The following is a 72,089-nucleotide window of genomic DNA, read 5'->3' as shown; positions in this document are numbered from 1 at the left end:
CTCTGTTATATTGGGGAAATAGATTATCATATATTCCAAGATAAGGCCCATTACTGGGGTGCTGATATTATGGGGTTGTGTGCATTGTACTTAGTGACTGGATGTCTCTAGAGCCCTCAGGAGCACCCCTATTTGAGGGTGTATTTACTGTGGCAGTTAGTGAGGTCTGCCTGAAAAATGCATAATTGTAACCTCTGGGATTAGGCCCCATCTCACATTGAAATCACAGTAAAATCTCTTGTATTTAATGTTTCCCCATTTTGGTCAAGGTGTTTTTCCAAGTTCATTGCTGGTTGGTACTTGCTATTAATGCCAGTGCCAGGGAGGCTTATTGATGTGAGTTGTGTCCCATATGAAGGAGAAGGTAGTGAATTTATTGATTGAGTTTGGCTTAGAGAGAGGCTATATTTGAGTGAAAAAGAGGTTTTTAGGAGGTAACTCTTAGACATTAGTTATTATTAGGCTAAGTTTCAACTTTTCAAGAATAGGGTTCATAGGTACGAGCATTAATGTTGAAAGCTTGGCATATTGGCCTGTTTTTAATATTTATTTATTTATTTATTAGGTATTGCCTATATACTCCAGAGATTTTTCCACTTTAGTTGAGAAAGTAGCAGGACTCCTCAGGATGAGAGTTTTAATATTTTGTTGTTTATCGTGTGGGGCTCCACCCGCTTAGAAAACACTCTATCATAATAAGAACATGTCCATATCCCATAGAGGCATGCCCCAGGTGTTCTCTTCCCCACAAATCTCCCCACCAGTGATGATCCTTTATCATAGATCACAAAAGAACACTCCCACAATTGTATTGTCTACCACAATCCTCAGCCTTCCCAGAATTCACCAAGCCATATATTCACCTATTCCTCCAAACCTTCCCACAACCATATGGGTGGCCAATCCCAAACCCCCAACGCCATCCACACTCACACTCCAGCATCATCAAACACACTCACAGTCCTGTACCACCATTACCTCCATCCACTTCCAAACCACCCCCTTCCACCTTATCATAGATTCTGCCCAGATTGAGCATTGACTTACCACTCTCTACTCCTTTTCTATCTCCTGGTAACCTGTCTTTCAGGAGATCTCCATGAATCTGCTCAATATGCTAAGTTTGTATCAGTGAGTTTGTGCAATATTTCTCCTTTAGTGATCGGCTCACTTTACTCAAGGTCTTCAAGGTACATCTATGTTGTCACATGTGTCAATACTGAATAATCCATCTTATATAAATATGACACATTTTGTTTATACATTCATCCACTGATGGACAGTTGGATTGCTTCCAGCTTTTGGCAAACACCTGTTAACACTGGTGTGCATATATATGTTCATGTCCATGCTTTCAATTCTGGGTATGTTTCTAGTGGTGGGATTGCCAGATCATATGGCAATTGTATAGTTAGCTTACTGAAGAATTGCCAAACCACCTTCCACAGTGGCTGCACCATTCTATATTCCCACCAGCAGTGTATGAGGGTTCCCTTTCTTCTACAACCTTTGCAATACTTGTAGTTCTCTGTTTTTTTTAAAAATTGCATCCAGTCTAGTAGGTTTAAAATCATATCTCATTGTAGTTTTGATTTGCATTTCCCTAATAGCTAGTGATATTGATCATCTCTTAATATGCTTTTTAGACTTCTGTATTTCCTCTTTGGAAAAGTGTCTGTTTATAATACATCTCTTGCCCATTTTTTAATTGGGTTGTTTGTCTTTTTGTTATTGAGATGAAAGATTTTTTTTATATATGCTGTATATTCATCCCTTATTGGATAACTGGTTCTCAAATATTTTTTCCCATGGAGTAGGCTGCCTTTTCACATTCTTGACAAATTCCTTTAAATGCAAAAGTTTCTAATATTGAAGAGGTCCCATTTATCTATTTTTTCTTTCATTGCTCATGGTTTAGGGATAAAGTTTATGAAACCATTTCCTATTACAAGTTCTCATATTTGCTTTCCTACATAAGATAATGTAGAAGATCTCAGAGCTTTATGGTCTTGCCTCTTATATTTAGGTCTTTTGTCCATATTCAGTTGATTTTTGTATAGGATGTGAGATAGTGACCCTTTTCATTCTTTTGGATATGAATATCCAGTTTTCCCACCACTGCTTGTGACAAGATGATTCTGTCCCAGTTGATATGGGCTTGGTAGACATGTCAAATATTATTTGGCCATATATGCATAGGTCTATATCTGAACTCTGTTTGGTTCCATTGGTTGGTATGCCCATCCTTAAGCAAATGCCATGCAGTTTTGACCACTGTAGCTTTGCAGTATGCCTTAAAGTCAGGTGCAATGATAACTCCAATTTCATTTTTCTTTCTCAAGCTTTTTTTTTGCTACTTGGGGCCCCTTACCCTTCCAAATAAATTTTATAATTGGATTTTCCATTTCTGTAAAAAATACTGTTGGAGTTCTTATTGGGATTGCATTGAATCTGTAAATAAGTTTGGGTAGGATAGACATCTTAATGCTATTTAGTCTTCTAATCCATTAACATGGAACATTCCATTTATTTATGTCTTCTTTGTTTTCTTTTAGCAGCATCATGTCGTTTTCTTTGTACAAGTCCTATACATCTGTAATTAGGTTTATTCTTTAATATTTTATTCTTTTAGTTGCTATTGTAAATGGAATTTTTTCTTGATTTCCTCTTCAGATTGGTCATTTTTAGTGAACAGAAATGCTACTGATTTTTGTGTGTTGATCTTATGTCCTACCATTCTTACTGAACTCATTTATCAACTCTAGAAGCTTTGTTGTAGATTTCTCAGGACTTCCTACATATAGGATTTTATCAACTGCAGATAGTGAAAGTTTTATTTTTTCCCAATTTATATGCCTTTCATTTCTTTTTCTTGCTATGTGCCCAAGGAAGAACTTATAAAACAATACTGAATAAGAGTGGCAACAGTGGGCATCCTTGTCTTGTTCCATATCTTAGAGGGAAAGCTGTTAGTCTTTCACCACTGGGTATGATGTTAGCTGTAGAAGTTTCATACATGCCCTTTATCATGTTGAGGAAACTTCTTTCTATTTCTATCTTTTGAAGTGTTATTATGAAGAAAGGATGCTGCATTTTGTCTAATGACTTCTCTGCATCAATCGAGATAATTATATGAATTTTTCCTTTGCTTTGTTAATGTATATATTACATTGATTAATTTTTTTTATGTCATAACATCCTTGCATACCTGGGATAAAAATCCTCTTGATTATGGTGTATAATTTGTTTGCTGTGTTATTGAAATTGATTAGCAAGTATTTTGTTGAGGATTTTTGCATAAAAGATTTTAGAGATTGGTCTGTAATTTTCTATTCTTTGAGCTTGTTTATATGGCTTTTATATTGTGTTGGCCTCATGGAATTAATTAGGTAATGTTCCCTTCACTTAAATTTTTTGGAATAGTTTGAGGGGATATGCATTAATTCTTTCTAGAATGATTGGTATGATTCACCTGTGAAAAGACTTTTGTTCCTGCACTTTGTGGTGAAGTTTTGATGACTAATACAATCTCATTACTTGTTACTGGTTATTGAGTTCTATTTTTTCTGTCTTCAATATAGGTTGCTCAGGTGTTTGTAGAAATTTATCCATTTCATCTAAATTGTCCATCTTATTGGAATAAAATTTTTCAAGTCTGCTCCTATGGTTCTCTTTATTTCTGCATAGTCAGTGGTGAGATCTCCACTTTCATTTTGGGTTTTATTTATTTGCAGCTTCTCTCTTTTATTTCTTTTTTTGGTCTAGTTAAGGATTTGTAAATTTTATTAATCTTCTCAAAGAACCAACTTTTGGTTTTGTTACTTCTTTCTAATGTTTTTGATTTTTAATTCTCAGTTTCGTTTAATTTTGCTCTATTCTTTGTTATTCATTTCTTCTGCTTGCTTTGGGATAAGTTTTGCTGTTCTTTTACTACTTCCTCCAGGTTTCAGCTAGATCTTTGATTTTAACTCTTTCTTTTTTTTTTTTTAAATGTAGGCATTTAGGACTGCAAATTTCCCTCTTAATACTGCATTAGCTTATCCATAACTTTTGATATGTTGTGTTCTCATTTTTATTTGTTGAGATAGTTACTGATTTCTCTTGCAGTTTCCTCCTTGACCCACTGATTGTTTGAGTGTGTTGTTTAACTCCCATATATTTTTTGCCTATTCCATTTCTCTGCCCCTAATTAATTTCCAGCTTTATTCCATTGTTGTCAGAGAAATTGCTTTGTGTAATTCCAATCTTTCTAAATTCATTCATACTTTCTATGACATAGCAAGTAGTGTAGCCTGGAGAATGATCCATGAGCACTTGAGAAGAAATGCATATAGTGATAATTTAGGGTGAATTGTTCTGTATATATCCATTAGGTCTAGTTCCTCTATCATGTTATTCAAGATCTCTGTTTCTTTATTGACCCTCTGTTGAGATAATCTGTCTTATGTTGATAATGGTGTATTGAAGACCCTCACTATGACTGTAGAGGTATGTATTGCTTCCCTTAGTTTTCCCAGTATTTGCATCATGTATTTTGGGATACCCTTGTTAGGTGAATAAATATTCATGGTGGTTCTTTCTTCTTGGTAGAGTATCCATTTTATTAATATAAAGTATCCATCTTTGTCTCTTACAACAGTTTTTCATTTAAAGTCTATTTTTTTTTTCTTATATTCATATAGCTACTTCTGCCCTTTTTGGTTATTGTTTCCATGTAAAATTGTTTTCCAGCTTTTCACCTACAACCTATTTGCATCTCTTGTGCCGAAGATGCATTTCTTTAGACAGCATATAATTGGGTCATATTTCCCAATCCATGCTACCAATCTGCATCTTTTGATTGGAGATTTTAATCCATTAACATTCAGTATTATTACTGCAAAGGCAATACTTACTTTAGCCATATTTTCTTTAGGTTTGTATGTGTCATATTTTATTTTTATTTCTCTTTTTATCCTTTTAGTTATACTTACTAATAATATTCTTTTCTACACTCTCTACCAACCATCTCTATGTTTTTCCTTTCAACCTGCAGAACTCCCTCTAGTATTTCTTTAAGGGCAGGGCTCTTGTTGACAAATTCACTCAGTTTCTGTTTATCTGTAAATATTTTGAACTTTCCCTCATTTTTGAATGACAATTTTGTTGGATGCATAATTCTTAGCTGGCAGGGTTTTGGTTTTTTGTTTTTTGTTGTTCCCCTTCTTCAGCCCCTTAAATATGTCCTAACACTATCCTCTCACCTCCATGGTTTCAGATAAGAATTCAGCACTTAACTTTATCAAGCTTACCTTATATGTGATATGATATCTTTTCTCTTGCTGCTTTGGGATTCTCTCTTTGTCTTGAACCTTTGACATTCTCGTAAGTGTGTATCTCAGGGTAGATCTGCTAGGATTTATTCTGTTTGAAGTATGTTGTGCTTTTTGGACAGGTATATCCATGACCCTCAAAATAGTTGGGAATTTTTCAGCCATTATTTCTTCAAACACTCCTTCTGCCCCCTTTCCCTTCTCTTCTCTCTCTGCCATACCTATAATGCATATGTGTATGTGTTTTGAATTGTTATTCAATTCCATGATTTCCTCTGAACCTTTTTCCATTTTTTGTCTATTTTTTCTACTATCTGTGCAATTTCATGTCCTATCTTTAAAATCACTAATTCTTTCCTCTCCCTGTTCAAGTCTGCTGTTATGTGCTTCCAGGGTATTTTTAATTTCTTTCATTATGACTTTCATTGCCATAGTATCTGTTTTCTTTTTAAGTATGTTTACAATTTCTTCTGTAGGTTCCCCCAATTTCTTCTTAATATTATTTATCTCTTTCCTAATTTCATTAAATTGATTAAGGATATTTGTTGGGACACCCTTGATTAGTTTTTCCACATTCTGTGTCTCCTGCTTTTTAGTTTGTTCATTAGACTGAGCCATGACTTCCTGTTTCTCAGTACGGCTTGTGATTTTTGCTGATGTCTAGGCATCTGTTTTTCTAGAAGGACTAGGCTTTTATTTATTTTTTAGCTTTGTGTTAGGGGTCCTCTTTGATACTTGGTTTCACTTGTTCTATATCTTTGTAGTTGCCTGTGTTCAACTGAATAAAATATCAGATCTACAAAAGCAAAAAAAAAGAAGAAAAAAAGGAAGGAAAAAGTATAAAAAGAGAATGAAAAATAAATAATAAAAGGGAGAAATAATAAAAAATAAAAAGGAATAAAAATTTAAAATGTGGGGGGGGGGAGGACGTAGGAAAAATAAAATAAAATAAAATACCAGAAAAATGAGAAGACAAGAAAGAAATGAAGACAAAACTGGAGAGGGTAGAAAGAAAGAAATAAAAAGGAAGAGGGAATAAATGAAAGAAAAGGAGAGGAGGAAGGAAAGAATAAGAGTGAAAGAAAACGCAAGACTTCTGCTCAGGTTACTAGCCACTATTTCAGGTTGCCTGCACCTGCCAATCAATCACCCCTGCAGCCAGCCTCTTCACAGATACCTGTGGGGGGCAGGGAGAGAGAGAGAGAGAGAACACCTCTGTCTAGGATCCCCCTCATGAACCTGCTTGCCCACACTTCCCCTCCAACTGGGAGCTGATTGTTCACCTGTCACCCTGACCAATCACCCCACCCTTTCATTCCTTCTTCCTTAGAGCCAGCTATATGCTGGCTTGCACACCTGATTGCCCTGCAACCTCCTCCCCTTGAAAGCTGACTGAACACCACCATGCACACCCAATCATCTTCCCAGCTTTCCTCCCCCTTGGAGGTGACTTGGCACTAACCTGCTTGCCCCATTGTCCATGGCTTCCCTTTCCCCCAGAGCCAACTGGGCCCCCCACCCTCCAGCTACTCTCTCCAATTGCCCCCATGGTCCTGTGGCTTCCCTTATGCCAAGCAAGCCTGCCTACCTTCCCACAGTTTCTAGAGGAGGACGGAGGACTGCAGTCTGCCAGTCTTTATTCCACCATTTTGGATTTCTGTCTGTCCTTTTTGGTGAAGTGCCTGTTCTTTCATCCATTTTTGAAATCAAGTTATTTGTTTTCTTACAGTGAAGATTTGAAAATTCACAAAATCTGAAAAAAAAGTTCTCTGCCATGTTTATGTGACTTGCAAATATTTTCTTCCAATTTTTGGATTGCTTTCTCATTCTCTTAATAGTGTCTCTCACAGACTATGCGTTTTTAGTTTTGATGATGTACAATTCAGAATTTTTTTCTCTCATTGTTCACACTTAGCTGTCATGTTTATGTACTCTTTGCCAACCCCAGATCATGAAGATTTTTCTCTACATTTTCTTCTAAAATTTTTATAGGTTTACATTTAGATCCATGTTACATTTTGCATTATTTTGTGTTTAAGATGTGGTGCTTAGCTTTAAAGTGTGTTTTTATTTTCATTCTTTTGCATGAGAATATCAACTTGTTGTAAACCATTTATTGAAAAAACTCTTCTTTCTCCTTTTGATTCTTGTTGTACTCTAAAAAAGTCAAATGGCCTTATTTGTATGGGTCTATTTCTCAATTGTCAAATCTAATCCATTGATCGATGGATCTATCCCTTTGCCAGTATCATAATTTTCTTAATTATTCTAGTGTCCTATGTCATTGTTGAGCTCATTTATTAACTCTGAGTCATTTTGTTCATTCTTGTCTAGGTACTTTAGGTGGAAACTAACATTATTGACATTATTAACTTAAGAGTTTTCCCTCTTCCTAATATAAGATTTAGTGATAAAATTTTTCTTCTCAGTACTGCATTAACTGTCACAAGTTTGATATGTTTCCATTTTCATTTGATTAAAAAATTCTCTAGTATTTTTTTGAGATTTTATTTGATGCAAGCATTAATTCTAAGAATGTTGCTTAATTTTTAAGTGTTTGGGAATTTTCTTTTTATCTTTCTATTACTGGTTTCTAGTTTAATTACATCATGGTCAGAGAATATACTTTGTATGATTTCAATTTCTTTTCAATTTGCTAAATTTTATTATCCAGGATTTAGTCTATCTTGGTTAATGTACTTGGAAAAAATGCATATTCTGATATTATTGAAGGTAGTGTTTTAAAATGTCAGTAATTAATGTTTGTATGATATGTCTTTTCTTGTCCTTTAATTGTATCCTGTCTCAATTATTATATCTAAAATTAGTCTCTTATAAAGGATATATCTGGGCTATTTTTTATTTTAATCATTTTGGAAATATCCATCTTTTAATCAATTTGTTTAGACTATTTACCCGTAGTATAATTGTTGATATGATTAGATTTAGATCTACAATTTTATTATTTGTTTCTCTTTGTTCTCTATTTTTGTTTACCTCATTCTTCTTTCATGCTTTCCTGTGGGTTATGTGAATAGTTTTCAGCATTCCATTTAATTTTATCTATTATGTTATTTCTACAATATCATTTGAATTTTTGTTTGTGGTTGCTCTAGGGATTTCAATGTAGATTTAAGAATTATCACATCTACTTAAATAAATATTTTAACACTTCTGTTGCACGAAGAAACTTTACCATCATATAGATTCCTTTACTCTGACACTATTATAATTGTCTTATATAGTACCTCTGCATACATTGAAAATCCTGTCAGAATATGGTATAATTTTATACTTTAATTATCAACTGTATTTAAAAAATCAAATGGACAAGAATAGTCTATTTTATTTATCCACATATTTATCATTCCTTTACTCTTTCTTCATTCCTGATATTCTAAGTTTCTCCTGGTTGCATTTCCCATCTGTCTGAAGACCTTCCTCTCACAATTCATTTTGAGCAGGTCTGCTGACAGCAAATTCTTTCATTTTTCCTTTATTTTAGCATATCTTTATTTCACTTGATGGATATTTTTACTGGTTATAGAATGGGATGGGAGTATTTTTCTTTCAGTGTGATTCACTTTCTTTTGGACTTCTTTAGATTTTCTTGATTGTTCATATGCTGAGTAATTGTGGATTGTATCCTGGACATATTGCATATTATCATGTGAGAAACAGATCTTGTTTAAATCCTATAGGGAATGTTGATATTTTTGTTTTAGTCAGTTAACCTGGTTTTGTCTGTCCACCAATTCTGATCCACTTTCTGGACTGTGTCTCCCATGTCAATTCAGTTTTCAAAGTCTTTTGAATGCCATTCATACCTGTCTGGAATCTGGACAGTGGTTTAAAAGTTATGTCAATTCACAAGAACTTTGGTATATGGTTTTATCAAATCCATGTATGCAGAGCTCAAGAGAGTTCAGGGGTTCATAAACAACTTTATGGGTTGATTTCCCAAGATTTTCCATCTGTGCAATCTCCCTAGTACTCTCCAGTTTTCTGGAACATCCCCTGCCCAGAAATCTGTGGCTTTAGCTACCCTGCTTTGCTCCACCCTTCCCACAGTTTTACCCATGTGTTGAGTCAAGAAGCTAGTTGACTGTAGGAAAAAAAAAAAGGTAATCTCCCTGCCTGTTTGGTGGTTATTTTGAATTCTGGTCACTTTTCCAATCTGCTGTCTTCTATCAATTTTAACATTTCTTACTTCCATGCATTCTGTCAAGTTATAGCTGCATTCTGTAGGAGATATAGAGAAGAGCATGCTTACTCTACCTACCCAGAACTGAATATTTATTGTTTTATTTGCTACATTTAGATCTACAAACTGACATTAACAGGTTTATGTAAAATAAATTGTATTTCTGTAAAGTAACAATAAATAAGAAAATGAAATAAAAATATATGATATGTAATAACACACTTGCTCTTATAATATTTGGTAATTATTTATTTGTTTGTGTAGCCACTTATTGTCCTCTCTCCCATTAGTTGTAAGCACTATAAAGGTTAGGCCTATGTCTGTTGCTCTCACTCAGCATCGTAGATCCAGTGCCTAGCACAGAGCTTGGTCTATAGAAATAGCTCAGTAAAAGTTAGTTGAACTTTTGAATTATTGTGAATTGAAATGTGTTTTATCATGAGAAAATGTATAAAGTATGTTAATATAAAATAATATAACCAAGTATTACCATTTGATTAAAATAAAAAATATATATGAATGAAAAATTACTGAGAAGACCTATACAAAGACGTCAAGAGTGATTACATAAGGTGAAGGTGTTGATTATGTTATTTTTATTCTTATTTACTTCTGCTTTTTTGTTTTCCAGTTTATCTGCATGCATATTATTCTTTATATTTAAAAATTATATTAAAGACATTGGCAACAACCAATGATTAACACACAAAGAACAGACCTTCTCTTAAGTTCAATATGTGAGTCTACCTAATAGAATTTTTGAAATTTTAAAAAGTGAATTTATAATGCTAAGCATTCAAACAGTACTAACCATTTGAAATATCAAAGGAATAAGTTAAAAACCTACCCAAAGAATTAAATATCAAAATTAGGAAAATTATTTTAATTTTAATAATTAAATGGTTTTGAAGTTACACGTGGGGCAGGGAAAGTTGGTTGCATGAGTTTAAGTTGCAACCATGTGAGAGAAGCTACCTGCAAATATAGGGGCATCTCAGTTACAGTTCTAGTTTCCTGCTGTTACTTTGTCAGTGATTCCCTTGATCCTCATTCTTTGGCATATTTTGGTTTCTCCTTTTGCTTAATGATTCTTACAATTACCTCTTGGTGATCTGCCTTGGTTACAAGGCACACTCCACCTCTCGATCAAAGACTATGAATGTTGACTATGAATGATCAAAGACTATGAATGATCAAAGACAATGAATATTGGACATTGTCTTGTGGGAACACTAATGTCAATTTTTGATGTTTCCTTTTTTGACTGCATTAATATAAAGTTCAGATCTCTCTCCTGTACTTCACTCCTTCAAGAAACTGGGGCTGCTTTTTTTCCTTATGCAGACCCCATTGGCTGGTGGAAACATACATTTTTCTCAGTTCCTCCATATGATAAGTTTATCATGTCTGGTTCCTACAAGCAGTGTTAAGCACAGAGTTAATCACTAGGGGCTTTCTGTATAACTTTGGTCTCCAGCATTAAGAAGCCCCTTCTTGTTTTAAACTGAAGCTATTTGCTCCAATCCAACTTTTATAATGACTAAAGGTAAATTTGCTTACTCTTTTATTCTTTCCCTCTTTTGGTTCAGAATTAAGATGGAGGGAATCAGGACTCTTTAATCTTCAACACTATTATGCCCTTTCAATGTTTTCGCTAGTGATCATTTATATAATATCCTTACTTCTTCCTTCATAAACAGTGTTTGGCATTGCCCAGCCCCACACTCTCCTAGAAGACCCTGTAACTGCCATTTTGGTGAAATATTTCACAATTAAAAGCTGTTTCAAGTTGCTATCACAGAATGTTATAAAGAATGTACTTTGACAAAATAAAAGTATCTGCAGATTGTATCACTCATGTGGAACCAGAGAAACTGCTTTCCTAACTGAATGTAGTCTTTTACATCAATGAGTTCAAATACTAAGTCACTTGGCATAATCACGTAGTCATTCTTGGGATACATAATTGAACAATCTCATATTTGAGTGTGTTTATATTAAAACATATTCATCTGTATGAATGTGTGTTGATGTTTATGCTTTCTTACATCCATTTTTGATTCATTAGTAATTGAGGCATTGTGTAATATAATAGATATCATTATCCTTAATTGTAGTTCTTTGTTGATGATATAGATACACAATAAGAATCTGACATGCAGTATGCTTTTTAAAAAGAGGAAAATAGAAATTTGCTTTTTTGGCATTACATCAAGTAATTAGAATATTAAAATTTTTTCCTGAAGGAGATAGTTAGGATATCTGGTGAAACCATCACTTTTATGGACAAGTTAACAGGATTTGAGAGTGACAGTTAAATGCATTTTCTCCAGTTTGCAATCTGGAATATTTTGTACTAGAAATAACTTATGCATAAATTAGTAATCCAGTGTGATTGACACAATTATGGTACTCATGTTTAGAAATTGACAAATATACTCTTGTGCAGAGAGATTTCCCTGGTGTCTATGAGATTCTATGGAGTTCATGGAAGAATTTTAAGAAATCCATGAAATTCCCTGAAATTATAAGCAAAAATCAAGTGAGCATATCATCATGTGTGTTTTTCTGGAGAAAGAAGCTACAGTTTTCACCAGATTCTCAAAGGTATCTATAATGTAAAGAGTTAAGAAACTTGGCACAATGAACTCTAAGAAATTATACTTAATTTCTGGAAGGAGTCTGGTGTTTCACTGATTTATTCATTCAAAAAAGAATTATTGAGTGGCTACTGTGCCTCAAACACTCTTCTAGGTGCTGGGGAATCGGTGGACAAAATAGTACTTGTCTTTCTAAAGATTACAAGCATGTTAGGGGAGAAAAATAAGAAACAAATGAGGAAATTCATTACATAAGTGAATATGCCAGATATTTTTAAGTGCCATGATGGGAAGAATGTTAAGAGGAGCCATCTATGTGTAGAAATACAGTTTATGGGTTATATAGGAAATATGTTTATCAGCTGAGATTGTGTAAGTCAGAGGAACTATTGGAGGTTTGAGCAGGTAGAAAGGTATGAAATATTTGTGACATTTAGCTGTTAATAGTGAGTGTAAACTACAATGTAAACTATAATCCATGCACTGTAGCAGTGCTCCAAAACATTTTCACCAAATGCAATGAATGTGCCACAATTATGAAAGAGAGTTGTTGATGTGGGAGGAGTCGGGGGGGATGGGATATGGGGTGTATGGGAACCTCTTACATTTTTTAATGTGACGATTTTTGTGATCTATTTATCTTTAAGAAAAAGACAATTAAAAAACATTTTAAAAAGTGAGTAGATTTAATCAAGATCAGAGTTCTCCCAATTGGGTACAATGAAGGGATAATTAGCAAAGTAGTTGAGGGTATATACAAGACAGCGATATTGGTGATGGACTGTGAATATCATCTAGTTAAGAAGGGAAGTGAATACATGGGGGAGGCGAGAAATAAAAATGTGGTAAAACAATAAGCTGTGGATCTCAGTGGGAATGAAAGACTAGGAGTTGGCATACTTGAAGGTGGGGCTGGAAATATGGGAGTGGTGATCAGAGATTGGCATGCTTAAAACAGGTCACAGAGACATATATAGGATATGATAATGTGAGTATATGACTGAGGTAGTATAGAGGACAAGTCTATTGGAGTAGAGAAGGTGAAGGAACTGTATGGATTTTTTAAATTAATTTTTTTAATCGTTAACGAAGGTTTAGATCACATAAATCATACATAAAAAATACAAGAGATTCTCATATGCCCTACTCCCTCCCCCACCCACACTGTCCATCAACAACATCCCTCATTAGTGTGGTACATTAGTTAAAATTGAGAAACACATATTGAAACATTGCTACTAACTATGGATTATACTTTACATTATAGTTTACACTCTGTCCTGCACAATTTTGTAGGTTATGACAAAATATGTAATGGCCTGTATCCATCACTGCAATGTCATGCAGGATAACTCTAATGTACCGAAAAATCCCCCATTTTACACCTATTCTTCCCTCTCCCAATCCTCAGAACCTCTGGTGGTCACTGCCTTTATATCAATGGTAAGAGTTCTTCCACTGCCAGAATAATAATAAGTCTATAGTAGAATAATAATAAGTCTACATTAATCCATTGTTCATTCCCCAATCTTGAGGATTTGGGGATGGTGATGGCTGCTCTGTTTCTAATTGAGAGTGAGCTTAGATCTCATGGGGCAGATGGATAAAACTATCTTGCCTGCAGTTGCAGACACTCTCTGTTTCTTGGGATGGCAGTTGTCCATCATCAGCTGCATGTTAGTGTTAGTTGTCCTAGGTGAATCCAGTGAACTGGAGCATAGGTTTTGCAACTCTGCTGAATTTCAGGGCTCAACTGGCACCTGGACAGAGCAAAGGTTTAAGTCTCTGGGACATACATTTATCAAGTATAGTACCAATTATAGGTTCAAGAAAAAGGGGCAGAAGAGCCATGTGTAGAGAACCTATAAATGAGTTTAACTCTTTTCTACTGGGGAACATAAATTCTAAAGTAAGGCTCATTGACAGGGTGCCAAATTCCTAAGCTGTCTGCCCTGCTCATAGTTTCTGGATGTCTCTAGGGCCCTCAGGAGCCCCGCTATTTGAGGCTCTGTTTGCTGTGCCAGTCAATGAGATCCTGCTGAGATGTGCATAAATGTAACCTCTGGAAAAACTTCCCAATTCACTTTGAAGTCTCTTAGCCATGAAAACTCATTTTTTGTACTTGCTCTTCTTTCTTGTTTTTATCCAGAAGTCACTTTCTTAGCAAGACTTTCCTGGCCGCGCTATTTTAAAATTTGTGCCTGTCCCCCAACACTGAATATCTCTATTCTTTGGTTTATTCTGTTCTTCTTAAGACTAATCATTCTCTAACATACTTTATATTTTACTTTATGATTTTGTTTATTATCTTTCTCTTCCACTTGAATGTCATCTCCCTAAAAATAATGATTTTGTCTTTTTGCTTTCTGCTCTATCTCTTGCCTTTAGAGCAGTGCCTGGAAAACTTCAAATGAGTGACCAGGTTAGAGGGAATATTCTAACATAAAAGTTAAAAATATGCAAAATTATGCAGTGGCAGTGTAGGAGAGAAACATGAGCCAGGGACTAATATCTTTAAAGTATGAGGGCAAGTGACCCGGCATTCTATAAATGCATCAGAAGGGCAAAGGACCAGAGTATTCTGATAGCATAAGCTTCAAAGTTGGGGGATTTCAGGGAGTAGGGATGACAATGACCAGAGAAGCATGGAGGACACCAAGTACATCTCCACAATTATGGTATGACATTGAGGGAGTGAATGATCTGATGAAAGGAGTATCTTCTGGAAAGAAGTTTCAGTTAGAGTTAGAAGGGGAAAGAACATTCAGATCAAAAGGATGTAGGCAAATACCCCAATGTAGAGGAGAAAGTATTTGAGAAGTCAGGGCCCGTCTTATCTGTTCCTTACTCTGACCAAAGATAAGCCATAATCTCCAAATTATGATATCTAAATCTAGAGAGTCACCATGCTTTGTTCCTATAATATTTCATCTCCTTTCTTGAGTCCCTTTTTCTTGAAAATGCCTGGCATGCCCTAGATCTTGTCAATATCAAGAAATGCATCCTGCTGCTAACCAAGTTTTAAGCATGATCATTGCTCTTACATTTCCAGGCCCCAGCTTCAGGAATCCCAACCTCTACAATCTTTTATTTCCATTGGAATCTATAATTTTTGTCTTACCAACTTTTTATTATTTCTTATCCTCCTTATGTACTGATTTCCCTTCTTACCTAGCTAGAATTTTTTTTTTTTATGAATCAGTAAAATTACTCTCTTGTGTGTATTCCCAACTACTTGCCCTCTCCCCTTCATTGCACTTACTGTTTTAGCTACCAGGAGGAATACTCTTATCCAAGATATCCAAGATACCCACTACTTGAAAGCTTTGCAAAGATTTCACCTATCCAAAAAACCCTAACCTGGTCACCTGATTTAAGACTCTGCTTCCTCTTATCCTTCTCCAACTTACCACTTTTAAATCCCTTATCCTACTATAGTTTTTTCCATAGCATTTACCACCACCTAACATATTAAATAATTTATTTAATGATTGTTTTTAGTCTGTCTCCTGACTTCCTTCACAGAATAGAAGCTCTACAAGGGCATGACTCTTTGTTATTTTGTTCACTCTTGGATCCCTAGCTATTAAAGCAGTACCTGTTATATAGTAGGTGCTCAATAAATACTTGTTGAATGAATGAAGTCTGGTCCTGCCTGCATATGGGAGTGGAAGTCTTGAGGGTATGATTAAATCAGGTGTGGTGTTGTTAAGGTTTCTTTGACCATATGCAAGACACGAAAACAAGGCAAAGGGGTATTTAAGAAAAAAGTGGATTGATGCAAAAAAGTAATGGGCTATTGAACTAAATAGATGAGATGAGAACACAAATGAAAGATAAGCTGTGAGTGTTTAGAATAAGTAAACCTGAGCTATTTAGGAACTGTGACTGCCAAATGTGGGCATGTGGATGGATGTTCTTTTTTGCCAAATGTGGCAAACAGTGAGGATACTGCATCTTTCAGACTTAGTTATGTATTTTAGAAAGGTAGCAACATACTTTACTACATGTTTTGACTACTTTGAATACTGCAAAACCCTTATGAATATTTTAGTTTCAGAAATGGGATCACTTAGGTGAATTTTTAACCCCTATTGAATTTGTGAATAACATAATGTGAATCATTTAGATTATTGACATACTTATCAAATAATAATAATAGCAATCACTAATATGCTGGAATGGATACAGTTTGAGAGGAGTAACATTTAATGAATTTTTAAAATTAAAAAAATCTAATGTTGTCATCAACTTTCATTAATAAATGAGATGTGTTTCCATTGGGAGAAAACAACAATAATAGCCTAACGTAGGGAAGAAATAGTGGGAAATGCATTTCCAGGAATGAGTGCTGACAAAATTTTTAGATCTTTCTTTCGCTTTGTAAGAACATCAGTATCTTTCATGTGTTGAGCAATTTGAAAAGCATGCAACAATTTTACCTTTGCAGAAAAGCTAGGGGAGAAAAACAGGCCTTTGTGATGTTTATCAATTGCCCAAAGTTTCCTTACTAGTAAATGAGATAATTGAGATTAGAATCCACGTCATCTGAATTAAATCCAGTGCTCTTTCTATTACAGGTAGACCAGAAAGCAGATATAGTAGGTGTGGTATTAAATTTAGTTCTATATGCAATTTCTAGAAAGGGTTCAGATTAGGAGGTAGTAGAATTAAATAAAGCATGAGATAGTAGAGAATTGGTTAATATCAAGATGAATTAAAGATTGAAAGTTAATATTCCCAAATCTAGACTTTTTTGAGTGGAATTGGTATTTCTCTGGAATCTTTTTCTTTTTATGCCAGTTTTGGTATCTCTACAAGTACAGAGACTTGTCTTTTTCCATTTTTTTCTCATTAGTGTGAGTTCTACATTTTCTGGGTTTGGTTGGGTACCCAAAGACATGCCTATGTCTCCAGGATATTTTTCCGGGGACACAGGAGAAATAAGGGATGTTTGTCTCTCTCCTCAAATGATTCTCATCTCCCCATTTCCAGGTCAATGAGGCGAACTTGGCATAGCCTTTGAAACCTAATGCCTTCTGTTCTTCTCCTGCTTACCTTTTCCTCAGAATGTTGACATTTTCCCCATTCCTAGAAATGATAAGGATTCAATGACAAGGTCCTGGATGTTTTGTTTTCATTTTTTTCTGTTTATTTGCAACATGTATCAACATTTACTAAGGAATCTCATTGAATAGTATATGAGTGGGATATATGTAGAATAGTCTAAAAATTATTTTATTTTGGAACTTCCAACATTTTCGAGGAAAAAGCTGTTGTAATTATTCTGTTACATGTATATATGTTGCATATAATTTTATAGACAATAAGTCAGATTGAGAGACTTTTAAAGCTTTAATGATATGATTTTCTCTTTTCTTTCCTTGTGTTGGCTTGCAAAGCTATGCAGTATTGCCTCCCTTGCTTTAAATTTTGCCAACAACACTCTTCATCTCACAGAATTAGTTAAAGTCTTTCCAGATGTGGATTTGATTAATAGAAGCTTACTAACTGTGGCTAATTACTGATAATGATAGCATCACAAGGCAACTTCCTCAACAAAGTCACCTTGGTCTTTCTTAGTTGCTAAATGGAAAGAACCTGGTACCCCTGCATCCAAACAAAATGAAAACAATATCTAAACTTTGCTTTGAGGGATAATTACTACAGTTGCTGTAATACTAGCTTTTTAGTGCAAGGCAAATTGTCTTTTAGAGATGGCTTTTAGACCCTGATTTCCCAGCATAGATAGATGAGTCCTGCATACCTCATGTTTGAATATTCAGTTTGGTGGGCAGTGACCTACCTTTTGTCACCATAAACAATGGATCAGAGCCAGTGTGACATGAATCAAAATCTAAATATGTCTTTCTGTTTTCTCTCTTGCCTAGCATTATTGACTTTTCTTGATGGCTTCCCTCTTCCAAAGCTGATGTAGTAGACCATTTATTGCCCTTCAATAAAGTGACATAAAAGGTGAAATTCCTTAAAGATGTGAACATATACAATAAGTAATCTATTGACTAACAACTTGGAGTCATTCTCATTAATCTAGTAGAACAGACAACGAAGCAATGTTGACTGGGAAGATTTAAAATGAAGTGAATTAATATCTCATGTTATCTCCTGTACTCACAAAAGACTGCCTCTCTGGTACAGCAGAAATTTGTGTGTATAGGTAAGGGCCCATTGGTCAAATGGATATTTGATCAAATGGATAAATGAGAAAACATTAAAAATTATGTTTGGCCTTTTTTTTTTTTATCAGTTTGGGCCATTGTAACTACTCTGAGAAACTGACTATATTATAAGACTGTGAGAACTAGGGTTTTTCATACTGCTGTGAAAAAGGGAATAGCTAACTGCGAAGCAGCCAGAGAGATAAAGATGATGGGTGATCCTGGAAGAGTAGGTACTTTTCACAAATAGAGCTGATCTTAAAAAAAAAAAAAAAAAAAAAAAGATATATTGCTTGCCACTACAAAAGAAGAATATCCTTCTTTTGCAAGGATATTTTAATTATTTAGAGAGAAAACATGACCATTCCAACACTTTGATGATTTCATTTGGACATAGTCTATGCTATCTGGTGCAATTCATCCAGTTAATATAATAAAATCCATTTAATTTATGCTGGTAAATGACTTATGTTTTAAACTTGGGGTGGTGTGGTATAGAGGAGGTTCTAGAAGGGCAGGGAGGAGAAATAATGTTTTGGTGTATCAAAGTGATATGTATTAGGGTACCACCAATTAACTGGGCAAAGAGGGAACAAGAATCATACTTCCTTCTTATAAAATTATGACCAGTAATGCCTATGTTAGTCAATGCTGATGTTAATTTGCAGGCATAGAAGAGTTGTTTACTGGGTTTTCACAAAATACAAAGCATTATATTATGAAGTTGTGTTCAAATCATACAGTGTAATTCATACAATTTATGCCTCACCAGTCTGGAGGTACAATACAAAGCACAATTCCTTTTATACAAAAATCATTATGGCATTACTCATCTTCAAGCTTAATTGTCAGAAATTAGATTGTCAGGGTTCCTCCAGTTATTTGGGGGACAGGAGAATTCCCAGAGTGCTTTTCATGGAAACTTTATCTTGGGTTTTCTTGTCTCACTAACGTAACTATGCCGCTGAACAGCCAACTCTTCATAGATCTCCACTGCTAGGTACAACATTTCTTCACTGATAGCTGTTGTTGAAATTTTCAGTATGGCTTCAGGGAGAAGACTCTGCTCTATCAAGGGCTATTCTTTCCAGATCATGGAGCAGAAACGTTTTAATTCCCCATAGCATGAAAGTGACAAGGCTATAACTTTCAACAATGCACAGGGATGACGCATGGAATGTATATTACAGAGTAACTGATCACCTATTGAAAGTGGACACTCAGAGCAATGTCTCTTTTCTGAAGAGGATACATCCATATAGATGTTTATGTCCCCAGGCAAATAATAAACACAGTCCAGCAATACACTTTTCAATGTCTGGACTATTTAAATTTAAACAACCCTCACTGGTGTACCAACAATCCATTCTATGTTGCATTGCTTGTAGCATTTTCTAGTTCCTTTCCAGAGTATAGTGTGACCTTCATGCAGTATTCTCCATCTAAGGTTGTACCGTGGAAATACCTATTAATAGAACACATTCCAGTCTGCTGGAATATGCAATTATTTCTTAGAATGAATCAGTTTAAATTCAGGTTTCAAAGAGAAACATTTTTTTAAAATGGAGGTTATGAACTTTTGATCCATGGACCATACCCACTCTGCAGACATATTTTGTTTATCTCACATATTGTTTTATTTTTTAAAAATTAGAATTACTTGCCAACATTTAAACATTGGGAAATTTCATATAAATATCTAGACTATTAGCTTCTTTAGAAAAATTTAGACATGGCCATCATCTTTTGGTTTGAAATAAAAGCTACCCCAATGTAACCACAAACTCTCTAGTTACTCCAGGCTCCCTTGGCCTACATTCTCATTTACCTTATCATCTTGCCCCCGAAGGCATTTGAGGTATAAACCTTCTCCAAAATCTGCAAGAGTGTAAGTCTTTTATATTGTATTTTATATTTTTATAAAATATTTTATATTTTAAGTATTTTATATTGCTAAAAAAAGAACACTGCACTTCTTGATCTGGAATGTTGTATATTGATTACTTAAAAAAACCTACTTACACGTTTTCTCCAAAAAAGATGCGTTAGCACTTAATTTAAATTCATACTTAACAATTTTCTCCAAAAGTATAATTGCTCCAAAGTTAAGTTCTAGCCTCCATCCTGAAGTCCAAATCTCATTGCAAAGTTTTAAATGGCATTTTTGCTAGTGTGAACAATCTCACAATTTGGTCTTCACCAAGTTATCAGGTAACCTTCAGAAGATTAAGCACATTTCTCCTTATAATCTGATGAGAAAGACAGGCCAGTGTATGTACCAGGTTGCCAATGAACAAGACTAGTAGAAATCAGAGCAAAAAAAGATCTACATTGTTGTGCAGAAACAGACTGACTCTTTAAACAAAGGAGAAATTGAAAAAACAATGCAAGGAGCATCAGTTTACTTCATTTTCCCAGCCTCAGAAACAAGATGTGTTACATGTATTGAAAGGACCATCTTGCATCAGGTTTGTACACATAGGCACCAATCAATATACCTGCTCTTTCTTATGATTCTTCTGGGATAGGCAGGGTTCACTGAAAAAAATATACAAGAATATCCAATGTATTAATTCTCAGTGAGATTTCATTATCTAAAACTAATTGCATGATTGATTCATTCATTCATCCTGTCTTTCAGGCATTCATTTATTTATTCATTCAGCAAGTATCTATCAAACTCCTAATCTGAGTTTAGGTGTTATGGCTACAATGGTAATCTTTCCCCCAACATTCAGTAGTCCATTTGGAATAGTTCCCATATACCAATCATAAGGCAGTATAATTGTTAAAGATAGTGAAGGAGTGAGACATACAAAGGACACAGAGAGAAAGAGTATACACTGGAGGAGAACTCAAACCTGGATGGTTGATCACATGGGAGATGGCATTTAAAGTGACATATGAAGGATGATTGAGTTTTCCATTCAGATACCAGTTTTGGTGTAGAGGGTAGTGGGAGAGGTTTTACAAGCAGAAGGGAAAGGCATGGCTTGTTCCAGGAATTATAGTAGGTTTTGCAGTTTTAATCCACAAAGAAAATATAGAAAATGAAGTTAAATAAATAGGCAAGAGTTTGTTAAAATCTTCAATAAAACATCGCAAAATTGGGCTACCTGGTGGAAGGCTGCTTTAAATATTATTTCTTCCCCTTCCCATTTTTCATTAATTTGAATTGTCTGCTAACAAAAAGATTCCAGGTTAAGTTCCTGGTAGACAGGCCTACTGTAAATTATAGATAGCATCCATTATTTTATGAAAAATTAATTCATTACATGTTAGGAAGGGATGGTTTTCATAAATTGGTTAACTGTGCCCTCTTGTTTGGAGAATACTTTTTCAAATATAGGACAAAGGTAATTGTCAGCTCACCCCAGGTCAAATGAGTACAAATTCCACAATAAGTACAGCTGAGCTAATGAGGCTGTACTAACTTTGTAGTGGATTCAAAAAGAACGCAGAAGAAAGCTGACAATAGTGAAAAGTTGGAGTTCATTTAGAAAACTCCTGCAAAAGAATTAAGAACAGCTCTCCTGGACCTTTAGTGTGCATATGAATCACCTTTGGATCTTCTTAATATGTAGACTCTGATTCAGTATGTTTGGGTTTTGGGTTGTGTTACTCAAATTCTAACAAGTTCCTAGGTGATTCTGCCTCTGTTGGTTCATGGACTACCCTCCCAATTGGAAGGACAGACCATATCTTCATCAGAAAGCCTTCTCTGATCCTTAGCACTAAGAGAAACTCAAATTCTTAGGCAAAATTCCAATATATCAATGCCATACTTCCTTATAGGAATCAGCCTCTATCTACTTATAATGAAAGAGAAGCAAAACTAAGTCTTTAAGAGTGAAGCACGAAATTTTCCAAATCACTCTCTGGATACTTAAATTTACCACTAACCCAAATGATTTGCACATATTGGTGACAAACCGTCTGTTTTGCTTGGGGAGGGAGGTGTCTATCTTGGTTTTTGTTCCAAACATCCCACATCTTGGAAAACCCCTCAAGCCTGGTCAAACTGGGATGTTTGGCCACCATTATTCATAAAGCATGTGTTGTTTTAAAAAGGATTGACATGGGTCTGTTCAGAGCTTTTGTCACCATATTTTATATGAAAATATCATTTTAAAAATTAATATACTTATTTGAAAATAATGTATTTTGTAATTTGGAAGATGGAAGAAGAAAAATGAAATCTCGTTTATGACAATGTCACTTGATATTTACTTGCTAAGGCAGACTGTTAGCCATGTGACTTTTCTTATTCTTTTGGTTCTTAAAAAGTTGAGCTAAAGAGAAAATATTGAATTTAATATAGAAAGTGAACTTTTACTTTTGACACTTTAATCTATTTATCTTTTCTTTACTTTGTCTATCTCCTGAGTTCCCACATTGTTTTCTGATATATTACAATTATTCAAAATATTAATGGAACAGAATATCTTATTTAAGTTATGAATGCAATCAATTTTGAGTCTTTAATTGTAATTTTTTCCATAAAATTCTTTTTAATTTAGCCTAATATAATGGCACATCAACCAGTAATAGGTACATTAAATTGAATCATGATGCTCATATACACATTTTATGACACAATCAAATATCCTAATGCATTAATTCATATCAATCAGTTAATAAAATCGAATAGGAAACATTTCTCTATTGCCGCTAACTGTACTTATCCCATTTACTAGACAAGAAGTCTGAAAATGTTGACAAATTGATTTTCTGAACTTTTCAGGTTAGAGCCTGAGGTTTGCCTATTACTCTACATTTTACTAGTTGATTGACTGCTGGATAAACTAAGAAAATGCCTAAACTTCCACTTTATGCTTCAGGTGTTCTTGAAGTGAAGCCATTCTTGCCAAATTAGTAATATACTAAACAATACCAATATTATGTCCAATCTGATGGAAAAAGTGGTAGTGGCTCTGCAGGTACTTAAGCCTTGCCTATTATTGGTACACTATTAGGGAGTCATTACTTTTAGTGTATTAAGTGGTAACTCAGAGTCTTGAAAGAGTTAAAAGTGAATAGTCAAAAAGCAAATTATTTGATCATTTAACCAGTAAATACTTTTGGCGATCCTATTTTTAGCTTGGAACCCAAAGAGGCATTGTTAGAGGCACTAACATACAATATATATTACCTTATATTAAAAAGTAAAAACTATTAGTAAGGCAAAACTAACATACTGGAAGCAATTAAAAGACAGGACTCATCGACAGGATTTTATGTTCAATGTGTTGGATTTTTTCCCCCTACATTTCCTTTTAAAATCTAATATGTACTCTGTGCTCAGCCAAGTACATTATATTCTACTTCGGTCAGAGATTTAGTTCAGACTAACCAAAGGTATGAAGGGAATTCATTGGAGGGAAACTGGAGTTTATGATGATGGCCTTGAAGAAAGAACTGACTATACAAATTGCAGGAAAGGCAAGAGTTCACCTAGGTCTCAGAAAAATGAAGTAGAAATCAGGGACCTAAATGTCACTAGGATTTTCTGTCATTCTCCATGTGTGTCAGCTTTCTTACTGAAATCCAACTACCTCTGTTCGGTCAGTAACATGGTTGCCGATAGCTCTTGGTTTCACGTTTTATGGGTACCATAACAGATACTACTGTTTTTTCCAATTTGAAAGGAAAACATTAAAAAGAAAGAACTAGAACTGGCCTATTAGGGGAGGTAGCTCCCATATTTATTCAGACAGGTAAAATATGGTCAAGTAACCAGAATCATATACCAGTGTAACAATCTCCAGCAGAACTAAATTTTGCAGTGGAAGGACAACAGCTCCTGGAAGAAGGAAAAGGTGCTGGGCAGTTATAACACAGAAGTCAACTACTTACACAATTCTTATGTACAACTTTCAACACCCTTAAAAGTAAAAATTATTTCCATTTTACACATATTAAAAGTGATTGTCCTTTTCTGCACATTCATGATGCTGATATTCTGGATATAGGATACATAAGCAGATAAAATTATTAGTTTAACTTTATCTTTGACCCAGTTTGAATGACAAGGTCTTCCCTAATGATCATCTCTAGAGGTCAAATGTATAGACCCCTGCCTCAACTGAATTCTCAACATTGCCCATGGAGTCTGACTTTGACCTCTCCAGTGACAGTAAATATAGTAATATGTACCTTTTCTTATAAAGAGTTACTACATCTCAAATTATCACAAAGGGGCCCCTTTGTGCAGCTCTTCAAGCTGTCAAATGCTCAACTCCTGGGGGTGCCATCACTGAAGTGAATGAAGCTCCCAGAGTTATGTGATGTGGCAGTATCATCTAAGGTCTGTGAACCATTCTGGTCATTTCTATTTCGTTCAATTTTTGGTATTGTCCCTTTCAACCTTCTCCATTCTATAGCCCCCTCCCCTCCATTGTCCAGAATGTCTACTTCTGAATCCTTCTTAGGATGATGGGTATTTAATATAATGAGGTTAACTAATTAGATATAAAGACATACAGGATTTCTTCTCCAATATTCAGTGTACTCAGAAAGCCAAGATGGTAGCCTCGAATACAACCTTCCCAATTATTCAAATACACCATCTAATTGCCGCCACCTGGTTAACCTGGCATCTCCTCCTTGCCTTTGGACAAGGATGGCTCAGCTGTGTAGACCATGTGTTTTCATTCAGGACTTCACCAGCTCCAGCTAAGGGACTAATGAATTACTGTGTGTGTGGAAGGGCCTAGCATATACACATTAATGATGATAGTGACATTTAGAAAATGGGTCATTTTTTCCTTTCTCAGTAAAGATAGGCTTTGTGAATTTAAATCATTAAGGTATTTTTATCCCTCATTATTATGCTACCATAAATACTTTACAGTGTAACAAGTGATTTGCTTATCTATCTATCATTACTCATGAAATATGTGTAAACCACTTAGAAACTTCTATTTAGTTGGAAAAATCAGTTTCTATAGCTTCCTCTTTATGCAGATGAGGATGCCCACTTTTTTTGCAGACATTATTATGGAGGAATATCATTGATCATGTTCTCTGGGTGATAAATAATTACTCTACTAATGTATTGCTCTGAAAGAAACTGACATGAAGTAGTTTCAAATTAACCACTGCTAATTGTGTGTATTGTTTCACACTTATTACTGCAATCTGATTAACATGTTATTGAATAGAATGGGCAGAAAAGGTTCTTTCTACACTGTTTTACTTGTTTTAGTTAAAAACTTGACCAAATGTGGAATTTATGTTGACAGAAATTTAGAATTTAGTGCTAAGGGAAACACAACCTCTGTGCCTTGACCATTGCCAAAATTTCATGAGTTTGGAAAATGGTTACAAAGTGAAAGGCTATTTAAATTCCTAATAAGAGAAATGCCCTTTATTACATTTATAATGTGTTCTGGTCTTAAACACCATAAATTTGATAACATGAAGTTCCTTTAGTATCTATTTGACTTAAAAATGAAGTTCCTACATATAAGATGGGATTTGATTGAAAGAATAAAAAAAGAGTAAATTTTGGCCTCTTATTAAATTTGCCATAAAATCTAAATTATAAAATAGAACTTCATAAAATTGCTCATATTTGTTATTATAATTGACTTTCCCAAATATCTTCTCAAATTATTGGGATGATATGAAAGGACAAAGTTCAGTTATGCTTCTACATATGAAGCTAATTGGTTACTCTTATGAGCATTTCTCTCATAGCTATCCTGTTGATCTTTCCTAAATTCAGAGGAAAATAAATATACTGAGAGAGATGAGTTTTGATAAAAGTGTCAGATATACCATTTTACAAACACTGATATAGCACACTTCATAAACCTGATGCCAATATTGTTTTGAGCACTTTATAGTTACTAACTCATTTAATCTTAATTATGATACAATGTGATAAGTACTATTAATATTCCTATTTTAACAGATTAGGAAACTGAGGCACAGAGAAATTAAGTAACTTTCTGAAGTATACAGAGTTAATATGTGGCAGAGTTGGAATTCAAGTCATGGAGTCTGGCTCTAGAATCCATGCACTTCCCTGATATACTGTGCTACTTCAGCATATGGCTCTGGTACATTTGAACATCGTGTGAATAGGTAGGAAACATTTTTGTTAAAGAAGACATTGAATATGATTATAATGTTGCTATAACTACAAAATATCGACCTGCTCTCTGATGTACAAAATTGTAGACAGTCAATCTATCTGTTGACTCTTGGTTCTTCCTTGAATCTGCATGCCTGTGCTCTATTTTGTGGTCCAGGGTTTCCTCAACACTCTCAACCTTAGAATTTCATCTGTAGCCCCTCCTACCAGCTTAGATTGTGCACATCTCTTTCCAACTCTGAATATAATGGCCTCACAATGTAACTTGAAATCAACCATGATAGGAGAATTTACATCATGGAAATCAGCAATGCCTTCTTCTTCCCCCTCCAGCCCAACCCATCCTCTTGAACATCTGGTTTACTACTGCACCACTGCTTACAATCTACTACCATTAATATCTCAGTACAATGAGCACATACAAAAGCGCTGAGGTTGTCATATATTTTTTTTTCTACTTCATGCTCCCATATGGCATTAAGTCTCAAACCTTCCTGAACCTCAAAGAAGAACCAAAAATGGCAGAATCTGAGCAAAATTACAACATGGGAACTTATGGTGTATGTGTTCTCCTTTATTTCTACCCCACCCCCACATTTCTGGCAGGCATTACTAATCAGTAATACCACAATGGAGCCCAGCCTCAGAATTCTCCTCAAAATAGTGCTCTGGAGTCTAGACAGTCACTGCCAACTTTTAGATTTGGTGCATAAGATTAAATTATTTACCATATCTCTTAGGATAAAAAATTCTCATCCTTCCCTATCATATTTCCACTCTATATAATTTATACTCCTCCTTAAATTATAGAAAGTTTTAAAAAATAACTGCTAAGTGATTTAAATATTTATAGCATTAAATCTAACTTCTCTTTTGGACACTGTCAATTGTACAATATGCTACAAACTATTTTGACTTTTATAATTTTACTAAAGCCTCCATGCTGTGTACTGATATTCATCCATGATAAAAGATAGATGCTTGAGGTCTGTATTTTCTGACTTGTCAATGGAAATGTATGCATTCCTTGTTAGCTGAAACCACCCTTACGGTAATAGTCTTCAATTTGGTGATCAAAAGGAGAAAGAACACTGTCTTGGCAACAAATACAAAATTTTATAATTAAAACTTACTCTACATATAGAAGCTAAAAAAATGGAATATTACTAATTTTCCCTCATCATCTGCTATCTCAAACCATGTTCAAATTTTTTGAGATATGCCCCCTAACTTTTTATGTGCTAGAAAAGGAAGTGGCAAGGATAGATAGTAAGCCATTTTTTTAGAGCCTGAGTAGCTGGTGATGGGATCATTTACCTATTAATAAAACACGTCATCTGTGAGTGGTGAGTCTGTGTGGGCCTATATCTAATTTGAATAAACTCACTCAATGTTTTCATATATAGTGAATAATGTTCCTTATCTCAAGAAATTACTATCCAATCATATGAAAATGGCATAGGCACTTTTAAAATTCCCAAATAACACGAAAGAATGTATAAATATGAAATAAGAGGTTTACACAAATAACTGTTCCAGGAAAGCAGAGAAAGTTGTGAGGAGCCAAGGTCCTGAAGGATGAGTGAGATCAGATGGGTGTAGAGAGGTAAGAGAAAAGTAAACGTGAGAGACTCAGTATGAACAAAGGCTTGGAGGAACAACTTGGCAAGTATAATTTTTTTTTCTAAATTCTTTTAAAAAATTTTTTTATTTTTAAAGAAGCTTTAGATTACATAATTGTTACATTGAAAATACAGGGGATTCCCATATACTCCACACCCTCCCACTCCCACACTTTCCCACATTAACAATGTCTTTCATTAGTATGGTACATTTGTTGCAGTTGATAGCTACTAACCATGGACAATAGTTTACATTATACTTTACACTTTGCCCCAGACAATTTTGTAGGTTTTGACAAGATGTATAATGGCCTATATCTGTCACTGCAATGTCATGCAGGACAATTCCAATGTCCCCAAAATGCCCCCATGTTACATCTATTCTTCCTTTTCCCTCCCCTCAGAACCTCTGGTGGCAGAATCACCTGTTTATATAACAGTGATGTAATTTCTTTCATTGCTGGAATAATAGTAAGTCTACTTGAGTCCATAGTTGCATTACCCCTTTATGTTTGTTCATTCCTCAATCTTGAGAATTTGGGGATAGTGACACCCACTCTGTTTCTGATTGAGAGGGGGCTTAGATCCCATGGGGAAGATGGATAGAACTGTCTTGTTCGCTTTTGTAGATACTGTACTCTGTTTTTTGAGATGGGTGTTGTCCATCATCATCCTTTTGTTTTGTTGTCCTAGGAGGGTAGGTTTTGCAAATCTTCTGAGATTCAGGACTCAACTAGCATATGGATAGATGGAAAATTCAAGTCTCTTGGAAATACATTTAACGAGTATAGTGCTAATTATAGGCTCACATAAAAGGCAGGTATAATTTAGTAGACAAATATATACCAGAATATACACATATACAGGTTGGCGGTGGTCATAAAGGGTGAGTGACTTTGAATGGCAAACAAAGGGGTTAGGCTTTGTCTGGAATTAGGTACTGAGATTGACCACATCTCAATCTATGAAGTCATTATGTTTAACTTCCTGCTTTGTAGGCATGTACTAATTTAAGAGTGTACTAATCTTAGTATGAATGCTTGATTTGCAAGGGTATCCTTATTTAATCTTACAGGAGCTGTGAAATTAGCACAGGATTTAATGTAAAAATGACCTGGATATAAATTCTGGTGCTGCTACTCACTAACTGGATGCTTTTTGTATGTTGTTTAACCTCTCTGAATTTTAGTCTCCCAATGAGGATAATAATGCTGTTGAAACTGGAGAGGGAAGGTAGTTTTCATCATCCTTCTTCCTTCCACTCCAGTTTTGGGCTAATTGAGAGGCCAGTACAGGCAAGGCACAGAAAGAGGGAGATCAAAATATCAGCTTCATTGATATTCCCCTCAGATTGGAGAACAAGGTTCAGATCTGTGGCAAAATTGTGCTTCCTAGCTTGTGCAGAGGTGCTCAACCAAAGTGACAATGCTATCTAGTAGTTTCCACCTGAGAGCTGATTGACATGTTTTGAGCATATCTGAGAAATCTTCTAGAAATGACAAGAAATATTTAGGTAATTGGATGAGGCATTTCCATGATCCCACGTTGGCAAGAGGAAGTGGAGTAAAGGGCAAGAGGCAGCATATTAATATGAGAATGGTCCCATTTTAAACCCCAGCCTAGAAGGACTAATGCAAATCAGTGACACACACACACATATATATATACACACAAACACATATATACATACACACACATATATACTTATATGCATGCTTATATGTATATCTACATATAGAGGAGCCAATGCAAATCGGTAATACAAATAATCACACAGGTAAGTAGAGGGCCTAGTGGGTGTAAAGGAAGGAAGAGCAATCAATTCTACCTGAAATGAGGAATGGTCAGGAAATGTTTCTTAGACAAGAAGTAAGGGAAACACATAAGGTCTTTCCCTTCGCCTGCTTTTAAGAGCATCCAAATAAATTCTTGGAGCTGGCAGTTGAGTAAGCATATGAGTAACAACCTAGGATCAGGTGGTTTTAAGAGTTTTCAACCAGGGGTCCATGAAAACCAATGCGTCCAAGCATCTAGTGGGCAACTACAACAATCAGCAAGATGTTTATACAGTTGATTTTGCTGGCGATCTTGCCAGTTTTTCACCATATCATGAAAACTGGCCTCAGCATGCAGTCCAAGATCATTCCAGCCCCTGATTTTGCACAGCCAGAAATTCCCTTTCTGTTACAAATTTTGATCCTAGTGGGGTTTGCATAGTTTTGGCATTTTCATTATAGCTCAGTGAATCAGTTAGCCTACAGGCCAAGGAGAGAATAAAAAATTCCAAATAAAAGTCAACCCAGTTAGGATGTCTTCATCTATTTTTCAGTAGCAAAAAAATACAGCTGGGCTCAGTGATTTCTATCAAAAGCAAACATTCCTAGTTAAATCGTTTTCTTTTGTACCCTCCAGTTTTTTTGGAGGGCATTATAAAGACACAGCCTCAGCAGTATCATTTAGAAGATACTGCTATTTTGCTATTTTGCAAAGCTTGGGTAGTGACAATTCTGTAAAATGCACAAGCACATGAGCAAACAGGGAGATGTGTGAATTCAGGAAAGCAGCCAAATGCACATCAGAGCTGAGGAATGTCACAATGAAATGAAGGAAACTTGTAAACACCTTTCAGTATTTTTAGGTAGAGAATGTTCTAACATATTGGCAGTGGGTGCTGCCGTTGTGTTCATCTCTCCAAGCTTAAAAATCAGCTGATATTATAGGTAATTTGAGAACAATGAATGACAGCTTTATTAATCTGGATTGGATGTGTGTAAGAATGTATGCATTTGCATGTGTGTATGTGCACAGTGTGACTAGCTCCAAGTAGACAGTGCATGTGTAATGTGGGTCTTGCACAGACGAGGGAGCCCTCTACTGATTAGAAACTATACTAGATGTAAACTTAGAGGGATGCTTTTAGTGCATTGCTTGTGTAGCCTCTACAAGTCAGACATTTGCTGATTTCTTTTTCAAATGATGAGAGAAGATGCCTTATTTTAAAGAACTGGAGATGCCAATCGTTATATGCATGCAAGTATATACACAACTTTTCAATTCAAGATAAAATACTTCAGTTTAAATAAAAAACACACATCTACATCTATTCTCCAACATTTTAGTGTAAAGCTGCTCTTGATAAACCACAAATGTTTGCATGTTGATAAAGAAAATGTATGATAGAGTTAACAATAACATTCATCTATTATCTTGGTTTATCACACATATTATTTTTCCCTCTGATGGATATATGTTTTTAATTTTATATATGTGTCCCAAAGAGACAAATGACAATTTTAAGGATGACAACTTAGACTAATTCAAATGAGCAGGATTAAATTGACTACATTTTAATATGAATGTGGCATTTCAATCTCATTACTCTGTTCACTGAGACCTATATACAGGCAAGTATAATACATAGTTCTTTTATACATTTTAACTTCATCTCTTTACAAAAAAAATTACAGTTCAGCCCTCCATTGTTTTAAATCAATGTACGAATATATAAAATAATTATTCTCAGCAAGGCCTGCCCAACTATGTTATGCAATAGTATTCTTTATGTTGGTTAATAGATTAATATGTTGATTAATAGATTAAAGTGCAGATCACCCCAGCCTTTTACAAAGAATTAACATTTTTCTTGGATGTTTCTTTGAAACAGGTTTGCATTCTTATGAAATTTTTTTAAAAGAACATTTATGAGGTCAATATATTTCTTAGAAGTAAGCCCTTCCTTGACTCTAACTCTGACCCCTCACTCTAGTTGAATGCACATGTGTTGTTAAAGAGCTACAGCTGAAGTTAACTTGGAAAGATAACTAAGTGGGATGTGAGGGTGATACAGCTTTAGCATCTGTCACCTTTTGACCACCAGCATTGATTTTCCTTTTATGCCCATGCTCCCTTCCTCTCTCACTGATCCATCGTTTTTTCTGTGGTTACACTATTAAAAGATAACCTTTGTCTTTCATTGAGGATAAAATGTAAAAAGACAAATTATTTAAATACAGGACAACCAATTTATCCTGCCAATAACAGTTGCCATTTATGGAATGCCTTCTCTGTGCCAAACCCTTTTCAAAAAAATAACCCAAATCTTATTAGAAACCTACAAGACCAATGTCATTATCCTAGTTTGTTGGATGGTATTCTTTCAGTGCAAATGACAAATAATTTTAAAAAAGTGAAGCGAAAGAAAGGGATTTTATTACAAAGGCAGCAGGGTGTGTCACAGAATCCAGTCAGGTATTAATTTCTCAAGTGCATGGTAATGCAGGTATCTTAATAGCTTCTCCAAGCTTTCATTTATTTTTTACTGTGGTATGTTCTTGGGTTCACTGTAAGTTAACCATGGTAAAAAAAAATCACAACTTTTGCTTCTTAATATTAAGCTATGAGATTGTATACTCTGTTAACTTCTGACTCTGATTTTGATTTTCTTTAAGGCAGAAAATCCTTTTTCCCTGAAATTTTCTCTTTTTTCCCCATAGATATTTGAATAAAGTATCAAACCAATTCATAAATCACCCAAATAACCTCCATAAAACTTTTATATTACTTGTTATGCTTTTAAACCAAAGGAGTCCACAATAAACAAGCTAGAGTTTTACATTTGTTTTTTCTTTCTGTTGCTTGGCTGCCTTACATCCCCAATCCCTTCCCCATGTGGTTAAAGGTGCTAGTCCATACAATAACTTGGGAAAGGTCTGCATTAGCAGGATTGTCAGGATGGCAGTGGCAGATACTAATATGCCTATTGTCAAAAGTTTAAGCATATCCCCACCCTGTTGCTGGAGCAAGTGGTGACTGAATCTAAATGGTCCTAACACTGTTTTTGCTCTGTTTTGTTTTTTTTTTTTGTTGTTGTTGTTGTTTTTTCACCATTCTGGTAAAAATCTCCCTTTCATTCTAGCTTGTCGATGGCCTGAGCTTGGAGATATGCCCCAGTCTGCAACTCCACATGAGTCCCTATACACCAAGCCTGACTGATGATCATTCAGTCACCAGATGGACAGCATATCTCAGTGCACAATGCCTGGTTTAGAATATTAGCTGGTGGGCGGGAGAATAAGGTTGGATAAGACCATCCAGGAAATCTGGTTTCTCTTCACTCCTGCAGAGACCATTAGGAATGGGGAGGCCACCTGATGGGGTAAAGTGGCTCTGTGTTTCAACCACAGTTAAGACCTGCTTTGGTTAGACTGTTCTATCACTAGATGAAAAAAAAGACACTTTTAGACAATTCATGGGAGAATGGACCCTATTCACATAGCCTCTGCCTATGGCATCACTTGGAGAACAATTCCAGGCACGGTACATGTATGTGCACGATACCCTTGGAAGTTGCACAATGCTGCAGCCCTGGAACAAAACTGCTGTTACTTGGGTTTATCTAATACTGGCAATGGATCACACAGGGCCTTCCCCTGTTCAATGATTACAAATGGATACAATAAATTTTGGCACAGATATAAAATTTGCACAGGCAGAGGGAATTTAATCAAGCCTGAAAAAGAAATGATTACATGTTATCTCTTGGAAGGAATCATTTAGTATGCTACATTTCCAATGAGTTAATTTCACTGTCTGGGAAAAAATTCCAGGGAATATTATGCTCACATACACTCACCCAAGAAACAGTATTATTTTATTTTAAAAGCTGTTAACTGTTTTTCGTATATAACCACTCGGTGAGAAAATTTATTCTGTCATGTCATTTTGTTTCCTACTCAATAAAAACAGGCTGTGGTCCTCTAACTTCTCAGTGTATTTTATTATGTTTAAGGATTGAGTTCTAATGCTTTCTCTTTGTTCTTCATAATGGCATTATTTTGTAATAATTTTCAAAGTGCAATATTCTCCAAACCTCACTGCTGACTGACCTACAAACAGATTGTTTCAAGGGTTCATTGGACTGAAAATGTAGTTCTGGTTCATGAGCACAGTCAGCATAGAGATCAAATGTATCCCACCCAGGAATTCCTGAGTTGAGCCACTTGGCTAAGAATGTCACACACTAGTCACTTTCCCAGTTTAGAAATAACAAGAGCACATTTTCCTCATGTGGTCTATTTGGTCTCACTAGGTTCTGCTGGAAAACACCATATATTGCTTTTGGAAAAGTCTTAGACACTTTACTTAGTCTTGAAGCCCTACTTCATTTCCTAGACACTGGTTCCCTTGAAAACCTGATGCCTCCTGAAATTTAAATACATAAAAAATAAACTTAAAATATGACATACCAGGGATGTTTTAATATAGAATATGGTAATGTTTATAAACAATGAAACTCAATGCCTGGAACATAGAAAACAATGAACATTATCACTATTTTCATGATTGCTTTAGGTTTAGCATTTAAGTGACAATTTGCCAACTCCTCTTTTTTTTCATATAATAAGACTTATTTGTAAAGAAATTTTAGATTACAGAAAAGTTCCATTGAAAGTATAGGGGATTGCATATACACCATCTCCTCCTCCTTCAAACTGAGAGGGAGTTTAGATCTCATGGGGAAGACGGATGGAATTGTCTTGCTTGCAGTTGTAGATACTCTGTTTTTGGGGATGGGATTGCCCACCATCATTATTGTGTAAGTTGTCCTGGGTGAATCTGATGAACTGGAGAGCAGGTGTTGGCCACAATTCTGGGGAGATTCAGGGCTCAACAGGCATATGGACAAACCAGAAATTTAAGTCTCTGGGATATGTATTAAATTGGTAAAATGCTAACTATAGGTTTAAATAAAAGGGATAGAAAAATCTTGTGTAGGGAAATTATAAATGAATCCAGCTTTGTTACATTGGAGAAATAAATTATCATATATTCCAAGGGATAATCCACAGATGGGGTGCTGATTTCAGGGGGTTGTGTGCCTTACCTATATATAGTGTCTGAATGTCTTTAAAGCCCTTGGGTACATCCCTGTTTGAGGCTTTGTTTTTTGTGGCAGTTAGTGAGATCTTCCTGAGACGTGTGTAAGTGTATCGCTAGAATGACCTCCTGGTTCACTTTGAAATCGCCTAGCTGTAAAATCTCTTTTGTAGTTAGTTCTTCTCCCTTTTGGTCAAGGTCTTTTTCCAAAATACTTTTCTCATTGGTGCTTGGTATTAATTCCTCAGTGCCAGGGAAGCTCATCCCTGGAGCCATGTCCCACGTAGCAGCAGGGAAGATAACACATTTATTTGCTGTGTGGCTTAGGGAGAGGCCACATTTGAGTAATAAGGAGGTTTTCAGGAGGTAACTCTTAGGCAATGGATATTTTTAGGCTAAGTTTCAATTTTACAAGAATTAGATTCATAAGCATTGGCATTAATATCGAGGACTAGCATGTTGGTCTGTTTTCTTATTAGTCACCGCCTATGTACTCTAGAGATTCTTGCCACTCTACTTGAGATCATAGCAGGACTCCCCAGGATAAGAATTTAATATTTTGCCAGGTATTCTTAATCACACAGAGTCTACTTCAATGTGAAATAAAATTTGACTACTCTAGATGTCAGCATAGGTAATCATATAATGGCATGAAAACTACAAGTTCAGTGATGGCAACTGTTTTCTTGCTTATTAAAAAAGTTAATAAGTAACTATGAACTTGCTCATATACATACCTCAACTGTGTCAGGATTTAGGGTACCCTACAGAGATTAGGATTCAGGGCCCCACAATTTGAAGTCAGGAATCTGGATCCAAATCCCAACTCTCCCATTTATTAACTATATGCCAGTTAATATAGTGTTTCACAAGTCCTACATGATGCAGATTCTCCAACTTTTCCTGAGCTTCTCTTCCTCAATAAGGACCCTCTAAAGCCATTTCATACACAGAAAGCTGAACAAAGGTTAAGAAGGTGATATTTAGCATCAGAAAAACCTGGTTGAAACCATTTCTAACTCTCAGTAGCTATGTGGCCTTGGACAAGTTCCCAAACCTCTTTCAAACTCTTCATCTGGAAAACAAAAATAAAAATAATATTAATTTCATAGGTGACTGAGAAATGCCTGCAACAGGGTAAGTTTTCAACAGATTATTTCTAATTAATATTATGTTTATAATTATTTTGTCTGTTTTTTTCATCTGCAAAATCATTAAAATTATTTTATTTTTGTCTATGCCACAGGTTATTTTGAGTATCAAATGAGGTAATACAATATATGAAACTACATACATATAAAAGGAATTTATAAATTACTTTCTTGAATTTTCTTGAGCAGAAAAATACTTGGTAAAGAGTGCCAAATCCCAAGGCTTAGAAAATATCTTGCCAGAAGACATGTTAATCTTAAGGTTCTCTTATGTCTACTATTAAAATAGCAAAACATTAAAACTGTGACATTAGTTATTTTTACTAAGATATTGCAAACTGTTGATGACAAAGCTAGATAGTCCTAGATGAATAGGTTAATTTAGTTAAAGTGAAACTTATTGGTGTCACATACATGAAATAGCCATTTCATTTAAATTTTCCTTTTTCAAGTAACAGATGGGACACTGTCTTTTTGCTGCTGTTGTTGTTCTTACTATCCTCCTAAGGCTTTTTACAGCTTGAACCCAGTGTTCCCTTTAGCTTTGACAATTCTTCATGAATTCCATAGTTGGAAACCAAAATCAGCCAACATTTATATGGGAAAGAATAAACCCTGAATGATGTAAGAAACTTTACTCCCAGGGATCAAAATTTCTGAATGTGAAACATTCTTCTAAGGGGGACTCTCAAACTTTTTTCTTGCCAACTACAAAATGAATAATTCTGACTGCATTTGACTTGTGTGTGAATCAAAACACATTTGACTGGTGTGTTTAATCAAGCGGTGACCATATGAAGAAGCAATTTGTTGAGAAACACTCATTTTGGAAAAACTACAGGGAACACTGGGTTCAAGCTATAAAATAAGTGAAAATTATAGAGGGATGATTACCAGTATGTGTGTGTGTATTCTGATCGTTCAATTCCCATATAAACAGGACACATAAAAGCATCTTGTATAGCATCTTTAGTGGATTGAAAAACATTTCATCATCTCTCCCTGAATAGTATGAAAAGTTCTTACTTTTACACAATATTACAGGAAGTGATAATATGTTTAGATTACTTTTATTTAATTTAAACCTCATAATTCTCCTAGTAAAAATTATTCAATTCAATCTATTGCCCCTGGTACATCGCTATAAAATTATGTATACATCAGAAAGACAAAAAGACCTTATCTACAAGGGTTTAAAGATCGGATCCTCAATTTTAACCTTTGTCAGAAGTTTCGCACTTATCATATTTTATATCACTATTTAAACAAGGCGCTCATACCTTCTCCATATAATATAAATGCGATTTGACTCAGAAAACTCTTCCTCCTGGAAAACATGTGCAGTATTTGCCAGAAACACATTTCAAATATTTTATTATGACAAAATTTCTTGAGCAAGATTTGAAACCAGAGTCATAAGCATTTATACTGCTTAAGGTAACCAGGCACATTTTTTGATAAGGCACAGAGAATTACCTTCAGTCTCATCACATTTCCATTTGGCTAATTTTCCTGTACCTGTTAAAACTCTTCTGCATGATATATAGAATCCATACTCTCCAGATATTTTTCATAGACCCCACACCACAGAATCATGTGTCTATGTATAACTAAAATATTGGTATGGCCTGCCAGAGTGCTTGGCTTTATTTTTCAGTGCACTTGATGCAGAAGTAATAAAAAGGACTAAATACTTGGAGGTCCAGTATGGTGGAAGGTATTATATTATAGATGGGAGTTGCTCTAATAAAACCAAACTGTGTCTCTGGTGTAACTCTACTTCATTCTTTTTAATGGATATAATAACAGGAATGATTTCAGCTACAAATAACAAAAACAAAAAACCTGAATAAGAGTGGCTTAAAAAAACAAAGGGTTTATTTTTCTTGCTTGGTGTAGGCAGTCCAGAATGATGCAACAGGGACTAAATCTCTTTCCACTCCATTATCTTAACATGTTGTCTTTTGTCCTCATGATTTTCAGGTCACGGTCACCAAATGGCTGCTGCCCTTCCAGATTTCCAATCTTTGTGTTCCAGGCATGAAGAAAGCAAATGGAAAAAATTCAAAAAGACTTTTTCCTAGTGTTGCTTTACACTCTTAATTAGAAGAGACATTCCCATGAGATTTCTATATATCATTGGCCCAGACATAGTTAACCCTAACTTCAAGAGATGTTGAAAAATTTATGTTTTTACCCTCACAAAATCAGGATTTGTTAGTAAGGAAGGCTGGAGTAATGTACTTTGGATGGGCACTCAGCAGTGACTGCCACAACTGCATGATGGCCCAGGATCCAAGATATATTCCTTTTCCCCTTCACATCTACTCTTCACCCTTCTTCACTATGCTCTCTACTCCAAGGACTGACCTTTATGAATACATTCAGCAGGCTCCCAAGCTTTGTTAGGTCGGGTTGCCTGGAATGAGAGCATAGGATGGGGATTTGAATGCAGGTGATATATTGAGAGAATGCTCTCAAGAGAAACCATTAGGGGAGTGAGGAATGCAGAACAGGGAACGGGAAGGAGCTACAGAATAATGCAGTTTTAAGTGAAATCTTAGCTTTGGCCTGATTCTATGAGGAACTCTGGAATGTAAATTGTGCTGCAGAGTTTTTGCTGACTTGAAGCAAGGGAGCAGAGTTTTTTGTTTTGTTTTTAAAAATTTACTGAAGTATATCACTCAAACATACATAAACAATAAGTGTATAGTAATAGTTGTGAACTTATAAAACAGTCATTAATGGCATCACACAGGACTCACATAACTTACCCTACCACCAATACCTTGAATTGTTATTAAAGATTTTAAACTAATGATTAAAGAGCATTGTCAAAATATTACTACTAACAAGGGTTTTTGAAGCACTCCACAGTGAGTCCTTGGCCATTGGTCCCAGGGCCGAGAAGAGGATATGTGTCATCCAGGCACATCCACATAAAGTGGCCTCAGTTAACCAAGGGCAATCCTCCTGAAAGTTTGCAGGTGTGAACCTTTAGAAGCAGCACTTGCCGTAACTGCATGATGGGCACACCAACCAAAAAGGCAAGAGGGATTCCAGGGCTCTGGGCTGCATACCAACAGCTTCTGCTACATGTGTCTCCTGGTTTTCAGTTGATTTTGTCAGTGAAGAGCCAGTGCAGGAGAGCAGAATGAAGGAAGAAAGTAAAAGTATTTATTCCTTTGGCATCTCCTGCTGTGTTTTTTCTGGCTATGCCCCACTACTGCAGGTCACTGCTTCTCCAAGCTGGCTTTCTCTTTGTGTTTCTATCCTGGATGCCAACAATCATTCCCTCCCCTCACCCTTTTGGATTAGTAACAGCTTGGTTGTTATTGGTCTTGGTTTATTACACTATGCCTTGTGGTTCTCCTGCATCCTACTTACTCCCTTGTAAATTACCCTTTTATTAAATGCTCATCAATTGTCCTAATTTGAACATGCTCTTTGTTTTCCATTGGGTCCTTTGACTTAGAATGTGGGAAATAGAGCAACCAGCCTGGTTCTCTACCTACATTACCTGTACAAGAGGGGTTCTTGCCCTGCACCCATGATTTAGAGGGTCCTGCATTTTATACACATACATGGACACATATAAATGTATTAAACGACACCCGGGTAACTTTTTTCTCAGGAACTGATGTTTGTCACAGGCACAGATTGACCCCCATAACTCTAAACATTCACTCTTGTGGCTAGTATTGCTCAGACTCCAGGGAAACTTCTGCATCTTCTCTGCATTTCTTGCCCTATGTTATCAAAATGAAAAGTGACAATCTAAATGCCATGAATATTTGTGGGTTATGCCACTGCTTAGGTTATAGACAGACACTGATTTAAAATACAAGAAGGATTTGTCTCTTCAATTCTGTCAGTTTGCTTTTTTTTTTTTGCCCTCTGTGCATACATGTTTATAATTGTTATATCTTGATGAACTGAAACTTTTTATGATTATAAAATGTCCGTCTCTGTCTCTAGTACTGAATTTTGTCTTAAAGTATTTTTTTCTGATATTGCTATAGCCACTCTAGCTCTCTCTCTATTGCTTGCCTGGCATACCATTCCTTCAACTTCTTTCAACTTATTTGTCTTTAAATCTAAACTTTGTTTCTCGAAGATAACATATGGTTGGATCTTTTCTTTTCATCCGGTCTGCCAGTCTCTGTTTTTTAATTTGAATGTTTAATCCATTTTTAGATCTAATATAATACTTAAAAGTTAGGACTTATGTATGCCATTTTGATATTTGTTTTCTATGTCTTATGCCTTTTTATTCTTCTATTCCTCCAAAACTGTCCTATTTTGCTTCAAGTAGATATTTTCTATTGTGGCATTTTAATTCTCATGTCATTCCTCTTACTCTATTTTTTAAGTTATTTTCATGTTTGCCCTGGGGATTATAATTAACAACTTAATTTATAACTGTCAGAATAATACCAATTTAATTTCAATAATGGATAAAAACTTTGTCTTTATATAACTAAACCCCCTCTCATCTCCCCTGTGCTGTTATTGTTATACAAATTAAATTTTTATACATTGTGTGCCCACAAACACATATAATTATTGATTCGTGCAACTGTCTTTTAAATCAGATAGGAGGAAATATACTAAAATAAAAAATGCATTTATACTGTTTTTTGTATTTACATATATAGTTACCTTTACCAGTATTTTTATTTCTTTGTGTGGATTTGAATAACTGTCTAGTGTCCCTTCATTTTGGCCCAACAGACTCTAGAATCATTTGTAGATCAGGTTTGCTTGCAACAAATTCTCTTCAGGTTTTATTTATCTGGGAATGTCTTGATTTTTCCTTCATTCTTTATTTTTTTTCTTTTTTTGTCTTTATTTTTTTAATGTTACATTAAAAAAATATGAGGTCCCCATATGCCCCCCACTCCCCTCATCCCATTCCTCCCCCCATAACAACAACCTCCTCCATCATCATGAGACATTCATTGCACTTGGCGAGTACATCTCTGAGCACCGCTGCACCTCATGGTCAGTGGTCCACACCATAGCCCACACTCTCCCACAGTCCACCCAGTGGGCCATGGGAGGGCATACAATGTCTGGTAACTGTCTCTGCAGCACCACCCAGGACAACTTCAAGTCCCCAAACGCCCTCACATCACATCTCTTCCTCCCACTTCCTACCCCCAGCAGCCACATAGTTTTGCTAGATAAAGAAATCTTGGTTGACAGTAATTTTCTTCCAGTACATCCTTCTGCCTTTTGGACTCCATGGTTTATGATGAGAAATAAGCTGTTAATCTTGAGGATTGTAGATAATGAGTCACCTCTCTTGCTGCTTTCAAGATTATCATTTTGACTTTGGCTTTTGACAATTTGATTCTGATGTGTCTAGGGGTGGACCTCTTTGAGTTTATCCTATTTTGAGTGTGCTTCTTGGGTGCATACAGATTGTGGGGTTCTTAAGCAACATAATTACAGTAGTACTTACCCATTCCCTGGTCTGATCAGGTATTGAGATACAATAGCAGTATAGTATGGAGGAACCTTAGCTCCAGCCTTACTTTGACAGTGCAGTGCTCATGATTGGGGGATGCACCAGCCCCAACTTTGGTGCGATTAGAGGGCTGGGCTCCAAGCCAAACAACCAAATAACAATGTAAGCTGCCTGTAACACTTGCCACTTCAGCATTTATCTTTGGGTAGGCAACATCCCCTCCTCTGCTGTGAGAATAGTGATGAACCTAGGAGAGGCTGGACCAGAATCTGTTGCCATAAGGACAGGGAAGGAGTGAGTTTCCTAGAAGCTTTGTAAGGGACCAACTCCTTTTCTGGGATGCCAGCTACTAGGACTAGTCTTAGACAAATAAACTTTTATCCATCAAGTATTATTTAATGCATATTTGTACTTATATTATAATAAAATGGGTTTATATTTTCGTTGGTCGCTACTTCAATTTTTGACAGTCTCTAAGCTTAAATAAAAATAATTATAATTTTCTATATAATTGTGGGGGTTTTTAACATAGGGATACATTTTAATTTTTAAGGGATCCATAAAAGCAGTCTTGTTTATAAATGTATTTAATTTTAATGGTAAGGGAAAATAGGTCACAAATTGTTATAATAAGGAAGAGTGTCAAACAAAAGTCAAATTTTAAGTATTTATTTATTTTAGGGTGACAGTTTACAAATTGAGGAAATCAAGTCTCAGGTTCAAAGAATGTTAGAATATTCTATTAATTGCATGAGGTTAGAGAATCAAGGTAAGTGGCCTCACAGATAACTTGTCTTAGCCATGTGTGGGTGATTTCAATTCATACAGACAAGTTAGATTTTGCTTTAGTCATGTGCAGATAAATTGGCCTTTTAGTCATGAATAGACAAGTTGAATAGACAAGTTTTAGTCATGAATAGACAAGTTGTCTCCAGACCCTTGCTAATTTATTTAATAAGAGTTTATGGCAAAATAAGGAATTATCCTAAAATGTCATATTTTTAGATAGCTAAATGATCTAATTATAACTTTTGCTTTTTTGTTCTTTCTTGAAGTGAGAATTCTGCACAACTATTTCATCATACACACATATACACATACACATGAATATCTCTTAAAGAGTTAATCTTTTGTGTGCCAAAATTTTACCCCAAATTTTAGACATCAACTCTTACCAACAAGAGCTTAGTTTTAAGACTCAGACAGCCTATTCGCTATGACAAGCACCATCAAACCATTAATAATATAGATGAAAAATGAGAAAGGATCAGCATGAAATAACTTGATACTACATTGCAAATGTATAGCAAGTAAGTGTTGTTCCCTTAGAGATATTAGTATAGTTGATTTAAAAGTACATGCATTCTATTTCTATGCAGTTCAAAACTACAAACCTATTGCTTATTTTTTTTCCTTATGAATGTGAAGTTGTTATTAGAAAGTGTGTTTTAATAAAGGGAAAAGCTAAATTTTTGTTGTAGGATACTTGGTTACCTTCTCCTGAAAAATTCTAACTTAAATTTGGTGTTTCAAAGAACCTAGAGTTGATATTGGGTTCTCAGCTCCCTTATGCAAACATGGATACAAAATTCTAGGGCATATTTGTGGTCAGGGAAATTCTCTTTTCCATGCCATGATGGGTTGAATGTTGTTCCTAGAACAACAGAGTCTAGCTGATATAACTGCATCCTGGAGGGAGAGGTTGTATATTCCAAAAATAACTTTGTTACCCTAGTGTATTTTTCCTATTGCAGAAGTTATTTTGGGTGATACTGCCAGTGTTGGATAAGTGGGCGTAAGATTTACCTGATGTCATATATCAGATCCAAAGACTAGAACTTAACACTAGGTCTTCATGATTTATCTTGATCTACTATGTAACCTTCCTAGTTTTTAAGCATTATCTCCTTACTAACTCCCACTTGTTTCATCCTATACTGGCTAATGAATTTTGGCTTTTTGTACTGTTCTTTCAATTTAGATTCTGGTCGTGGCCACTCCCTACTTCCCCTCACCCCTCATAATCTAAGGTTTTGTTCCCCTTTAAGCCCTGGATTTATTTCCTGGCCCAAATTTTGGCCTCACTACCCTAGTCTTGGCATTGCTGGCTTGTTTCAACTGTGCCCCTGCTGTGCCACAGAGATTGAACACTCCATGTGTGGGTTCTTATTATTTGGCATATTTGAGTCACTCATTCAGAGAACAGTTTTTGTAAATTACTAAATGCTTATAAGAATTAGGAAAACTTGCAAGTGAGGATGAAATGAGGCTCGGGAATTTCCTCTTCTTCATCTTTTTCCATCCCCTTTACACTATTAGAAATGTAATAGGATGAAGACCAGACAGCAATCTTACACAACCTCTCCTGGGTTCCTCTCAGAGCTCCTGGGTTCCTTCTCTCTGTCTCTAAGGCTTTTCTTTCTGTGTTTACAGCTTTTTAGTCCCCCTGTATAAAGGATTAAGACTGCTCCTGGGTCCCAAAATCTAATCAAAGGCCCTTAACTGAAGTGACCTAATCAAGAGTGATCCATTCAGACCCATCTACAGTGGGTTTATAGGTACAGGAATGGGTTCGCTTTAAGAACAGGATTTTTCTGGGGTCTACAAAGGGCTAAATTCAACACAGGAATTTCAATTTTTATATTTGCTGTTATTAAGAGTAAAATGTACTTGTTTTAAAGCACAGGGCATTTATAACAGGTAATTTTTCTTCTTTGAAACAATTAATGATTACATTAAACTATATCTTGGCATTGAACAAGAAATCATTTCGAAAAGAAAGTGGGTAGGAGAGAAGGACCAATTCAGAATAGCACAGGCATCAGTCAGCTACTTACTCTTATCTGTTGCAGGGAGTTATAGGCCCAGAGAGAAGCTTCTAAAAGAACAAGTATACTTCCAATACTTAAAGGAAATTTGAGGTATTGTAGCAGGGGATACTCATATTGAATAATTGAAATAAATAAAAAAAATAGCACTACAAAACAATTGACTTTTCTGTTTGAAATAGTAATTGGAGAAGAAAACAATTGGTTGAAGAAAATACTTGGGATTGTATAATTTCCTTGAGGATGGAAGAAGTTTCTAACAAAGATCAGTATAAATAATACTTCTGAATGCATTACTATACTCATTATACCTTATGTACTACAGAATATGGAATATTTTATAGTACATTACAGTTTATAAAGTGTCATTATTTTCAGTTTCTCTATTAAACTTGAGGCAACTCTGTGAAATTGAAAATTCCATCCCTATTTTTTAGTTCAGTGTCCAGAGAGATAAATTATCCTTCATTTAGGATTACAGTAAAAGTTAAGACTCAAATTCATGACTTCTGACTTCTTGCCTTCTGATTCATATATTTACTCTTCCTACCTCATTGTAACTAAGTACTGTCATAGAATTTTAAAAATTAGAAAATATCTCGAATGCCTAAGTAGTCCAAAATATTCAAAGCAGGAGTATTCAGTAACTCTTCCAGTAGTCCAATTCCCTGCTTGAGGACTATTTCTGTTCCACTGTTGAAGACTCTAATCATTAGATATATGGAACCAGAGCTTGACTTAGGGCCTACACTTGTGGGCCAAATACTAGGTAATGTGATCTAACCATCATATTTGTAGTATTTGAATTTTTCAGCAAACTTAAGAGTAATTATTCTCTAGAACAAATAGAGTTTCAACAAGATTTCAGATCTATCTTGGAAAAAAATGGGAAGAGAGTGTGCTCTTTAATGTCAGAGAGAATTAGCTCTAAATCTTGACTCTACCATATCTTAGTTCTCTACAAACTTATCCTTATCTAAAAATGAGGAAGACAATACTTAGTTTTGAGGATTATTGTGAACAATGATTAGTATATGTACATGGTTGGCACTTTATGAAATGTAGTTATTATTCATGACTAAGGACATTGATGTAAAACAAGCTGCTTACAAGAGAATATGTATTTCTCAGGTAGAGAATTTCATCCTTGAAATCAAACTTATGATGAACTTCATTGCACCCTTTTAGAATTTCAGCAATTTGTTTGGTTTCTTGGGAAACTTAGTACATGCTTACCCACAAAGTCATTGAATAAATGAATGCATAGAAAGATACAGATTTACTTGTTATGCAGAAAGACTGGCACTCAGTGTATGCATGAAATAAGTTTTACCATCCTAAAAAAATTCGTACTGACACCCAGTAAAGGGAACCTAACATTTTATTATTCTTTTTCTCTCTCTTTTCTTTTATAAAGAATCAAAACTGCCCAGGAGTTAGTAAATGATGTTTCATTGTACAACTTTAAATTAAGAATCTTGGTAATTAAATTTTGTGCATAGGAGAGCATTTAAGCATCAAGATTGTGCCATAGTACAACTTATTTGGTTTACTTATTGTTGTTCCTTTAGGTCTCCTTTTCCCCCTAAAATAATAGTCTAGTTGAATTTATTTGTGATCTCTAAATATGATTCTGTGTAAGGAAGACAAGTCTTAGATAAGCTCACAATAAAAAAGCATTCATTTTAAGCAAAGAAATGAACTCTAATTGCTACAATGTTTCCCTGACTTATTAGTGTCATTTACTATGGGACAGATCAAAATTATACAATTTTTATGTTGGTTTGCTTTCATTAAAATCATGAAAAACATTAATCTATATAAATGGTGGAGATTCTTAACTCTAAAATTATGCTAAATATTCAAAAGTGGTCAAAATTGTGCAGATTGGGGCTATGACATATACTTTTATGACTCTGGAGATCTAATTTATGGACACTGTTACAAGATTTTTAATGGAGTGAAAATGAAGTCAGATTAAATTTCTTCCTGATGATATTAAAGCTCCAATCACAACACATAGGCTAATAAATGTTTCTTTTTAAGTAATGAATATCCCATCAATGCCCTTTTTATTTGAATGAAATTGTAATTGGGAAGGTTTTGGACACTGAAGAAGATAATAGTATCCTAGCATTACATAGAACATAGTTTCATGTGGGTTAACATCCAAATTTTGAGATCCTAGTTAATGCAAGGCACTACATTCATTGCTACATGTCTTAATTTGCTGGATATGCTATCACAAATATTATGAATTGGTTTTAGCTTAAGAGGAATTTATTGGCTCACAATTTCAAGTTAGAAGTCCAGAATCAAGACATATGCAGGGCAATGCTTTCTCCCCAAAATCTCTAGCATTTTGTTCCTGGCTTGCTGCAATCCTTGGGGTTCCTTGATTGTATTTCTGCCTCATATTACGTGGGGATAGCCTCTCTTTGCTGTTCTGCTGAATTCCTGCTTTAGTCCCCTCCCCTGGCTTTCTTCTACTTCTGGCTCTGGCTTTCTTTTCTTTATAATGCCTCTAGTACTCTGGAATAAGACCCATTCTCATTCAGTTTGGCCATACTTTAACTGAAAATCACATTCTCATGAGGGCCTATTTACAAGGGGCTTGTAATCCTGTAGTAATGTAATTAGGATAAAGAACACGTTTAAATGGGGGAACATCATTCAATTTCCTGCACTAAGCTATATATGGAGAAGAATGAGGCAAAGTCCAAATCTCATGGGACCTCACAAAATAGTAAGTTGTCATCAATTATGAGATGCACTACCATTTTATGAACCACAATGAAAAAACAGGAAAAGCTCTTCCAAGTTCAAAGTGAGAATGCGTGCCAGGGTTTTTATAGGCAAAGAAAAGGAGGTAGGGGTTGAGCATCAAGTGATGACTGCGTGATGCTTTCTTGCCATGTCTGTGACTATGGTGGAGTTTTCAAAGGGTGGCGTGAGGAGGATGTGGGCAAATTTTTCAATCCTGTGTTATCTCAAGCATGCTAAACTCCTGTTTGTTGTTCCAGTTTCAGAGATTTATTGATTAATGTTTATAGGTGGATATTGTTGTGTGAGCAGCTGACTGCTCAAGGATATCAAGTGTAGCAGTTTGATATTATTGATGAATTCCAAAAAGAAATATTGGATTATGTTTGTAAACTGATCTTTTCCTCTAGGCATATTAGATTATATTGGATTCATATGTTTACTTGATTAAGTAATAATGTAAACCTCTTGTGCCAGTAGGGCATTGAGTTCCTACCCACCAAAGGTAATTGGATGATCTAGGCTGGGTCCAAATTGAGCAACTCAGCTCTGCTCATGATTCTCTCAGCTACATCTTGAGACCAGGAGGCTATCTCAGACATGCTATACTCACAGTGATGGTGGAGACACCAAAGAACACGTAAAAACATGAAAGAGTTTTTAAACCTTAAATTATGACAAGCTCACTAATGATCCAACAGTCACAGCAAATCACATAGACAAACCTAAATAAAGGGGTGAGGAAATAGCCCATAATTTTAATGGGAGAAGAGGATTTTAGAAGAAAGAATTTCTGCCTCTACTTCAGCCAGCCAGCTTCTCCTAGAGACTCCAACTTCACCTTCATCAGTTTCCAACCTGCAGCCTGTCCTATGCAATTTGGACTTGCCAATCTCCATAGTCATGTGAACCAATTCCTATAATAAATCCCTTAAAATTTATATATACATATTTTGTCAGTTCTGTTTCTCTGGACAACTCTAACCTCCTCCCTCCCCAAGAGTGTCCCTTCTTCACAGTTCCCTATCTAAGTAAATCACACCACCATCCATCCAGGGGCTCAAGCCCCAAACCAGAAAACCATTCTTGATACCATCATCTTATCACCCCACCATATTTCATTAATTACAACACATATCAGTATCACTTTTTAAGCATTTCTTAAACCCATATACTCCTTTCCATCTCACTATCAGCACCACCACCACCTTTTTTGTATTTCTAAATGGGCCTCCAAACTCAACCTCTGCAATTACTCTTGCCTCCTTCCCTCTTCTGACTGGTCAGAATTATATTTATATTTATACACACACACACGCACACACACACACACACATATATGCAAATCTGATTGTTACTCTTTGATTCAAAGCTTTCAATGGTTTTTTAAAGCTTTTCACTTAAAAATTAATATACCTAGGTTTCCAAAGCAGCACCTCTGGCCCTCATCATTCTGCTTCTTACTCTCTATGCTGATCTTCTCTCCATCACTTCAACATTCCATCAGGTTTCTCATCTCAGGCACATTAGCTTCTCTTAGCATGTTATACTCCCTCCTGCTTTACTCCATTTGACAAGTACATTGTTATCCTTCAGAATATGATACAAATACTACCTCCTCAAGGCTGGTTTCTCAGATATACACAGGCTAGTCCAAACTTCCTATTATACATTCTCAAAATTATAGATAAATTTTTGTTAATTACTTGTTTAATTGTTGTCTCCCCATTTCAGACATAAGCTCTCATGGGCAGAGATTTGTATATGCTGTTTGCCAATATATAACAATGATTAGCACAGTGCCTTGCACATAGTTGGCACTTAATAAATATTTAGTTGGTAGAAGAGTGAATCCATACTGGCATGCTTTTGTTAGAAAAGCAAACAGATTGTTTTGGAATTCAATGCCTATCTATATCAGGTCACAGATCACCTCACCTTTTGGATAATTTCATTAAACCATAGTTACTCTCAAATCAGGTAGATTTTATAGCTTTTTTAGACTTCTTTAGCTCCTATCTTACACAGCTCTGTTTTTAACCATTTTATCACAAGATGTCACTAAAGAAAAGGGAGAAAAATATGAGACTCAAAAAAAAAGTTATATACAGGTTCTGTTTGATGAAGTGCTCCATTTCCAACTGCCCTTTGACTTTCAAAATACTTCCTCCAACTCACCTTCACATCCAATTTATCTGCTACCTACTAAAATATCACTTGTAACATACAACTCTCTCCTCCTCTACATTTGTATTCTTCCTCATAACCTATAGTCACCCTATTTAGGTATATCTACTTCTTAAAAGGTTAATCTCAGGAGAACCACTACCTGGGTTGTATCAACTTTGGCTGCCTCTGGGACCCTGCTGAGGTGTGTTTAAGCATGACCCCTCTGATGACCTCCCGACTTTTTTGGAGACTGATAGCCATATAAACTCATTTGTCTTTTCCATTTCCCCCTTTTATTCAAGGTCAAAAAGCAGTTTGTAACACCTGATATCACATGAAGGCTGAGATATTCCGCTGGTCTGAGTTGACCCTTTTGGGCTACAGAGACCCACAGGTTCTATGGTCATGGCAGATGACTCTGGAGTTCAGTGCCTTGTCAATTGGCCCTACTTCGGAGTTTGTGTTCCTGAGTGTGAGGAGTTGGACTCAGATGTGACCTTTCTACACACACCTCTTCTGTCACTTTTACCAGACCTGTGGTTGGCGTTGGAGTTGGTGGAAACTCAGGAGACCTGAATCTCTGGAGAGCTCATATGATGTCCAGGCCTTGAGCCTCAGCAAACTTGCAGCTCCTACCCTCTGGTTTCTTGGACCTACCCTAGCCAGCTAACAGGGAGGTAAAGAAAGTCAACCACCACACCAGGGAGCCAAGAATGCCTACAACTGCAAGCAGGAGAATTGCATCTATCATCCCTGTGGAATCTAAGCCCCCTCTTGATATAGAGGTGGAGTGGACATAACCAAGCCAGGGTCCACAGGATGGGGAAATAGAATATGGATTAGAGTGGACTTACTGATATTCTACTATGGATCTATTGTGATTAGTAAAGGAAGAAATTGTAGCCTTGATGTGGAGAAAGTAGCCACGGTAGCTGTTGAGAGTAGGGAGAGGGAAGAAGAGATACGATGTGGGGGCATTTTCAGGACTTGGAGTTGTCCTGGGTGGTACTGCAGGAACAGATGCTAGACATTGTATGTCCTGCCATGGCCCACTGGATGGACTGGGGGAGAGTGTCAACTACAGTATAAACCATTATCCATGTGGTGCAGCAGTGCTTCAAAATGTATTCACCAAATGCAATGAATGTCCCACTATGATGAAAGAGGTTGTTGATGTGGGAGGAGTGGGGTGAGGGGGGAGGTGGGTATATGGGGACTTCATATTTTTTGAATGTAACATTTAAAAATATATAGAGAGAGATTTTAAAAAAAGGTCAATCTGTTATTTCTATGCTTTAAACATGCCATTTGAAGGAATGGTTGACCCCTGCCTCCTTATCAGCCTTGTCTTGTGCTCTCCATTGTTTTCAGGATCAAGTTCACACTCTATGGCAGTTTATGAAGCCCTTTTAAAAGATGAACTTTGCTTCATTTCCCAGCTTCATCATTTACCAATCTGAACTACTTTCATTCCCCTTAATTTCCCTTCCTCTTTCCTATAGATGGCCTTCATATTGCTGTTCCATCTTTCCCACTTATTCATCTGTCTAACTCCACCTGTCTTTCATGTTCCTCATAGATTTCATGTTCTCCAGGAAAACTTTTCCATTCCCCAAACTTGGGTCAGAGGTCTCTCCTATGGGCTTTCACGACACTCCATCCTTTCTTACCATAGCACTAATCTTATAATATCATAATTTCCTATTGGAAAGTCTATATTTTCCACTCAGTCTAATTTAATTTTTAAAATGGAGGACGAGGTTCATAAAAATGATGTGTGCGTATCTCCTGAAGTCCATGGACACAGAAAACACCCAGATTCAGTAGTGGCTGGAACCAGGATATGGAAAACCATTGAAAATCAAACCAACCATCTGTCTGATACTATGTCCCATCAACTTCTTTTCCATACTCCTCTCTGCATGTCTTCAATTACTTGTGTCTCCCTGCAGATTTGGTTCTTTTTATTTCTTCACCACAAGGCAGAAGCTGACCTCCTTGTATCTCTTGAGTTTTCAGTCCTCAGTTCTAATTTCACAGAGAAGTAGATGGAAAGAGTAATTCTGATTGGCTTATCATGGACAGGTGTCTAGTACTGATTCAGACACCTCTAGTCAGGGAGCCAAAGTCATCTAGTATGAACTTCTACTGGGAACCTCAAATTTAGAGGCTTAAAGTCAATTCTAAGAAATAGTCATCTTTATTGCTTATGTAAACAGTTTTTTGTGTGGATTAGGAAATGCTGCCATCCCTCTTAAAAATTTACTGTTAAATCCTGGAAAATTTTTATAATAAATATATCTGTGTTCTTATATTGACTGTTAATGTAAATAATATTCCATAGATTCACAAATTGTACAACTGTACCTGGAGACCCTAGTTGGGATTCTCATGAGCTAAATAGGCAACTCAAATAATTTCTATAGTAGCTATTAAAAAATGAAAGCTATTATTATCAGCAATAGTTACTCTATTTTGCAAATTGATACAGTCTGAGTGTTTCATAAAGGACAGGTAAGTTTATTATATGGGATTATAAAAAATATCTACCCCTTTATTTACCCCAAATGTATATTTGTTAGAGGAATTGCAAGGTGGTTATTTGTGAAAATGCCAACTTTATTCATATTTATCAAATTAGAAAATAGTTTTTTCTATTAATTTTTAATTGAAATTGTCAGACACTGAAGGCATTCTGACTGGAATTAGAAACTTATTGTATCTGAATTCCATTAGTTCAGAGACTATCTCCACATCACTTTGTTTAATGCCCATCTAACCTCTACTATATTGCCACCTCCTTTCTCCAAATCTCTAAATTATGAAACTTCCTTTTAATAATCACATTTCTCTATGATCCCCACATTTCTTTTTATGGTTTAATATGAAGATAACTTGTTCCTCTTTCTTGGTAACAGGTTAAGGGGTAGGTAACTAACAGAAAATGAGTTGATGTGAGGAAAAACATGGCACTGAGAAACCAAGGTACATAATTAGTTGACAGAGAGGAAAATGGTAGCCCATTTGGAATATTTTGGAAATAATGTTGAATGTGGATAAGTGAAATGTTTACCAAGGACTTGTGTTGTCTTCTATAAACATGATTCATATGATTACACTTTCTTTAAAGAAAATAGGAGCTAGCACAATGCCATAATAACACTTGAGTACAGCATAAGGATACTTTAATGCTGATGTGAAGGAACAGTGCATGAATATAAGAAAAGCATAACTGACCAACTTATCTTAAAGTTAAAATTCAGGTAATCAGAATAGACTGGCTCAGGAGCTGGTAGATCCAGATGCTCCAGCATTCTGGCTTATCATTTCTGCACAGCAGTCATGTTACTGACCAAGTGAATGTTTCTAATTCACAGACATATTTTGTGGTCTTCTTACCATACCCCTTTAATGACATTTATTGATCTAAACAAAACAAGGAGTGCAGAAATTTTCTTAAGCAGTTAGCTTCCCACATTCTGAGAGTGAAAGGGTTAAGTGTTGTGATCATAAACCATACAGTGATTGCTCTCAGACCAATTAGCAGAATGTCTTCCATAGAGTGTCATCCTGCCATTCCCCATGGGTCCTGTTCACTAACCCCTTGCATTTTGACAGCTATTATCATCCAAGCACAAAACATCATTGCTACAGCACAGAGCTATCCACATAGTAATGTATCAACATCAACTTGGTCTCAGAGAATAATTACTAAAATCCTGACTTTAATTAGAACATAAGAAAGGCAAAACAAGCTTTTAACTTTATTTTTAGAAGACACTAACACCAAAATTGTCTATTGTGATCATAAGGAATACAACCATATATATTTCCTTCTGAGACAATGTTAGAATTTCAGAGTCCTCAGAATTGTTCCTGTATATTCTCTTTGAAAATATCACTTGCACATCCAGATCTCTTTAGGATTTTGTGACATTTAAATCACACACCAGAAAGACTTCTTTTGTAAAATGGGATATTCTTCTTCTTATAACTCTCTCTTCCAATGTGATGCTTGCATTATAAAACTGTCCTGTTCATCAACATTGTTCATCTCTCCTTTCCTATGTACTTCTTCCTTGGTAGACCTAGGTCTGTTAGATTGTTTTTCAACTCCCTAATTGTATTATAGGTAACAACTCTAATAACTAGGACATTCCTATTTAGTGAAGGTTAGTCCTTATTCCTTCATTCAAACAATCAGTAGTCATTGTACTCAACTTTTAAAATAACTGACCAGAACTGATTTGTCTTTTTATTTATTCATTTATTTATTAATTGAGTGCCTAAAATATTCTAAGTGTAGTGGGGGACTCTTCTAGGTGCTAGTGATAAAATTTTTTAAAAAAGAAGAAAACATTGTGCATACTCTTGAAGATCTCACTGTCTGGCAATGGGTAACAGACAGATGTGTAAGAGTGAGCAAGACCAACTGTTAAGAATGCAGTAGAAACCAATCCAATGTCCACATAGAAGAGGTGGCATTGGATTGGGAAAAGTGGACATGGTGGACGATGGGTATGGGGAAGGGCAGGAAGAGATGAGAGGTGGGGGCGTATTTGGGACGTGGAGCTGCCCTGGATGGCGCCTCGGGGGTGATCACCGGACATCGTGGATCCTCACAGGGCCCACTGGATGGAATGGAGGAGAGTATGGGCCATGATGTGGACCATTGTCTATGAGGTGCAGAGGTGCCCAAAGATGTACTTACCAAATCCAATGGATGTGTCATGATGATGGGAACGAGTGTTGTTGGGGGGGGAGAGGGGGGGTGGGGGGGTGGGGTTGAATGGGACCTCACATATATATTTTTAATGTAATATTATTACAAAGTCAATAAAAAAAAAAAAAGAATGCAGTAGAAATACACATGCATTCTTGAGCCTTTGCTGCCAGTCCATTTGCTAACATTCCTTTGTCCAAAGTATAAAGGACTATTAAATAACAGGCCTGTGGGTGTGGATTCAGGGAGGCCATTAATTGACAATATGTAATCAGCCTATCACAATGTATAATGTACTTTGATGAAAAGAGCTCATAATCCAGTGGGTATACATACTGAAGACAGACTGAGTAATGTGACACAGAACATTCAATTAAGAATTATTGACAAAAGGGGGAATATAGGACAAGACTAAGGTATACAGATTAGCTAATAAAATCAGGAGTAAAATGTTTGATTTAGAAGAAACTTTGTAGAACAACAACTTTGAGGAAGGAGAGAACTAAAATAAGGAGAGAAAATGTAGGATGGTTTGCATTACTTTAATCTCAAGAATTATGATAGCCAAGAGTATCATGTGTCTCCAGTTCAGTAGACTTAAATGTTTCCGTAAAAACTACCATTACTAAGACTTTGTTTCCATTCATTGTGGCTTTAAAATTCCCATTTTATGTCAACAAAAATTGATGAATAAAAACTACATGCAAATGCTGCATTAAACAATGTTTGAACCATGAATGGTTAGACCCACTTTGGGCAAACTCGTGGAAGTGTTTGAAAGACTTTTGTGCCACAGACAAAAGTAAGGTCAGAAATATGATTCATGTATAAAAGGATCAACTTGACCTTGAGCATTTGAAAAATAAAGTGTCCTCTGTGTATTGCTTTTCATGAGGACTCAAAATACTTCTAAGTAAAATCATACAAGTCTATATCTCCATTTTCTTCTCATCTTTTCCACAATGCTACTTGAAAGGGCACTACAGAAATCAGGGGCCAACGATAATACAAAATGGATACTTATTCTCCAGTTGCACTCTTTAGGCACCAGAGAAATCTTACCATCACCCTGGAGAGTTGGATCTTTCCAGAGTAGTTGAGGGAAAACCTGGAGTCAGCTTTCTCCTCAGTTCTCAAGTCATTTCTAAACCATTTTCTTTTTTGTATTCTGTAAAACTCTTTGTTTGAAGTCCTTGCTCTCCTAATATATATGTTTTTACATTCCGTTGCTTCAGTCACCTCTAATTCCTCCACAGTGATGGTAAAATTTGACCCCAGAATTTGTTTTTCTCCCTAACCTAAGGGCTTTCATCATTAGTGCTTGCTTGAATGACCCACAAACATAGTGACCTTATGGTTTTTTGACCTGCATTTTTCTAACAAACTCCATCTCTATTTTAGCCATCTAAATTCATAGCTGTGCTATTAATCATGTTATTACCTGGAACAATTCCAACTCAAGAAGCTTCCATGTTAATATTCAACCCTTTGTCCATAAACTCCAAGTCTTCTAGATTGCTCATATATTTAAAATTATTATACTCTCAACTATTTTCATATGACATTCAGCAGATATACATTAAGGGCCAAACATGTCCAGACACTATGCTGAGCTTGAAAAATATATAGAAATATGACACAATATAATGGGCTGTATTATGTCCCCCCAACAGGTATGTCCAAATCCTAACTTCAGGATCTGTGAATGTGACCTTATTTGGAAATAGAGTCTTTGTAGATATAATCAACGATCTTGAGCTGAGCTCATCCTGGATTTAGGGTAAGCCAAAATTCAAAGACTGTGTCCTTGTAAGAGAAAGGAGGAGAATATTTGAGACACAGAGACATAAAAAGGGAAGAAGACTGTGTGATGGCCAAGGCAGAGATTGGAGTTATGCAGCCCCATGGCAAGCAATCAGAAACTAGGAGGGTAAAATGGAACATATTTTCTCTCAGAGTCTCCTGAAGGAATGAACCCTACTAATTTCTTGATTTAGGAATTCTGGCCTCTAGAAACGTAAGAGAATAAATTTCTGTTGTTTTAAGTCATAAAATTGGCAATTTATGTGGCAAATTATTAGACGATATTAGTGTATACCCCAGGATTAAATTTCTTCTGGATGATATTAAAGGTCCAATCACAACACATAGACTAATACATGTTTCTCAGCCATTAAGAAGTTTGCAGCTGCATAGCAGAGAGAGAGACACACACACAATTCATTATGGTAAGTGCTGACAGACAAGAGCATAAGACATTAAGAGAACATATTTAAAGGATACTAAAATTCATATTGTGAGAGGTAATGCAAAGAAAGCTTCTTGGAGCAAATGGTACATTAACTGGAACTTGAAACACAAATAGGAAACAAAGTAAAAGAAGTAAGGGAGATTTTTCTAGGGAGAAGGCATAATGTGCTCCAATATATAGAAGTCAAACAATCCATTTCACATGCAGAGAATAAGTAACTTGATATTACTGCAGTTGAGAGATCTAGATGGTGGAATTAAGAGAGAAGGCAAGAGGTCAACAAGTGCCAGATCAAGAAGAGCTTTCTATGCTATACTGAGGAACATATACTAAATCAGGGGAAGGCTATTGAAAGATTTTTAAAAAGGGTCACTGAATATACCTTTGAATGGATTGTACAAGGCATGAGACCATATAAAACAGCATGGCAGATGATAGACTGTGGTCAACAGTACAAATGTGAGAACATTCTTTCATGAACTATAACAAGTACACAATACTAATACGTGGTATATTAGTATGATACAATAAACAACAGGATTGTTAATGAGAAAATATAACAAATGTAAGCTATGGAATATAGTTAACAGTAATATTTTGATGCTGTTCTTTCATCATTTGTAAAAAATGTTCCACAACAATACAATGTACTGGTGGTGGAGTAATGCCTGAGAATCTTGTATGTTACATGTGACTGTTTTGTAAACTCACAACGTCAATAATAATAATAATTTAAAAAGGGAGTGACATGGTGTATTAGTCAGCCAAAGGAGTGATGATGCAAAATACCAGAAATTGGTTGGTTTTTATAAAGGGTATTTAATTGGGGTAGGAGCTTACAGATACCGGGCCATAAAGCATAGGTTACTTCCCTTACCAAAATCTATTTTCATATGTTAGAGTAAGATGGCTGCCAACGTTTGCAAGGGTTCAGGCTTCCTGGGTTCCTCTGGGCTCAGCTCCTCTGTTTCCTCCACAAGGTCAGCTATAGACTAAGAGGCTCTCTAGGCTTTGCCTCTCTCCACAAGGTCAGCTATAGACTATCAGGCAAACAGCTCTGTCTCTCTCCCTGGGAGTTTGATGCATCAAACCCCAACATCAAAACTCCAATATGGAAAGTCCTCAACTTTGTCCTTTGCCATGACTTTTATCTGCAAGTCCCCACCCACCAAGGGGCATGTACTCAATGTCCTACTTGATTACTTAATCAAGTAAACCTCTGAATCTAATATAATCTAATATGCCCAGTGGAAAAGATCAGTTTACAAACATAATCCAATATTCCTTTTTGGAATTCATCAATAATATCAAACTGCTACACTAAGCAGCCAGCTAACTACAATTATTTTGCAATTTAAACCCTCCCCCTCCAAAAACTCATAAAGCTTAAAATTGGTGGTGCATAACAAGGCCAAAGGCAAATCTGCATACAATATAGTCACTGAAGAAATGGGACTGATGATGGATATTTTCCTTGGTTTTAATCTTAATAAAATAAAATTATAATAGCTATTTATTAAGAATTTGCCAGTCACGGAACATATATTATCACTGATATTTACTATTGCTCACTGTTAAAGTCTAGGAAAGTGTGTCTTAGGAAAGATAAGTCACATCGCTAATAAACAGTGCAGCTGCGATTTAAACCTCTGCCTCACCCTCTTCCTACTCAACCTACCGCTACCACTGCCTCCTGGAGTCTGTAGCTTTCAGATGCCATAGTCTCATAGAGATGCTCCAAATTATTTCCATTTAGCACAAGTAGTTGCCCCATCTGCCTGACCTATAATTGAATTTCCCAGTGTTAGAAAATGTCTTTGAAATAAGGTATTTTTTTCCAGAAACCCACTAACAAATGGGATATATTTTGATGGAGAAATAGTACAGCAGATCAGTAGTACCTTGGATTTGGGGGGGGGGGGGTGGCGGGTGGGCTAGGACACAGGGACAGACTGAAGGCCTGGGAATTAGAAGAATTAGAAGACTGAGGTTAGAGAGCAGGGACTTTGTGTTTAGAATAATGGTCTAGCACATAGAGATATTCTATAATTCAATTGTGAATCAGTGAATGAGTGAAATGGAAGCAAAATAATTCCAAAGACAAAATTTGGCCTTCTCTACAATTTTGCCTAAAATAATTTGGCAATTCCAAATATTCCAGTCAATATATTACAGATATTTGGGAGAATATTATTGGTGCAATGAATCCCGTTATACTAGACAACTTCTCCTTAAGTCATACTTGTTTCAGTGAGAAACATTACATACATGTATATACCTTTAATATATATGTAATTACATATATGTAGTAATTATATACACATACATATGTATTCCCATGTTATATATTAATCCCAATAAAAATTTTTGTGTTGGTGTAGAATGTGTGCTAGTTATGGATAAAAGATAGGTGATGACTGTTCAGTTGCCCTATATAATTTGATTTGGCATATCTAACATATTTTTGCCCCCTAAGAAGTCTCTTACAAAAATTTCAATGTGTTCCTGCCAGAATATATCAACATGACAAGTATAGAAAACTATTAAATGTAGGTCAAGAACAACTACAAAGTGTGGAACAATTTCCAAGTGTCATTGTGTAATGTAGCAGCAAAAACAAGGTTCACGTCACTGATCAGTATTCTTATATCTAGTTATTGATGACAACAGAAAATATCATCAGGCAAAACTAAAGCCCATAATTCCCGTCAGTTTTTATGGATGGAGCCCAGCTTGTAAGTCTGCCCAGAATTGTGTGGGAATTAATTCTTTCTAGACACCATGTGTCAACCTAATTTGTGGATTTCTTCCCTTCTGAGTTATTGGCAGAGGAAATAAGAGCATCAGTTGCATTGTTTTCTCACCTGAGCCATGGTTAGTTCATGCTCATGCTATAATTATTAGTGACCAACATGGAAATAGAGGAATGTTGATTAAAGTTAAAAATTTCAGAATTTTTGAAATCTTTCATTTAAAATCCTCTGTTAATGTGTAATGCCTTTTTATTTACGAGTGAAAATAGAAGAGTTCTGTTTCTGAAATTCTATTGGTGTGTCTTTAATGTTTCCTTTTTCTCTAAAACACTATAGCTCCATAGCTGTATGTACATCCTTATTGTAATCCTAGGTAATTGCAATTTATCTGTTTATATATACATATGCTGTATGTTTTCCCCAGGCTTCTTATAGTGGTCATGGATAAAGACTGATTCCTTATAATGTATTATTTATTTCAGTTGGTGATGTCACCAAACACCCAAAAACCTACAATCGGAACTTGGAATTCAGTCTTGTCTTTTTCCTTCCCTCACCTCCACCAAGTTTACCTCATCTTACCTCCAATTATCATGTCCCATTGATTTTGCTTCCTAAATATTTCTAGAATCCATCCCCTTTATCCTTTCCTGCTTTCACTACCCATCTTTAGACCCTCCTACATTCTCTTAGGTTACTTCAAGAGCCTCCTAGCTTGTCCCCTGCATTTAGCCTTGTCCCATCAACTCCTTCCTCCACATATTTCCCAAGTAGATTTGATCCTATTTAAATCCTAAAATTGTCCACATTAATTTCTTTACAAGGAGAAACACCAATATCAACTATCTTATTCAATATTGTATCCCCAGTACCCTGAATATTGCCTGGTATAAAGTAATCATTCAACAAATATTTGTTGAAGGAATGAATATTTGGTTTTCTGAACCAAATATTGGGGCTATTCTTTCTTATCTAGATAACAGCATCCACATTTCTTAGCATGCTGTGTCAGGACCTTTCTGATCTGGCCACTGCCTTGAGCCCCAGTATCAGCCCCTGCCACATCACTTAATTCTATATACTCTAGTAAAGCCAATTATAGCACTGACACATTGACACAATTCCATGACCTGTCCACCTGAAATATATGTTACCTCTTCATTACTCTTTACCAGGAAATCTTCCCTAATCAGCCCCTGTTTGGTACCTGCAGCCACACTTCTTAGGCTAAGGAAGATACTCAGAACAATCTTGCATTGAACTACTCTTGACTTTAGTACCTTGTTTTGTAACCTTCTGTTCAGGCATCATTCACTCTCCTCAGAATGTGTTATTTAGGCAAAGAGAGATCATGACTTCTTCAAATTTGTATCTTCAACACAAAGCACAGGGCTTGACACACTAAGTATCAACTTACTGCGTGAATAAATGATGTCCATATTAGAGAAAAAATTAGCAAATTAGGAACTATATTGCTATTTATGCTTTTGTTGTTTTTGTCCTTTTGTAATTAAGATGGTCTATTGATTAAATCAGTTTTATCTTCTTTTTAGTAGTCAGATCACATTTTACTTTTTTTTGCCTTGCTCAGCAGGAACCCAGACTTTTCTAACACTTTCTTTGCTGGAATCTGTAATCAAGACATTAGCTCTCACCCATACCAATAAAATATTACCAATTATAACAGAAATGTAAGGAGATTATTGCTTAAATTCTTGACCTAACTCTATTAAGACTATTTGCTAGTATTCTATCTTTAGTGAATAGCATAAGCTCCCTCTGACCAAGTTGCTAACGCCACATTTGAAAAGACGTTTGTATCCAGTTTCTTTTGTGTGGCTTGAAGTCTGTCCAGTAATTAGCATTCCTAACTGTTATTTGTAAAGCAGACTGTTTAATCCGATTTCTGTATTGAAAATAGTGGTATTCCTTGCACAAAGAGACATTTACAGAAAAACATGTTTGAATGTTTTCAACATTCAGTGGAATGTGAAATGCTTAGTCTTGGGTATTTATTGTCTCTGCAAGCATTACCATGGGCATAAGATCCAAGGACAAGGAAGTTGGGGTTACGTAGACTAAGACTGAAAATGAAGACCTAGCTGAACGCAGAGTGTCACTCTGTGAGCATGTTGCTGTTTTTGTTAGAGGTAATTGATGGAAATCGGGACTGGCTTTGTCACTTTTACTCTATTGAACTTAGCCTGATGAGTATCTTGTTAACTTTGGAGATAACTGCCTTTACCTCCACAGCACCTTTCAATTAATGATTCCCTTTGAGCAAGTGATTGAGTTCCCCTGGAATACCTTTAGTGGAAGCTGTGATGATAAACCGAGAAGGCTCAGGATGGAAGAGACAAGTATTTATTTATTTTTAAAGATTTATTTATTTATTTTATTCCTCCCCTTCCCCCCCGCCCAGTTGTCTATTCTCTGTGTCTATTTTGCTGCGTGTTCTTCTTTGTCCGCTTCTGTTGCTGTTAGTGGTACGGGAATGTGTGTTTCTTTTTGTTGCTTCATCTTGTTGTGTCAGCTCTCCATGTGTGTGGTGCCATTCCTGGGCAGGCTGCACTTTCTTTCACGATGGGCAGCTCTCCTTACAGGGTGCACTCCTTGCGTGTGGGGCTCCCCTATGCAGTGACACCCCTGTGTGGCACCGCACTCCTTGTGCACATCAGCATTGTGCATGGGCCAGCTGCACACAGGTCAAGGAGGCCCAGGGTTTGAACCGCAGAACTCCCATGTGGTAGACGGACACCCTAACCACTGGGCCAAGTCTGCTTCCCAAGTATTTGTTTTTAATGCAGCTTCCCTGTATCAAGTGAACCTCTATGCTTATGGGTCAAATGCAAATGTCACACTGGGTGAATTTCTATGAGATGTTCAGGGAGTGGAGTTTGTTCATGCTGTGATTCCTTAGCCATCTGTCCTCAAACGTATGTACTGTTAACAGGCTTGTAATGCAGCCTTTATGACAACTGGTATCATGGAAAAGTTAGCCTCCAGGAAGTTGGGTATTTTTTTCAAAATGAATATATAAGTTTCCTTTTTATGATATTTAAGACACTGATAATTCTATCAACTCAAGTCCCTGTCTGTCCACCATGGAGAAAGTACTTATTAAAATATTATTCTTCACACTTCTGAATAAGACTGAACTAGCTACTATGATAATAAAACTTCATATTGTGGAACTTATACTTTGGAAATCTTAGCTTTCCTCAAACTTTTCATCTTTGGGCCTTGAGGAAATGTTTTCAGTTAATCAAATCAAGAAACACAGCATTGCTATTCTGTCTGATGTTGAAATAAAGCATTGGAAATCAAAAACATAAAGTGTGCTTTATTAAGTTGTATTCTGTTTTAGAAAATGTGCAAGTAGTTCATATTGTACATTGATGCATTCTTTATTCCTTATCGTTCTATTTTTTAAATTAAAAAAGAATTACTAAATTATGAGTGTTTCAATGAATATGAGTTTGATCATGGATCTACTACTAACTAGCTGGAGAAACTGTGGGTAAGATTTCTTTAATATCCATTCCAGTTTGTTTTATGAGTTTATGACATTATGTTACTTGGTACCTCAGAAGATTTAGTATAGTTGGGGAATGAATCAAGTCTACAATAAAAGGCATGTTCAAGTCTAGATCCCTACTCCTATGGGTGTGAACCCATTTTCAACTCTCAATCCCTAGTCCTATGAGTGTGAACCCATTTATAAATAAGACCTTTGAAGACAGTAGTACTTGGGTGTGTCTATAAGGTATGGCTGAAGTCCTTAAAAGCAAAGGAAATTGGTCACAGAGAGAGAACCATGGGAGAAGCAAGAAGCCAGAAGTCAATGGAACCTGGAAGAGAAAGGAAGGGGTATCACCATAGGAAGGAAAAGTCTAGGAGCCCCAAGGATCACTGGCAGCCAACCCCAGCATGCTACAATCTCTGGGGTGAATGAATTGTGTTGCTGACAGCTGGATTTTGGATTTCTCCTAGCCTCAACACTTGGAGGCAATAAATTTCCATTCTTTAAGGCAACCCATTGAATGGAATTTCTTTCAGGAACCTAAAACAATTATATTACCTCTATAGTCCCAACATCACGTGATACCTACAAAGTCTCTTTGCAATAATTAATTAGTTAATTGCTATAAAATTGTGGCCTGTTTTTTCTGCTTTCCCAAACAGCTTCTTCTTAAGGAGTAGTAAAATAAGATATCTAACAAGGTTTTAGTAAACATACAGGTTGTTGGCATCATTGAAAAGCTTATGACATGATGCCTACCCTGAGCAGTCAGGATGCACCTACTAGGAACTCAATGAATGCATCAAACAAGGAATTTTGTTCTAAGAACCTATTCAACTCAAGCAAGATGAGCTATCTAATACATATACCAAACACCTAACATATAGCAATAAGGGATTTTTTTTCCTTTAAAAAAGATCTTCTTTTAAAATAATTGACTATACATCCAAAAATATGGGTAGGGTACCCCTAAAACAATTAGTTTATTCAATTTAGGTTGGAACATAAAAATTAATAAAATATCTACCTCGTGCCAGACTTCTGGCTAGTTTTTGGAGCTATAAAAATATATAAGAGCTTATAATCTAGTTGGTTAATAAAGACATCTGAGAGTGTTTTAAAACAATATGGAAATATTATAAATATTTTTAGACATTGTGTCTTTCATTACTGTAAAATCTGTTGTCTTATATGTACAGTGACATTTTCTTCTATAAATTCCTCCAGTGTCTTATTTTTTTCATTTTATCTTAAAGAAGCTTTAGGTTACAGAAAAGTCACATAGGAAATGGAGGGTATTCCCAAATACCCAACACCCTCCCTCCTTTTCTCTCTATCCTATTAATAACATTTTACACATGGATTGTACATTTGTTACAGTTAATGTACAAATATTGAAGCATTGCTACTAACCATGTCAATGGTTAAATTATGGTTTGCATTTTGGACCATACATTTTTATAGGTTTTGACAAAATTTGAAGTGGCCTATATCTGTCATTGCTAGATCATACAGTACAATTCTAATGCCCTAAAAATGCCCTGTGTTCCATCTATATATTCTTCCCTCCCCTCCCCTCCGAACTTATGGTAACCATTAAGTTTCAATTTTTGAAGAATAAGATTCATTTTCCTTGCAATAATATTGAGGGCTTGACATATTGGTCTCTTTTCTTTTATTAGGCACTGCCTATGTTCTCAAGGGATTCTTGTCCCTCTAATTGAGAACATAGCAGGACCCCCAGAATGGTAGTTTGATATTTTCTTGTTTAGTGTGTGGGTCTCCACCCACTGATATAACACACTATGACAATGGAACATATTCCATTGAAGCCTGCCCTAGGTGTACCCTATCCTGTATATGCCGCTCACCTGATGCCCTACCCCAAAAACCCTCCCCTGCCATATTTGCCAAAAGAACATTACCAACATTGTTTTAATCACAGACCTGCAAATCCCCAGAGTTCACCTGCTCCTTCCCCCAACCCTTTCCCCAGTTCCATGGATAGTCCAACTCAACAACCCCACCCTACTCCCCCTCACAGACCAGCACTGTCAAACCCAATCACCTCACTGCATTACTGAGCAGACACACTCATCCACCTTATCATAGGTTTTGCTCATATGGGTGTTGGCTCACCACACATTTAATTTTGTTATTTTTTAAAATATTATAATTATTTCATTTGCTTATTACTTTTACTCGTTTATTTTGTTGGCTTTGTTTTGGTAGAAGTTTTGGATCACAGAAGGGTCACAAGTGTGGCAAGGGAGGATCACTGGTGCAGGGTATCCATGATGGCAGGATGCATGGGGAGGGATGCACCTGGGGCATGCTTCGAAGGTATATGAATATTTTCAATTGTCATGAGGCATTGTCCTGGTAGGTGGAGACCCACACAATGACCAAAAGAATATGGAATTCCCATCCTGGAGAGTTATGCTACATTCTCTAATAGGATAACAAGACTCTCCCAAGGACAAGGGCAGTGCCTAGTGAAAGAAGACATACCATTATGCCAAGCCCTTGATATTGATGATCATGTTTACGAACCTTTTCTTGTGAAATTGAAACAGCCTAGTTTTATATATTGCCTAAGAGTTAACTCTTGAAAGCCTCCATTTTGCTCAGATGTGGCCTCTCTCTAAGCCAAAGTCAGCATACAAATGCACTACATTCCCTGTGGTGTGGAACATGTATCCTGGGGATGAGCTTCCCTGGCACCTCAGGATTATTACCAAGAGTCAACTAGCAATGCAACTGGAAAAAGACCTTGACCAAAAGGGGGAAATATTAAACACAAATGAGCTTTTATGGCTAAGAGATTTCAAAGTGATTCAGGAGGTCATTCCAGAAGTTAAGTTAATGCACATCTCAGCAGGATCTCATTGATTGCCACAGTAAACATTGTCTCAAATAGTGTGACTCCTGAAGGTTCTAGAGACACCCAAACTCTATAAGCAGGGCAGACGAACTCAGGAATTTGGCACCCTTTCACTGGGTCTTACTTTGCAAGTTATGCTCCCCAGTGGAACAGAGTTTGACTCATTTATATTTTCCCTACACATGGATCTTCTGCCACTTTTATTTGAACTTACAATTAGCAGTATACTTGTTAAATATATGTTCCAGAGACTTAAACCTTTGGTCTATCCCTGTGCCAGTTGAGCCGTGAATCTTAGCAGCATTGCAACACCTAGTCTCTAGTTCATTGGACTCACATTGAACTCAAAGAGATGGTGATGGACAATACCCATCCCAAGGAATAGAGAGTGTCAGCAACTGCAAGCAAGATAGTTCCATCCATCTTCCAAATGGGATATAAGCTCCCTCTCAATTAGAAACAGTGGACATCACCATCCCAAAATCCTCAAGATTGGGGAATGAACAATGGACTGAAGTAGACTTATTATTATTCTATTATAGACTATTATTATTCTAACAATGGAAGGACTTTTATCATTGATATAAATGCAGTGGCCACTAGAGGTTTTGAGTGGAAGGAGAGGGAAGAATAAGTGTAATATGGGAGCATTTTGGGAATATTGGAATTGTCTTGCATGACATTGCAATGACAGATAAAAGCCACTATATATTTTGTCATAACCTACAAAATTATGTAGGACAGAGTGCGAACTATAGTCCATGGTTAATAGCAATGCTTCAATATGTGCTCATCAATTGTAACAAATATACCACACTAATGAAAGATGTTGTTGGTGGGGAAGTATGGGAGGGGGAGAGAGTGGGGCATTAGGAATCCCATATATATCTTATGTAACATTTATGTAATCTAAAGCTTCTTTTTAAAAATTAAAAAAAAAATTAAATAAAATAATTAATAAAAAACCCAATATGGTAAGTTCAATGTTAGAGGAAACTTCAGGAATCATGCAAGCAGAGAGAACAGGCCTTTGGGCAATATGAATAATAGGTTGGATAGGGGACTCAGGAGGGACTCTAAGATTGATGATTTTGAAGACACATTTTAAAGAACATGCAGGAGTTTGGCAATTTGGATGAATTTGGATGCATGTCTCAGTTTCTATGGTGAAATTTGCATATGCATATCAGCATGATTATGGGTATGGATGTGTAGGGAGCAAAGAGAGGCAAATAGCTTGAATCAAAGCAGCATATGAACAAATGTTATATTTTAATTAAGTATAGCAATTAAACAGGTGGGTTTAAAATGGAGAAAATATCTGATTTGCTGGCTGTATTTTTCAAATAATTTGATTTGCGGACATGTAGATCCAGTTTCAAATAACTCAACTCTGCAAAAGCAAATACAAAGTTGATAGAAATGCAATGTAATTTGGAAGTCCAAATGACACATAACTCTGCTATTCAAACAATGTTATCATACAACACTTTCCTTCGCAAATATAAATTATTATTTTATTACTTAGATAAGTATTCCAATCACATCATAGCAAATTTGGAAAGTAAAAGAAAAAAGAGGAATTTCCCACCATAACTCAATGACTACTGTTTCATTTTGGAATGTTTCCTTCCATTACTTTAAATTTAATTTTTTAAGTTTATATACAGAAATTTCACTGTGTTTTGTATATGATTCAGTGAATTTTGACAATTGCATAGTCATGTAACCAATACCATAATCAAAATGCAGAACAGTTCCATCAGACCCTCCAAAAAATTCCCTTATGCTGTTTCTTTATAGTCAAACCCTCCTCTCACTAACCCCTAGCAACTGTTACTACTAACCTCTTTCTGCCCCTGTCCACTTGCCTTTTTTTAGAATGGCGTGCAAATGGATTTATACATTTTGTAGCAATTTGCATCTAGCTTCCTTCATTTAGAATAATGCTTTTGAGATTTGTCCATATGGTTGCATGTATCAGTAGCTCATGGCTTTGTGTTGCTTAAAATTCATTGTATGTCTATACCACTGTTTATTTACCATTCACCAACTTAAGTCCATTTGAATTGCTTCCATTTTTTTTTGAGATTATAAGTGGAGAATGCATGTTTACCTTTATAAGAAATTGTTAATTTCATTTTTCCAAAGAAAAAAAAGTACCACTTTTCATTCTCAAAGTTCTATGTTTCATATATTTGTCAGCAATTAGTATTGTTATTTTTAAGCTAGCCAGTAAGTGTATTTCATAGTGGTTTTAAGCTGCATTTCCTAAATGATGAATGATGTTGAACACCTTTTCATGCTTATTTGCCATCATATATCTCCTTTGATGAAATGTTTGTTCAAATCCTTTGCCCATTTTTTAATAGTGATTGTTTTCTTTCAGTTGACTTTTTAAATTGCTTTTTTAATTTATTGAAATATATCACTCATACAAAAACACACATGAACAATAAATGTATAATAGTTATGAACTTACAAAACAAACATATATAACATCACACAAACATATATAATATCTCACCCTACCACCAATAAATTGCAATGTTTTTAAACCTTTTTAACTAACGATTAAAGAGCATTGTCAAAATATTACTACTAAACATAGTATTTTCCCCTAACCAACCCGATTATCTTTATATCATTTATATATGAACATACATAAACAATTAAGTGTATAGTAAAAGTTGTGAACTTACAGGGCAAACATGCATAACATCATACAGGGGTCCCTTGTATCAACTCACTAGTAACACCTTGCATTGTCATGAGATGTTTGTCACAAACTATGAAAGAGCACTGTCAAAATCTTAATACTAATCATAGTTCTTTTCTTATATTTGGTGGGTTTTTCCCCCAACCAACCCTATTATCATTTTTTAAATATATTTTTTATGACAAAAGTTGTAAACTAATAAAACAATCATGCACATGTGCAGAATTCCCAAACACCACCCCTCCATCAACACAACACAATGTGGTGTGTCATTTGTTATAGATAAAATAATTCATCTGATTATTGCCATGTCCATACTGTACATTTGGCTCACGTTTCCCATACTGCCTCAGTATCAACACAATACATCTTTTGCATAGATGCAAGAATATTATATTATTACTACCAACCACAGTCCATAGGTCACTCCAGCTGTTTTATTCCCATGCTTCTCCACATTCCCAACACCCTGCAATTGTGATATGCATTTGTTCTATCTAACAAAGGACACTCTTGCATCTGTACCATTAACCACAATTTTCACCCACCTCTTGGTTTACTGTGCTTTGCAGTTCCTAGATTATTCTCAAGCATTCTGTCAATTGGCATTTACATAACTAGACTACCATTTTCAGTCACATTCCCATTTATAAACTAGCTGTTACTCACTGTATGTTACCATCCACCCTATGCATTTCCACAATTTTGCAGTAAAGCTAATTAAAACTTCTACATACATTAAACATCAGTGGTCCACTCAGTCCTTCTCTTATCTCTTTTAAGAATCCACCACCTACCACCAGGTCTTGGAGATATTTTTAGATAATCTCTTCTAGAAGTTTTATGGTTCTTGCTTTTAGTTTTAGTTTTTTTTTTTATCCATTTTGAGTTAGTTTTTGGATAAGGTGTGAGACAGAGGTCCTCCTTTCTTCTTTCAGCTATGGATGTCCAATTCTTTGAGCACCATTTGTTGAATGGATTGTTCTGCCCGAGCTGTGTGAGTTTGACAGGCTAGTCAACAAACTCTTGACCATACCTGTGAGGGGATCTGTTTCTGAGCCATAAATTTGGTTCCACTGGTCTACTGGTCTACATAGGCCAGTACTATGTTGGTTTTACCACTGTCGGTAGGTATTATGACTTAAAGACTGGAAATGAGGGTTCACTTTTCCATTTTATGATGTTTCTGGCTATTCAGGACTCCTTACCCTTCCAAATAAATTTAATGATCATGTTTTCAATTTTTTCATTAGTGCTGGTGGAATTTTTATCGGGTTTGCACTGTATATCAATTTGAGTAGAATTGATATCTTAATGATATTTAGTCTTACAATCCATGAGCATGGAATGTTCTTCCAGTTATTTAGGGCTTTTTTGATTTGTTTTAACACTGAGTTTCAGTTTTCTGAATACACGTACTTTATAACATTGGTTAAGTTTATTCCTGACTATTTGAGTTTTATCTGTCATATTTTATCTTCACAACTCTTTTGACACTTTTAGTTACTTTTATTTATATAATCTTCATTTCTAGACTCTCTTCCAAGCCCCTGTCTTCTCTCTTTTTCTTTTCAGGCTCTAGCACACCCTTTAGTATTTCATGAAAATCTGGTCTCTTGCTTAGAAATTCTCTGTTTCTGTTTTCTGTGAATATTCTAATTTCGCCCTTATTTCTGAAAGACAGTCTTGCTGGATATAAAATTCTTGGTTGGAAGTTTTTCTCTTGTAGTGTCTTAAATATATCAGACCACTGTCTTCTTGCCTCCATGGTGTGTGGTGAGAAATCAGCATTTAATCTTTTTGGATGTCATTTATATGTTATGCATTGCTTTTCTCTTGCTGCTCTCAGAATTCTCTCTTTGTCTTTGTCTTTGACATTCTGATGAGTATGTATCTTGGAGTTCCTATTTGGATTTTTTCGGATGGGAGTACATTGTGCTTTTTGGACAGGGATATCTATGTCCTTCAATAGGGTTGGGAAATTTTCCAGCATTATTTCTTTAAATATTCCTTCTGCCCCTTCTCTTCTCCTTCTGAGACACCCATGACATGTATGTTTGCATGCCTTTTGTTGTCATTTAGTTCCCTGAGACCTTGTTCAATTTTTTCCATTCTTTTCTTCTTCTGTTCTTTTGTATGTTCACTTTCAGAGGCCATTTTTTCAAGCTCACCAGTCCTTTCTTCTGCCTCTTCAAATCTGCTATTATATGATTCCAATGTTTTTTTTAATTTCATTGATTGCAACTTTCATTCCCATAAGATTTGCTATTTTTCTATGTATGCTTTCAAATTCTTCTTTGTGCTTATCCACTGTCTTCTTAATATCCTTAACCTTTTAGCCATCTCATTGAATTTATTAAGTAGATTTGTTTGAATGTCAATAATTAGTTGTCTCAACTCCTTTATGTCATCTGGAGGCTTATCTTGTTCCTTTAATTGGGCCATATCTTCCTGTTTCTTGGTGTGGATTATAATTTTTTGTTGGTGTCTTCGCATCTGGTTTCCTAGAGCAGTTTTTCTGGGTGCAGTTTTTCTCTTTAGTTTAGGGCTTCCTATTGTTTCTCCCTTGCTGGTTATGCAGTAGGAGCCAAGCATGTAGTTGGTGCTGTAGCTGTGGAGGCTCAAGCTGCACTGGTTGCACCAGGGACCAATGAAGCTTTTTCCAACTTTCCTTTTCCCTGGGGTAGGAACAGAATCACAGCTTTGTGGAATAATCCATGTGTAGGCCTAGACCATAGTTGCCCAAAGGGACTGATGGAGCTTCACATCCATTTCTCCCTTACCTGGGGCAGGGATGGAGCTGCAGGTGTGGGCAGCAATCTATGCAGTGCAGGTCCTAAGATGACCACAGTCGACCTGATAGACTTCTGATTTTCAGTCTATGCCAGCCAAAGTTCCCTGCAGTTACGTCTATAGGTTGGTGCAGGGCTCCTCAGCCTCCTCCCTGCGCCTAGGCAGGCTGTAGGCTGATCAGTGTGAAAGAAACTGTCAGCCTGGCTTCCCCTCTGGCTGGGAGCAAAATCAGAATAGTGATCATCATCTTGCAAAATGTTGTTAAAGAATATAAGCTCAATGTGAACACAAGGAGTATGCTTGCTTTGCTTGCTACTATAATGTACTACACATTGCAGGTATTCAAGAACTTTGAGTGGAATGAGTTCTTTTATTATTATCCTCTACTTTATGGAAAAGTGTGTTATATTGAATAAAGAATGTAAAAGAATATAGTAGCACCAAAAGTTGCTTTTGATATAATATTTAATGAAATGGAGAATAAAAACTCTCATACATTCTGTAGTTACACCTATGTTAAAAAAAGGCATTTTTTAAAGTGAAGGACTACAGAGATACCCAGGTGTCTTGTATCTGTCCCTGTGATATCATCCCAATATTCCAAGTCCTGAAAATGCCCCCATATCATACCTCTTCTTCCTTCTCCCTGCCTTCAGCAACTCCTGTGGCCACTGCCTCCACATCATGATATAATTTCTTCCATTGCTAGACTCACAATAATTCTATAGTAGAATATCAGTAAGTCCACTCTAATCCATATTTTATTCCTCCATCCTGAGGACCCTGGGATGGTGATGCCCACTCCACCTCTAAATTGAGAGTGGGTTTTGATCTCACATGGCTGATGGATAGGATTCTCCTGCTTGCAGTTGTAGACTCTCAGTTCCTTGGTTTATGACTGGGACTCTCGTGCCCTCAGCTGTAGACTCTCTCAGTTCTGGGTGTGGTGGTTGTCCGTTCTCACTTCCCTGTTAGCTGACCTAGGTAAATCCAATGAACTGGAGAGTAGGTGTTCCAACACCGCTGAGGCTCGGGGCCCAGCTGGCACATGGACAGCCCAGATATTCAAGTCTCCTGAGCATGCACCAACCCCAGCACTGATCACAGGTTCAATAAAAGGGACAGAAGAAGAATGTGTAGAGAAGTTACACCTGAGTCCAATTCC

This window comes from Dasypus novemcinctus, chromosome 1 (assembly GCF_030445035.2).
Source record: "Dasypus novemcinctus isolate mDasNov1 chromosome 1, mDasNov1.1.hap2, whole genome shotgun sequence".
NCBI classification, from domain to species: Eukaryota; Metazoa; Chordata; class Mammalia; order Cingulata; family Dasypodidae; genus Dasypus; species Dasypus novemcinctus.
Note: the sequence above shows the minus strand (reverse complement) of the source record.